The sequence below is a fragment of the Vigna umbellata genome, chromosome 2, assembly GCF_029865625.1.
Source record: "Vigna umbellata cultivar VRB3 chromosome 2, Vumbellata_1.0, whole genome shotgun sequence".
In the NCBI taxonomy this organism is placed as follows: Eukaryota; Viridiplantae; Streptophyta; class Magnoliopsida; order Fabales; family Fabaceae; genus Vigna; species Vigna umbellata.
Genome location: NC_142166.1, coordinates 33,928,526 through 34,000,614, shown reverse-complemented (window position 1 = coordinate 34,000,614; position 72,089 = coordinate 33,928,526). Strand labels below are relative to the sequence as shown.

The window sequence follows — 72,089 nt, the reverse complement described above, 5'->3', positions numbered from 1 at the left end:
AGATTGCAACAAATAGTGAATAAAACAGATAAATAAACCTTCCTTCGACGAACGAACCAGAAGAAGAACACTCTACCAACTCGAAGAGAACCACTCCGACTATCGACAAACGAAACGTGAGCTTCTCCTATTCACGAGACCAGGTAGAGAACCTTGCTAACTAGAAGAGAGCTTGCTCCGACTATCGACACACGAAACGCGAGCCCCTCCTGTTCACGAGACCAAGCAAGGGAACTTGAACTATAGCTTCTGAGAACTTCCTCTGACAAACAGTATTCTGCAAGAGCTTCCTATTCAACTTATCTTATTTTGAACTTCACAGAAACCCAATATATAGCCAGTTGTTCTGAATATCTAAGGTTAAGTCCCAACTGCCACGAATAATCGATTATTGTAAGTGATAATCGATTATTGAAATCCGTTACAGGTTTTTCAAAAAATGTGATAATCGATTATATGAGGTGATAATCGATTATTCCTGGATGACTTTGTGATAATCGATTATTGCCATTCCATAATCGATTATTTCAGTTAAAAATGCAAGTTTTACAAAGTTTACAAGACTTTCCTACTATATTTAATTTCTACAAATTGCTTTTAAATAATTCTAATATCTTCTTCAACTAAAACTTCTTGCAGCATCATCAAAACAATTTTCTTCAAGATTTACCAATACTCCTTATTGGTAACAATCTCCCCCTTTTTGATCATGATCAAAAAATTCAATTTTAAAAGCAATTTTGGCTTACCTGCAAAACATACAAGCTAACAGACAACAACAGAGTTAGCAATAACTGTATTAATTTATACTTCTCCCCTTATATTATTCTTCTCCCCCTTTTTGATCATAAGAAAAAAGATTTGATGTAAAAAGCTCCCCCTAAATACGATCTTCTCCTCAATTAAACAAAGTATGCATATAATCAAGAAATCATTTTATTTATGAAAAGAAGGCTTACATTATAAGAAGAAACATAAAAGACAGAATGAAATAGCAAGCAAACAACAAAACATGCTAACATAGAACCTATATCTAAAACTCAGGACTAGGAGATCTTTTTGGAGGTTGAAGGTTGAGATGATTCTCGATATTAGATAGGCGAACATCAAGATCAAGAAATTGATCAACCATGTACTCATCAATAGATTGTTGCCACTCATAAATCTCCTCAAAGTGTGTTCTTTGTGCTAGACTCATATCCTCTAATTGCTTAGATAATCTGGCAAAATGTTCTTCCATAGAGAGTGAGGAGGATGAGGGCATGGTAGATGGACCAGCATCAGAAGGAGCAGCAACACTAACTGGTTCTGCTATATGAGTATCGATGTCATCATCTTCATCTTCATTAGGATGGTCATCATCTTTGTGAATGAGAACTCGTCCTCTAGTAATGAATCCCATCTGACGAAAGGTAGTATCTCCAATTTCCGAGCCAACAGCTTGAATGGCTTGGACAAGTTCTCCTTCAACATTTACACCTTTGTACTCCAAAATCCTAGAAATAAGAAGAGCATAGGAAAATTGATATGAATGGGATTTCTTAGCTTTTACCATTGTGTCAGCAATGAGAGTAGGCCAATCGATGTGTATGTGATTTAGGATCCCATACAGAAGAAGTAGATCCTGCTCAGAGCATTGAGCATGATTGATTGCTCTAGGACATAGTATCCAGACAATCAAGTAGTGAATCATCCTTTCTTCAACCTTGAAACCTCCAACAAGAAATTGCCTTCAATTAGTCTGCTGTTCAGGATGATGCAAGAAGGATTGGAAAGTCATCAACCTATTGAAATCTTGAAGTCCTAGATGAACTTTTACAGCATCATCCCAGATGGTAAGTTGAGCAACTTTGGTCCACACATCATCATCTAAAATTATGCGGACACCCTTTACTTTAGTGGATATAATCCCATCTCGATATCTCAAGTTGAAGTAGAAAACTCTTATGAGATCGGGATAAATGCAACCTTTTTGCTCCACCAGATTCGTGAGTCCTTGAACAGCAAAAAGATCTGGAAATTGAAATCCATAGAAACGGAAAAAATCAAGGCGAATATACTTTACCGCCATGATTCTTCTTTCTTGCCAAGAATTAACATAGTCCGCATGTTTTCCTTGAGAGGAAGAGGATGCTCCAGCAGCTCTGCAGCGATGTCTTCTTGAATCCGCCATGGAGAAAGTTTGAGGTAGTGAGATTTTGAGAAAGTGAATAAAAATGGAGAGGTTTTGAGCTCAAGATTTGATTTCAGCAGTTTCTGGGTGTAAAGAAGTGTCTAATAATCGATTATAGAAGGCTATTTATATGAAGAATGGAAAAACTAGCCGTTTATGGCCGTTTATAGCCGTTATGGGATGCTCCAACGACTTTATTTTTGAAATTGTCAGCGTGATAATCGATTATGGCTCAAGAATCACTGCCCAGAAATTGCATGATAATCGATTATGCCTGATGATAATCGATTATTCATTCAAAATTTCCCAAATTTGAGTTTTAAGTTTGAATAATCGATTATTGCCTTATGATAATCGATTATGAAGCGTTAATTTTACGAAAATGTGAAAATTTTCATAAGCGTTGATCCTAAGACATGTCTAATACTCCTAACTCTCTTCTAAGCTCAAAAAATCTATCCTTAGGTAGCACCTTGGTGAAAATATCAGCTAATTGATGTAAGGTATCAACATATTCAATTTGACAAACCCCCTTTTGAATATGGTCTCTCAAGAAATGATGTCTAATCTCAATGTGCTTAGTCCTATTGTGGGATTCTTAGTTAAATTTATAGCACTAGTATTATCACATTTTAAAGGAATATTATCAAGGAAGATATCAAAGTCTTCTAGTTGCTGTTTCATCCACAAAATTTGGGCACAAAAATTTCCAGTAACAATATATTCAGCTTCAGTGGTAGACAAGGCTACACACGCTTGTTTCTTTGAATTCCAGGATACCAAAGAACAGCCCAGAAAATGACAAGTACCACTAGTACTTTTCCTATCAATTTTACAACCACCATAGTCTGCATCAGAATAACCTATTAAACTAAGTGAAGCATCAGATGGATACCAAAGTCTAAAAGAAGTGGTTCCCTTAAGGTATTTTAAGATTCTCTTGACAGCAGTCAAATGAGATTCTTTAGGATTTGCTTGGTACCTAGCACACACACATACACTTTGCATAATATCTGGTCTACTAGCAGTTAAGTACAATAAAGATCCTATCATGCTTCTAAACATAGTTTCATTTACTCCTTTTCCAGATTCATCCTTATCTAAATAGCATGAAGTACCCATAGGTGTACTAGCTTCTTTACACGTATCCATACCAAATTTCTTAAGAATTTCTCTACAATATTTTGTTTGGGAAATAAAAGTACCTCCATTCATCTGTTTTATCTGTAGTCCTAAAAAGAAATTCAGCTCACCCATCATAGATCTCAAACTCACATTGCATTATTTTTGCAAATTCTTCACACAAGGAGTCATCAGTTGATCCAAAGATAATATCATCTACATAAACTTGTACAATCAAGATGTGTTTTCCTACTTTCTTTATAAATAAGGTTGAATCAACCTTACCTCTAGAAAAATCGTTATCAAGTAAGAAGGTACTAAGTCTTTCATACCAAGACCTAGGTGCCTGTTTAAGACCATACAAGGCCTTTTTCAACTTATAAACATGATCAGGAAATTTGAAATCCTCAAAACCAGGAAGTTGACTAACATATACCTCTTCTTTTATGAAACCATTTAAAAACGCACTTTTCACATCCATTTGATACAATTTAAATTTCATCAAAGATGCATATGCAAGCTACAATCTAATTGCTTCTAACCTGGCCACTGGTGCATATGTTTCATCATAGTCTATACCTTCCTCTTGACAGTAGCCCTTTGCAACTAGCCTTGCTTTGTTCTTTGTGATGTTTCCATCCTCATCAAGCTTGTTCCTGAATACCCATTTGGTTCCTATGACTTGATAATTATCTTGCTTTGGAATAAGTTCCCAGACTTCATTCCTTTCAAATTGGTTTAGCTCTTCTTGCATAGCAACACACCAGTTATCATCTTGAAGAGCTTCCTTTATATTCTTGGGTTCTATCTGAGACACAAAAGCTACAGTTAGACAAAAATTATTAAGATTATGTCTAGTAGTTACTCCTTTGGAAATGTCTCCCCAATGATGTTGTCCAAGGAGAGTCCTCTTGGTTGTTGATAGCTTTTAGAATCAACAGCTTGAGGTGTTTCTTGAAGTACTGGAGGATAGTTCTCATTTAGATACATCTCTTCAAGAGCTTCCTTCAAATAATCCTCATCACCTGCAATAGGTTTTTTTTACTCAAGAGGGTTTTCCTCAAGGTTCACAATCTCATCAAAGACAACATGCATTGATTCTTCAATTATCAAAGTTCTTCTATTAAATACTTTATATGCTTTACTGGTAAAAGAATATCCTAGGAAAATTGCTTCATCAGATTTTGCATCAAATTTACCTAGATTATCTTTTCCATTATTCAAGACAAAGCATTTGCACCCAAATATTTTTAAGTGAGATACATTTGGTTTTCTACCATTCAACAGTTCATATGGAGTTAATTTCAGAATTGGCCTAATAAGCATCCTGTTTAACACATAACAAGCAGTACTAACTACTTCAGCCCAAAAATATTTTGGCACATTAGATTCATTCATAACGGTTCTAGCTAATTCTTCTAATGATCTATTTTTCCTTTCAACAACACCATTTTGTTGGGGAGTTCTAGGTGCAGAAAAGTTATGTGTTATGCCATATTCTTCACAAAATTTTTCAAAAGATTCATTTTCAAATTCTCCATCATGATCATTTCTCAATGTTTTGATTTTCAAGTCTTTTACATTTTGAATACATTTTGCAAAAGATTTAAAGGCTTTGAAAGCTTCACTTTTTAAATTTAAAAAGAAGGTCCAAGTGAATCTTGTGTAATCATCAACAACTACAAGAGCATAGTAATTTCCACCAAAACTTTTAATTCTAGATGGACCAAATAAGTCCATATGCAAAAGTTCTAAAGGTTTTAATGTTGAAATCATGCTTTTGGATGAAAATGAAGATTTGGTTTGTTTACCTTTTTTACATGCAGTGCATAATTTGTCTTTTTCAAATTTCAGTTTAGGCAAACCAATCACAAGATCTTTTGAAATCAATTTATTCAAATGTTGCATATGAATATGTGCAGCTCTTTTATGCCATAGCCAAGGATTTTCTTCTTTAGCAACTAAGCATGTTATACTATGATTAGATGCACTTTCAATATCAATCAAATAAATATTGTTATGACTAACACCTTGCAAAGCAATATCATTAGAATCTTTAAAGTAAATAGTGCATTTATCACTTTTAAAAGTTACCTTGAGACCTTTGTCGCATAATTGACCTATGCTTAAGAGGTTATGCTTGAGGCCTTCAACATATAGCACATCTCTTATAGTCAATGTATTTCCTCCTCCAATGTCTCTGGTACCCATGATTCTACCTTTGTTGTTATCCCCATAAGTCACAAATCCTTGCTTTTTCTTCTCAAAAGAGATGAATCTTTTCTTGTCACCGGTCATGTGTCTTGAACATCCACTATCAAGATACCACAATGACTTCTTTGACTTAGTAGGTTCCTACAAAAGAAATTAGCAAGAGTTTTAGGTCCCCAATCTAATTATGGGTCCTTGGGGTTAGTTCATGCGAGTATAAATCATTTCACAACTTTAACCCATGCATATTTACCATTTGGAACACCAAAATGTTTAATGTTGCATTTGTTTGATGTGTGTCCATGCTTCATACAGTAAAAACAACAAGCATTACTTACTTTGTTTTTAACAAAAGTCCCTTTTTCAACCCAAAATCTAAGAGTTCTTCTTACTTTGGACTTATTTATTTGATGCATATTTCTATTTTCAACATTGCTTCTATTAAGGTTTGTCTTAGCATATGAAATAGTCTTGGTTTCCTTTGCAAGTAAGTTTTCAAGTATGTCAATATCAAACAATTACTCTTACAAGACAAGCATTCAACAGGTTCAACAGTAGCATTTGCATCAGATAATTTTGTTTCTAAAGAACTAACTTTATTTCTTAAGACAACTTCATCATCAAGCAACTTTTCATAATTCAATTTTAATTCATTGTGCTCTTTCTTAAGTTTTTTATGTGCAGCATCAAGTTTTTCAGATTCAATCAACACTTCACAGAAGGCCTTTTGCAAGTCTAATTCACTAGATTCAAAGCTTGAATCACTTACTTGGCTTCCAATATCTTCTGAGTCAGCCATTAGACAAATATTGGCTTCTTCATCTGAATCACTTGAGCTTGTTGAGCTAGATGCATTGTCTTCCCAAGCTATGTAAGCTTTCTTCTTCTTTGGGAATTTCCTTTCTTTCTTTTCTTCACTTTTCTTGTTCTTTGGACATTCAGTTTTCATGTGCCCTCTTTCTCCACATCCATAGCATTTAACACTAGAAGGAGATTCTTGATTTTCTCTCCTTTCTTTACGAAATTTGTCCTTTCCTTTTGCCTTCATAAACTTGGCAAATTTCTTTATGACGAGGCTCATGTTCTCCTCATCATTAGAATCATCATCTTCAATCCTTTTAGAGTTCTTTCCTTTGGAGATCTCGGACTTGAAGGCTAGTGTCTTTCTTTTGCCTTGATCTTCTTCAACCGTCAATCTTCTCAACTCAAGCTCATGCTCACGGAGTTTCCCAAACAAAATTGGCATTGAAATTTGAGTGAGATTTTGAGACTGAGAGATGGCAGTCACCTTTGGTTGCCCCGACCTGTCCAATGATTTCAAAATTTTTGCATTCAATTCATCAGTATCAAAAGTCTTACCCAACCCTGTCAAGTGGTTCACTATGTGAGTGAAACGCTTTTGGACATCATAAATTGTTTCTCCAGGTTGCATTATGAACATCTCATACTCCTAAACGAGAGTGTTCTTCCTTGCACGTTTCACGTCCTCTATTCCTTCATGTGTGACTCTGAGAACTTCCCACATTTCCTGTGCTGTCTTACACACTGAAATTCTATAAAATTCATCAAGCACAAGAGCAGATGAAATAATATTACGAGCTTTAATATCAAACTGGGCTCGTCTACTTTCTTCATTAGTCCACTCAAAAAATGGTTTTTCTACTTCTACACCTTCAACTCTGTTTTTAGGAATATAAGGACCATTTTGTACAGCTTCCCAAATGCCTCTATCAACAGACCCCATAAAAATTTCCATTCTGACTTTCCAGAACGCATAGTTATCACTAGTAAAAAGTGGTGGTCTGTTAATAGAAGCACCCTCGGCATATACAAGGTGTTGGTTGTGACCGGCCATTTTCGCAAATTTTTAAAAACTATCAAAGCAAGCTCTGATACCAATTGTTGATTGGTACCAGACAGAGTGTAACGGAGCGTAATAAAGCTTAGAGTAGCAGAAAGCGTGTTCGGTCACCTTTTTAAAATAAATTGGTTTGTTTTTAGAAAATCAATTTTCTTTCAGAAAATTTATCGAACAGTTGATATGCGTAAAAGATAAAAAATGTAGGGAATAGAAAATCACACGAGTAATTTTTATACTGGTTCGATTCAACAGAATCTACATTCAGTCGTTAATCACTATAAAAAGTGATTAACAGTTCCACTAAAAAGATGTTTCACAGATTACAACAAATAGTGAATAAAACAGATAAATAAACCTTCCTTCGACGAACGAACCGGAAGAAGAACACTCTGCCAACTCGAAGAGAACCGCTCCGACTATCGACAAACGAAATGCGAGCTTCTCCTATTCACGAGACCAGGCAGAGCACCTTGCTAACTCGAAGAGAGCTTGCTCCGACTATCGACACACGAAACGCGAGCCCCTCCTGTTCACGAGACCAAGCAAGGGAACTTGAACTATAGCTTCTGAGAACTTCCTCTGACAAACAGTATTCTGCAAGAGCTTCTGTTCAACTTATCTTATTTTGAACTTCACAGAAACCCAATATATAGTCAGTTATTCTGAATATCTAAGGCTAAGTCCCAACTGCCACGAATAATCGATTATTGTAAGTGATAATCGATTAATCAAGTCCGTTACAGGTTTTTCAAAAAATGTGATAATCGATTATATGAGGTGATAATCGATTATTCCTAGATGACTTTGTGATAATCGATTATAGCCATTCCATAATCAATTATTTCAGTTAAAAATGCAAGTTTTACAAAGTTTACAAGACTTTCCTACTATATTTAATTTCTACAAATTGCTTTTAAATAATTCTAATATCTTCTTCAACTAAAACTTCTTGCAGCATCATCAAAACAATTTTCTTCAAGATTTACTAATACTCCTTATTGGTAACATTAAAGGATGTTGAAATTAGGAGAACTCGTGATGTTCAGGGGTTTTGGAGCGGATTGACTACAAAAGGGGTTTTCATAGCTTCACCATGCAGGGTGTGTTCAGGGGAAGTGGATGAAAGTGTGCAATAAGAATCTAGAATGGAGAATGTGGAAGACTCACCACAGTACATACTCAAACCAAGCGAAATAAGCATAAAAGGCAATATAATGCAGTAAGCGTACATGACCACACAAGTGAGCAAGGTGCTTACCTCTCGGAGCTCTATTGGCTGCTGTCAGCTATGTGTATCCGGTGACCCCTTCTCCTTCTTCCCCGCTGGCCTCTGTCTTTCTTTGTAGGTAAAAAAAATGGTGGATCCCGTCACGGAGACTGGATGATGATCGAAGATGAAGGTCCGAGAAGCTGTGTGAAATCCTCTTTTTTACTCTGTCCCTCAAAAATCTCTCCCATCCTTCTCCCTCTGTGCTTTTTGTGTTCATTCCTCTTCCATCTCCCTCTGTGCTTTTTTTGCCGAAATCCCTGTCAATTTCGTATGCCCAAATCGCCTCTGCCACCACCCCGCTCTTGTAGTCCTTACTTGCAGAAACAATTTTCTGCCGCTCACCCTTCAACACACGTACTTTTTCTTTTCTCTTTTCATATGTTTTTTTACTAAAGACAAAACGCCCTTATTTTTCTTTTTATTATAACTATATTAATTATATTAAAACAAAATAAAAGAGGTAAAACTAAAAACAAAAATTAAAAAATATAAAGTGAAAAATAAAATAAAATAATATATATACAAAAGAAGATAGAATAAAACAAATAAAATAATAATAAAAATGGCAATGAAAAAAAAATAAAAAAATAAAAACAAAAATAAAAATAAGTAAATAATAAAACATAGGAAAATAGACTAAGGTAAAACCAAAAATCAATCCGGACGAAATTTGGTACTGACACATAGCATGATGTTTGGATTTCTTTGTTATTGGGAAATACTTAGTAACCTTGATCTGGAGAAGTTCACCCAAAAGAAATATTGCCTAGGGATAGGGATAGGATGTTTGGTTGTCTTAAGCTTTTGTTGGTAATGCAGAATTGATTATTAGGGATGCAAGGGATTGTGGTCTAATAATTAAGGGTATGCTTTTTATGCCGAGGGATCCGGTTCTAAATAATTTAGAAAGTGACGTTAACAAATTAATGAAGAAGATGAATTCTTATATACATGAAAGTAAGGAAGGTGAAATCTAAACTCCAACAACATAATCATCTCATATTATCAACGCCATTCATTCTTGTGTCAAGCTTCAATTCATCAATTTGCATTCATATTTACTTTTGTTGCATTTGCATTTAAACACCAACAAAATAGCTTTTCAATCTTAATTAGTTAAGTAATTACAAGATTGTTTAGTGTCGTGAGTCTTATGGGATACAATACTTGGTCTTACCATTTATTATTACTTGATACGATTTGGTACACTTGCCAATGAGTTAACAGACTCTATCAGCATCGACTTCAGAAGGAGTCATAATACCGAGCGACCACGTTGTTAGCTTGCGGGTTTCCCTCATACAATAAAATGGAAACAGAGGGAGGTCGGCCTCGTCATGAAAATTCATCCAATACTTGGTCTTAAACCTCTTAAAGGAGTTTGAAAAGGGTTTAAATAGCCATTTTCTCTCAACTAACGTAAGGGACACTCATCCTCGCTTGGCAAGCGGACGAACGTTGTAATAATGCAAGAAAATGGGTGTCGTGGGAGTAATCCCTAGGGCGGAGCAAACGACCACAAAAGCCTGCATGCACGCCCAACCGTTCGGATGAAGTTGGGTAAGGGCTACGTTGAGCTCTCGAAGGACATCTGACTAGAAGGTGGTGAAGGGCACTTGTATGAACATCAGGGAAAAAAGATAAGTATACACAAAGAAGAAGTCTTCGGTACTTCCCCTTTCCATGGTAAACTCGTTCGTTCCCTTTAGTGATAGTTGCATCCTCTACGTTCTAAACAACGCACGACCGGTCGGCCCACCATTTCAGGTCCCTCTTTCGAAAAAGCATGATGCGTAAAGCCCAGCCTCATGGGCCGCCCACTCATAACCACGAATGATCAACAAGCCATCAATAGGGACTTCTCCCTCATCATCCACATCAACCCCCCCAATATGGAGACCGATGGTTGTCCCAGAAATAGCCCTCTCATTAAATAGTGGGTATTGAGCCTCTCAGCTACTTTCCTGCACGGTTGTCTTGAGATAAGAAGACGACATAGTGCTTGGCGATGAAGGTCGACCACCTCCACCCGCGAACCTCCCGCCACCTCTACTCGACGACTCCTCAAACGAAAAGAGCTGCACAATGCTCATTATTATTACCTTGAAAAAGAATGTGAAGAAAAACTGGGTGATAGGTAGAGCAAGAAGTAAGAAAGCAGTGAAAATGACAAGGCACCCACCCTCCTATTTATAGGAAAAAATTGAAAAATTGCCAACTCATCGCTACCGTTAAAATCAGCTATGATCAACACTCTATTACCAATGAGGAGCATTGGTGTTTTGGAGATATTATAGTTTTGATGATGCTACAAGATGAAGAACGTGAAGACTTTTGTTGTACTTATTTTAAAACCATTTTGTAGAATTAATTGTATAGGAATTACTTTGTTGATGTAAGAACACTTAGAAGTTTTCCTGTTTAGAGAGTCTTTGCGCAGATAATTGATTATTGGGTGTGATAATCGATTATCATGAGCCAGTTTGGAAAAGACTTGCTCGCGCAAATAATCGATTATTGCTCAGGATAATCAATTATTCCAGTCTGAGTTAGTATTGCCCAAGTCGCGCAAATAATCGATTATTCCCTAGGATAATCAATTATCACTTTTTTGAAAACCTCATAACGGACACAAATAATCGATTATCACTTATGATAATCAATTATCATTGGTAGTTGGGAGAATTCTTTTCAGTTTCTGACCCTGCACGAACCCTGGCTTATAAATAGAGGTCTTCACAGCTCTTAGAACGAAACTTTTCATTTTGAGAGTATTAGAGTTGTGTGCCTAAGGGAAGCTCTCTATGAGTGAAAAGGGAATCTATGGCATTTTGAGAATACAATTTGTCTGAGGAAGTTCTCTAATTGATAGTGTGCTCTTGCCAAGTCTTGTGAAAAGGAGAAGGTCGCACTTTGTGTGTCAAAGGTCGGGGCGGTTCTCTTCAAGTTGGCTAAGTTGTCTCTTCTGGTTCGTTTGTCGAAGGAAGGTTCTTCCGTTCGTTTGTCGAACGAAAGGTGTTCTCGTTTCTTAATCTTTACTTCATATCTTGTAATCTGTTCAAATATTATTTTAGTGAAAAAGGTTAATCACTATTCATAGTGATTAACGACTGGACGTAGAATCTTTTGATTCGAATCAGGATAAAATTTCTGTTTTTATTTTCTTGAACTCTACACTCTTTAAACTTTTAGCACATCAACTGTTTGATAAAACGTTTTGAGAAAATTAAAGGAACCATTTTTTTAAATTGACCGAACAAGCTCTTTGCTTTTAACAATTCGTATCGTACTCTGTGTGTTAACATTTCTGATGCGCAAAATCGGTATCGATTGTTCCAACAATTAGTATCAGAGCTTGCTTTGATAGTTTTTCAAATTTTTCAAAAATGGGCGGTCATAACCAAATGTATGCTGAGGGTGCTTCTATTGATAGACCTCCTTTCTTTACGGGGGAAAATTATGCTTTTTGGAAAATAAGAATGCAAATATTTTTAGAGTCAATTGACAAGGGTATTTGGGAAGCTGTTTTGAATGGACCAATTGTTCCTATTACTTTTGTAAATGATATCCAGGTAGAAAAATCATTTTTACAATGGACTATGGATGAAAACAGAATGACACAATATGATGTTAGGGCTAGGAATATAATTTTATCTGCACTAACCCTTGATGATTTCGTCAAAGTTTCTGTTTATGAAAGTGCTCAGGAAATGTGGGAATTCTTAAGAGTTAGTCATGATAAAGTCACATATGTGGTTAAGTTGACGTTTTTTGATTCAAGCTCTACATCAAAGTCCTCAAGCTCAAGCGATTCAGATGAGAAAGAAAATATATGCTTAATGGCCAACAATAAATCATTTGGAAGCCAACACTCGAAGAAAAAGAAGTACAATCAAGGCTCCTCAACAAGCTTCAAATGTTATAGATGTGGTGTAAGAGGCCATATCAAAGTTGATTGTTCAAAAAACAAGAGAAATGAAGAAAGAAAGGAAAAGAAAAGTCACAAAAAGAAGAAGGTCTACATTGCTTGGAATGATAATGACTCAAGTAGCTCAAGTGATTCTGATGAAGAAGCAAACTTGTGTTTGACAGTAAATACTGATGATACTGCAAGCCAAGTAAGTTGTTCTAATTCTGAAACTAGTGAATTTGATTTGCAAAAAGCTTTTCTTGAATTACTTGATAAATCTAAAAAATTGAATGCTACTCATAAAAATTTGAAAAAGGAATTTAAAGAATTACGAATTAAATATGAGAAGACATTAGATGAGGAAGTAATTTTGAGAAATAAAATCTGCAATTTAGAAATGAAAGAGTCTGCAAATATTGAACATCTTGTTGAATGTCTTTCATGTAAGAGTCATATGCTTGATATTGATATTCTTGAAAATCTTCTTGAAGTGGCAACTACAAATAATAATGTTCAAATGCCTATACTTGTTAAAAAGGTTTATAAAAATAAAAGAGTTCTTAAAAAGTAAGAACCAAATTAAAAGAACCCGTAGGGTATGGGTTGAAAAAGGATCTGTCTGTTATAGAAATTCAAATGTTGTCACATGTTTTTACTGTATGAAAAAGGGACACACTTCTAACAAATGTAGAATAAAAGATTTTGATGTTCCTAATGGAAAATATGCTTGGATTCCTGTTATAAAGTAATTTGCCTCTAACCTCAAAGGACCCAAATGAGATTATGGGGACCAAAACTCTATTGTTTTGTTTTGCATGTTGAATTCTCAAAAGGAAAAGAAAACTCTCTGGTATCCTGGTAATTTTTAACAGTTTTGAAAATAATTTATGAATGCTAGATGTGTCTTAGGTTGAAAATTTGGCCTAAATTTGCGTTTTTCGGAAATTAACGTAAATAATCGATTACCAAGGGTAATAATCGATTATCTCAGTCTCAAAATATGAATTTTGACAATTTGGTTCGCAAATAATCGATTATTTGGTGTAATAATCGATTATCTTAAGTTAAAACGTTAAAAAAACTTTTTTTAAATTTTTTTTGGAATATTGTTTTGATTTTAAAGGGAAATATTACTTTTAGGGGAGTAATTTTTAATGAATTAAAAGGACCTAAATTATTTTTTATTTAATTAATTTAGGGAGAGCATCAAGATTAGATGATCTTTTGAATATGATAAAAAAAAAGGGAGAAATTTTTTATTGACATCTTCAACCTCCTGATTATCCTCAAACCCCTCCTTTCCAAGTCTTAATTGCATTTCTTGATTAAAGTTGAATTTCCATTTTGTAATTCATGATGTATTTTGCTCTTTCATGTTATGAAAATTTAAATTTTATTTTATTTTGAAAGAAATGCATCTATTCTTTTGTTGAGGGGGATGACCATTTGAGGGGGAATTTTTATTAACGATATTTTTGCTTATGATAAAAAGGGAATAAATTTTTATTGACATCTTATGTCATAATCTTGTGATAAATGTTACCTATTTGAGGGGGAGATACATGAGTTTGTTCGATATCTTGTTATTTATCTCTGTTATAGATAAATTACTTTTTTCCCCTTATAATATTTGAATTGCTTCTGGTACTCAACAATTTTATAATATTTGAATTGCATTCTTTTTGTTGAGGGGGAGCAACACTTGAGGGGGAGATTCTATTTACTTTTTGCTTATGATAAAAAACGGAGAGAAAACTTCTAAACTAGTGCAGTTATTACTAACATGTTGTGTGTTTGTAAGTCTGAAATTTGTGCAGATATTTAGAAATGCTTTTAAACAAGAGATTTTTTATCATCATAAAAAAGGGGGAGATTGTTACCAATGAGGAGCATTGGTGTTTTGAAGATATTATGGTTTTGATGATGCTACAAGATGAAGAGCGTGAATACTTTTGTTGTACTTATTTTAAAAGCATTTTGTAGAATTAATTGTATAGGGTTTACTTTATTGATGTAAGAACACTTAGAAGTTTTCTTGTTTAGAGAGTCTTTGCGTAGATAATCGATTATTGGGTGTGATAATCGATTATCATGAGTCTGTTTGGAAAAGACTTGCTCGCGCAAATAATCGATTATTGCTCAGGATAATCAATTATTCCAGTCTGAGTCACTATTGCCCATGTATTGCCCTAGGATAATCGATTATCACTTTTTTGAAAACCCCATAACGGACACAAATAATCGATTATCACTTATGATAATCGATTATCACTGTTAGTTGGGAGATGTCTTTTCAGTTTCTGACCCTACACGAACCCGGGCTTATAGATAGAGGTCTTTACAGCTCTTAGAACGAAACTTTTCATTTTGAGAGTATTAGAGCTATGTGCCTAAGAGAAGCTCTCTGTGAGTGAAAAGAGAATCTATGCCATTTTGAGAATACAGTTTGTCTGAGGAAGTTCTCAAAGTGATAGTGTGCTCTTGCCAAGTCTTGTGAAAAGGAGAAGCTCGCTTTGTATGTCAAAGGTCGGAGCGGTTCTCTTCAAGTTAGCTGAGTTGTCTCTTTCAGTTCGTTGGTCGAAGGAAGGTTCTTCTGTTCGTTTGTCGAACGAAAGGTGTTCTCGTTTCTTAATCTTTACTTCATATCTTGTAATCTATTCAAACATTATTTTACTGAAAAAGGTTAATCACTATTCATAGTGATTAGCGACTGGACGTAGAATCTTTTGATTCGAACCAGGATAAAATTTCTGTGTTGATTTTCTTGAACTCTACACTCTTTAAACTTTTAGCACATCAACTATTTGATAAAACGTTTAAGAGAAAATTAAAGGAACCATTTTTTTAAATTGACCGAACAAGCTCTTTGCTTTTAAAAATCTGTATCGTACTCTATGTTTTATTATTTCCGCTGTGCAATATCAATATCGATTGTTTCAACACAGTCTGGATCACGCGACCTTACCACTCCCGAGAAGCGGAGGACACGATAACGTGACACGTATTTTGTCGCCAAATCACCTGTTCAAAATGCATCAGATGGTCCATCACCCAAATCACAACAGACGACACCCAATTTAAACCATTTGTGATAAATCCCAACGCCAACTACAGTTGCCTAGGGCCTTAGGTCCTGTGTACCATATGGCCGAACGGTCTCGACAAATAAGGAGGAACGGGCGACCCAGTGCGATAAATACCCAATTCCAAGCAAAGAAAATATGATGGTCATCCGGTCATGCAGAAGTGTAGGTCGGACGAGCGATCTTAGCACCAAATACTTCTTAAGGGATATCAAGAGTTAAGATTAACGATAAGTATTGATTAGTGTGATGGGTTGAGATTGGGCCGTGATTAAGGTTCCATTAATCTTAGGCCCATCTCAAAAGGTATAAATAAAGGTCAAAGGTAAGAGGTAGATCGATCACATTTATTGTGAATTTAAGAATTTGCTTTGACCCCATTCGGACTGTTTATTAACTTAAGCTTTGAAGTACCTTTGAAAGGTATCCCCGACCAGTTTGGAGCACAGACGAAGGAGAATTTGGACTAAGGATGAATACAACTACCCGAGCAGTTTAGAAGTGAAAGTGTGAAGACATGTTTTGTGGAGTTGCTTGATCTTACACCCAAAACAGAAAGTAAAGTACCCACAAAAATTAGAGTTTAAGGAAGTAGCATGTGTGTCAAAATTAAAATAAAAAATCCCACACATCGCTTATTTATATATTTATATATATTTATCGTCTTTAAAGAAAAAAATTACTAAATTATAATAATTTATTTAGGAAAGAGTTATGAGTTTGATTCTTTCATATGTTATAACAAAAGAAACTAGAGAAAAACTCATAATTAAGATATAAATGATAATGTCACAATCTAATGGATTGATAAGTCAATGAAGATTTGTCATAAAAAAATTTCATTTTTAATAAGAATCAGAATATGAGGACATCACAATCTAACAAATTGATGAGTGAATAAACATTCGTAGCAAAGAAGTCCATCTTTGATAAGAATCGGAATATAAGACGTTATAATCTAACATATTAATGAGTCAACAAATATTTGTTACAAAAAAAAGTCTATTTTTTATAAGAACTATAGTTCTATATTAAGAACCAACTAACGTCTCTGTATATGTATTTGACACTCTAATATATAAACACAAATGTTTAAACCATCTTAGAAACTTTAAAAAAAGTCCAAAAAATCAAACTCAAAAATAACTTAAAAATTTAAAAACAAACTCAAATTCTTCGTCTAGCGAATTAGCTCACCTAATTATTTGTAGGCTAACAACACTTACAAACTGTTTAAAAATTAAAAAAAAATTACAACTATTTTTAATTGCTTAAAACTATTTTATAATTTTATTTCAAACTATAACCTTCATGATGTTTAAATTACAAACACTTTTTTATCAAATTCTTCTTCACAATAAAAAAAATAGTCCTTTATCAATAACACTTAAAACATAAATATTCCAAACACTACATTTCTAGTTGCAATAGATTGGAAAAACAATGAAAATACATTATCCTAAATTATATTTTGGAAATGGGGGTGTGAAGTGTGAACTTCATTGTGTGGTATAATAAGGAAGCTCAATGTCTTATCAATTCAGAGAGAGTGAGATCCTTTTACGACCGTATCATAACATGTTACATGGGGCATGGGGAAAAAACACTACGGTAACGACTGATGTGTCAATTCAAAAGAATAATAGCTCCATACCCAAACGACGTCGCTCCCCGGCGAAATCTTCTTAAAACGTCGCAGCCCAAAACGACTCGTCGTTCAACTCATGTCCCAGCGGGTGTGAACACTCCAATCCCTTCCTTCTCCATCCACCACACTGAAACACCAAATCACAACGACGTCGTTCCAGCAACCACCGTGTCCAAACCCTAGTTTTCTCTCTTCCTCCCATGTCCTCCGAAGACATCACCCTCGTCCCCGACCAGAGGATCGAGAACGGTCTCAGCTCCCCTCTTGTCTTCCAAGACGACCCTCTCCGCTTCAATTGCCCCACGCCGCAGCGTCGGGTCGGAGACCCGGGTCCTAAAACCCGTGAACTCGGCGCCTTCATCGACGAGAAGATGTTCATCGACCGCGACCGCTTCTTCGCCGCCCAGAACCCCGACTTCCGCCGCTACGCCGACTGCTCCTCCCGCCAAGACCCCCGCAATTGGACCGTCAACGGCACCGCCGCCACTCCCAGCGAGGACGACGAATCCGACGAGGACGACGAAGATGACGAGGATGAGGACGACGACGAAGGCGATACGGAAGTTGAAGGACTCGTCGGTGGTGGAAGCAAAAGGGAAATTATCGCTAACAACAACGGTGGCGGTGGTAATTTGCCTTCTGTTGCAAACGGGAAAGCTCACGCTTTTGGTATGAAACTATGAATGAAGAAATTTGTTCTTTTAATTAATTATCTTCAGAATGTGACTGTTTTTCGGATTTTTATGTACATTTTGTTGTTTCTGGATGTAGTTTCTGGGAGAGAGCTGTTGGGGAAGGATGGTGGAGAGATTGGGCAGTTGGTGCTTAGCAATGTGAATGGTGGTGGTGATGAAGATCATCGGCAAGAGGGGTTAGGTAAGTCTCAGAATTCTGTTACCGTTGCTGACACTGACTGTGAGGAGTACTATTCGCACTATCTTCAAGGTGCCGATGGGGCTTCTGGTCACAAAGTTATGGTCGATGATGGTGGTTGTGGGTTTAGTGGGAGAAAGGATGCAATGTATTCTACCGAGTCAGGGGAATCACTCAGGAATATTCTTTCAGATCCTGTTACGTAAGTCAACTCATTTTAAAGCCCGAGGATTGAAAAAAAATTGTTGTTTTTAGTTGGTGATGGGTTCTTTCCTTTATGTTGTGATTGTTTGAACAATGTTTGAGATTACGTAGACTTATGCAGGATAACGTTACCTTTCCTTACTTTATATTCATTTTTATTGCTTGTATTCTCCGACTAGCCCATGGCATTTTGCTAAACCTAATTGGCGCTGAAATGCCTTGTTTTGTTCTTTAACTAACCCATTTTAATGAGCTTGTTTCCATACATATACTACTCTCTTTGTAAACTGACTCTTGCTTTCCTTTAGAAGAATGGCGCCCAAAGAAAATTAAGCGGTTGAAGGATTTTATAGGATATAGTTAAAATATTAGAATATTATATATAATATTTAGTTTAAATTTTAATTCTCTAAAATGAGATGATGCCATTTTTAGAGCTGTCACTTGGCATAATTTTGGCTATATAAATGTGTCTTTCTTATCTATCAATGAGAAATACCAAAGTTTTTATGTTTATCTTCTTTATAGCTTTACCAGTAGATAGTCGGTAGTTTCCTGTCAAAGAAGCTGTTCTCTACCTGTTTGGTTGTCAGCCAGAAAACTTGTGTAACAAGGAAGAAGAAGCGTCAGTTGGGGTTATTAAGATTATCTATTAACACTAATTGATCCCTCATGTGAAAGAAATTGTTCAATTTGTTGAAACAGACCTTGTTTGTTTAGATCTTTTAATTAAAGTCTAAAATCTAATGGTGCAGAGTGTAGAGTAGCACACTCAAATTTGGTGTTTTTACATGTGTTTCTTTTTTCCAAACATACAATAAAATAACTTTGATCTGCTGATATATTGCTTGTCTTGTTTATGCACGCCTACAACTAACTAATACTTTTTATATTTGACTTATGGCACGGAATTAAAGTGGAGCTCTTATGGATGACGCAATGATATTACCGTGTGGACATTCATTTAGCGGAAGTGGAATACAGCATGTTATTAGAATGGTGGGTTCTAATCCATCAAATGCCATAACTTTCAGACTGACCTTTTTGTGACTAAGTCATCTGAAAAATTTTATTAACTTTGGAGCTGGTAATTTCAACTTCTTTTTCTTGTCTATATGCCTTTACACAGTAGGTTGGCAGGAGCCTCAAACCATCTATCGAATTTTTTGCAAAATTCTGCATTTTCAACTTATCCAGTGTTGGTCTTTTCTTTTGCATGATCCTGATCATACTTTACTGTTCCAAGAACATTTAAGTTTCTCTGTACTCACAACAGTATAAAATTTGTTAAAATTATAATACGTTTTTCTTTTATTTGTTAAACTGATACCCAGTGGAATCTTGGAATCTTCTGCTCTTCTAATGACTTAGTGTCAAAAGTATTGAAATGAAAATGTCTGCTTTCCTCGCAAGATGATACTGATGGGAATTCATGTGAAACGTTATACTTTTGTTTTTGTTGGGGCCCCTCTGGTTGTGAAGAGAAAAATATCTGAGGATCATTGTTGATCTTTGGTTCAGACCCTACATTTTCAATGTAATTTTAAATTTAGAAAAAGAATTGGAGATATTTTATTTAAAGGTGAAAACATTGGGGAACAGTCCACATGTCCTTAGTCATGGGGAAACTATATGTTGTACTCCTTAGCCTTGTATGGTTCCGAAAGTGATTTTAAAAGAAACACAAGGTTAAATGTCAACTGTGAGTCTAGGACATAAGAATGCAGTGATCCTTTGATTAACTTGGATGGGCAGTCCAAATGGAAAATTATGGAATGCGTTTTGAGAAGAATTATTGATGAAGTAGACAAAAATTTCAAGGTGAAGAATATAGTTGATTTAAAAAAGAAGTCAACGTATGGAGATGGACATTAAAGTCTACTTATGTTTCTTGAGAATTAATACCGAAGACAATATTGGGAGTTCCCTATTTAATATAGATTGACTAGAAATGAAAATTAATGTGGTAATTTGGCTTGTCTGTATATCTTTGGGTTGCTGATCAACCCATAGCTGGTTATAATACACATGGCTGCCACATGTTAAAAGTACCTTTGACCTGTTTTAGTAAGTGACTATTAGCTAGGTATTTCAACCTAGGCTTCTTATTAAAAAGTTTTTTTGTTTTTTGTTTTGTTTTTTTTTATGTGTAAGAAATTACTTCCTTGATCAGGATTTACCATGTTGTAAACTAGCTGATATAGTTATTGTGTGATGCACTCAGAAAGCTTGCTGCACCTGTTCTCAACCCACAACCGAGGAATCAATATCTCCAAACCTATGTAAGCAAAATTCAATCACTTCCACTCAAATTATGCCCCATTTTTCTTCTTAAATGTGCTCTATATATCCATTATACTCCAAATTATAACATATAATTTTGACAAAGTCTGTCTCCTAGATTTATGCACTTAAGAAATTAAGTAAAACTATGCAACCAATTCCTTTGAATATCAACTGGTTTTGACAATGAAATTGCTTTAACACCACGTAAAAGATATCTGAAGTACTGTACTTAGTAAGTCCATTTTGTGCAATTCTGATTTTCTTTCTTGGGGTGTTGGCTGCCTTGATCAGCACTTCGAGCTGCTGTGCAGGCATATCGTCGGGAAGAGGAGTCTCAATTCTACCGGTCACCTAAAAGAAGAAGAGAGAGATTTGATCAGGTGTTTATTCTCATTGCTGTACCATGTTATACTTTGTTATCGTGATAAACGGATATGAAAAGAAAATCATTAAACTCTTAGGCATGTTAGCGGTCTTTTAAGTTAAATGTGTTTTGCCATGAGACTGCCCTCTTCTTTTAATATGAAATATATTTTACGTAGGACAGGGTGGATTTGGAGACTCATCTGTTATGGAGCCATCAAGGAGTAGAGGTGTTCAGTTTCCGTATGCTGTTATGGACCGGGTTGTCATAAAGGTAATGTGTGAAAAGGTTTGATTTTATTTAACATTTACCTTTTTCTCTAAAGAAAATAATTAGAGAGAAATTGGATCAGGGAAACAAAAGGACACCACAACGCTTTGTTGGGCGTGAAGCGATTGTAACAACGCAATGCCTGAATGGATGGTTAGTGATTATATATATTTTTTCTCCAAGCAGTTAATCATAAAATCTCTGTTTGCTATGTTAACTTGGATTTTCTTGATATATAAGATGCTAATCTATTCGTTGTTTCATAAAGCTAACAAAATAGAATACAGTGGAAGTGAGTTCTGTTATTAGTTCAAAAATTTCTTCCCCTAATCATGCTTGTGCTTTTATACCTGATCATGTGTTACTTTGGAATAAATACGTGAAACTTGCTCCTGTTGTTAACAGAAAGACTTATGTACAGGTATGTAGTGAAGACATTGGACAATGCAGAGAGTGTAAAGTTGCAGTATCGATCACTCGCTAAAGTTTTGGATGATCCTTCAAAGCCTTCCTCCAGCAAGATGTCACCTAATTGGCTTTAGAACTGCTGCAGACACTCATCAAATACTTCTACACCAAACTGATGCCTCCCCATTTTGAGGGTTTAAGCGTTGACATACCAACAAAAATTCTTCGTTGTAATTCCATTGTTGTATCCCTTGCGAGAAACTGTGCTAGATGAGTTTGTAAGTATTGAAACCATACCATGCTTTGTGCTTGTCGAGTTTTTAATATCTAGGCATCATTTTGTTATAGATACAACTGAATATATAAATTATTGTGACCCTAAACAATAGTAATACATCATTTTCGGCTATAGACTTCGATGATTGATTTTAACCTTTCTTGTAATACTTTTTTTTTTATTTGTTGCTTAAATTTTATTAAAAATTATAAATCAGTAATTATTAGCAAGATTTACTTAATGAGATTTATAATTTTTAATAAAGATTGTGTAAGAGATATTTTTAGTATTTTAGACTAAGTCGGGTATAAAATTAATGTCATTTTATATTATTATAATTTATACCGAATAAGTATTTATAAGTATATCGTAATAGCAATATAACTATGATGAATATTATTCCTTTATTACAATCTTATTGGTTGCTTTGTTGAAGATGACCCCAACTTCAGGCAATAAAAGAATATTTCTGTACTACACGTACATGTATAATACGTACATAGAATCATTTCAACTTGTAACTACACACATCCAAGAATAAATTATTAAAATAAATTTTAAGAAAAATTAACAAAAAAAAATATCATGATTAAAAAATAAAAAGTAATTTAATTATATCAAATATCGAGATACAAAAAATCATAAAAATTGCCCATGAACGACTCTAAAAGTAATGAATTAGATTAAGTTAATTTCAATTCAAATTACGTATTTACACATATTATGATATTATAATGTACGGTTTTTTCTTAACTTTCATTTTATGAAATCTTAGTTTATGTCACTTACACAATCAACAAACAATCAATAAAGTAAGGTGATCTTTGTTATAACGAAGATTTCAATATTTAATACATAAAACAAATAACGACTTACATACCATTTTAGATTTGTGATTATTCATACAAGCTTATCATTTTTAATAATTACTATCATACAATATAATTCATTTAAACAAAATTACAAATCAATTAAACATACAAATTAATGTTTATTCTACATTTATTTGTAGTAGACACAAAAATATAATTAATTAAAGTGACAAGAACTTTTATCCTTAAACAACAATTCCTCAAAATCATGAGGATTTGAAATAAAGTATTCAAAGATAATAAAATTTAACTATTAGCTTGATCAAGTTGAAAAAATAATTTTTCTTAATCCATTAAGATTGATGCAAAATCACAAAAAATAAAAAAATAAAAAAAATCTGTAGAATAAATAGAATCTTACTTTATTTAAAAATCCAATCTAATAAAAATGATTTCACAATTAGTTTAATAAATAAAGCATGTATTACAAACTTTGATTCAAAAATAGTTTTCAGCATAATTTTAATTTCTTAATTGATTCAAAGTATATCATAGAAAGAAAACATCAAATACACATTTCATTGCCAAGCATGATTTCATTAGTGCAGAAAGGGCTTTAGACGTCTGTTATTTTGGCTTTTTAACGTCCCCTATACCCAACGTCTTTGTGGGTGACATTAGTCAGACGTCCGTTGTGTCAGGCCGGACGTCCATATAGACGTCCGTTGTGTCAGGCCCGACATTTATATAAACGAATGTTGAAGCCACCCCGGACGTCTATATCCCTGAACGAGTTGTTTAGGGATTGGGGGTTTGGACGTCTGTTTGTGCACTGCCAGACGTCTATAGACGTCCGTCAGTGCACTAACCGACGTCTACGGGGCGTTTTTTTTTAAAAATCAATTTATTTTTGCATTAAAACCACACCTGAAAAGCAGAAAATCGTCCCATAACAATATATAGTATAGTATATTTGCGTTTCATATAAAGAAAGTTCTACTTAATGTACAAAATAATCCAATACCAAAACTATCAATATATAAACTTATAAAACTAAAATTAAGCAATGTTCAACAACAAATAAAACTGTTCCTAACTCCATCTTTACAAAAGATAAGCTGTCCACTCCTGCCTTATTTGCCTAATCATGTCCTCTGGTATAGGAGATGTACTCTTGAAGCGCTGCAAAATTGAAGAAAGATTTATTATGGTTTCATATATGTTTAAAGATGAATTTGATTTGTAATGTATTCAAGGTATGCATCATTACCTCATTCCAATCATCTGTAATGACACCTCGAATGATGGTCTTAATCCAACACATGACATAGAAGCCACATTCCCATGAATCCTGCTGTTGGTTACACTAAAATGACAAACTAAATAGTCAAGAATTTAGATAATTCAATAACATAGAAAATGAATTAGAACTATAAATGAGTTACAACCTTTGGATATAAAATTTGAACTAGTTGACCTCGAGATTTACCAATAACTCTATACAGATTGAAAACACAAAGTAAAATTATCATAACTATATTTATCATAAAAGTTTAAGGGGAACATCAAATTCAAAGTCATTTTTGGAGAAACACTTACCCTTAAAGCATGGTTCTCAAGTCATTTTTCATCTTCCTATGCAACGAACAAAACCATATAATTTTACATTGTTTGGGAATGATGACCATCAGCTGCCAGTGCGACCTATCACGAAGGACAAATAGTTATTTAACTAAGTAATTAAGGAAACTTTAATAATGATCTTCTACATATAACAACACCTACCCATCAATGTATGACACAAGGTATACGTCTCTTTTTGACTCATCCATCCATGTTTACAAATAATGTTGTCTGTTTTCAAGTGTGTTACCAGAAGGTTGAATGATCTGAGGTTCAACAAATCCGTACATGGAAGACCGACCTTGGTCTACAACGACTGTGTCCATGTACCTAAAACAACAAAGTTAAGTTGTTAGAAACTATAGGAATCAAAGAAAAAGAGATACGGAAGACAAAATTAACTATCTTACATGCACCACAGTTGAATGATGGAAATATTCAACATCCTGTCTCCCCCAATCATCTCCAATGCATCAGGCAATGTGATATATACTGGCACATGGGGGGCAGACCAAATACTCTCAAATCCCAGTATAGTTCTAATGGTGCTCTCTTCAACCTAGGTAATCTTGTCATTAGCTTTGATATAGAGGATCATCCTTTGCTTCAGCCATGTCATCATCTTCATGTATGACTTTATCATAAATCGACTGCTTGTGAGGACGTGTGAACTGAAGATAAGAATTTCATCAAAGAGTTATCAACAAATATTTTTAAACTTAACATAGAAATACTAATAACAAAGACATTATAACTATGGAGTAGCGATGTGTGACATGATCAATGCTCGAGGCCAGGCTATAAATGAGCCTATGGCCTCCCCCACAAAATTATTTTCTAGAGTGAGTACAGGCACCTGAGCCTGGGGATCCCGAACCTCGTCAATCGTCACATGCACGTGGTGGGGTAATATGGGAACGCCATGAATAGTGAGCCCTCCCTCAAGCACTCGTCCGACAGCCACAATGCGTGGGGGATCCCCATCAACCAACAACTCATATTGACGGCTGTACTAAGTAGGTTCTACAGTAGAGCATGATCCTCTAGTGCTGACACGAGGTGGCGTGGGAGTTTCATCGGGCCCCGTGTTGCCCTGCGTCATGGAATGCAACTTCTCTTCAAGCGCTTTTTGTATTTCTTTTTTTTCTTGTAGCTGCTCCATGAATCGTTGCTCCATTGATCTCATGCTTTGGTTGAGTCTTTCCTCCCACTGAAGATCCATCTGCCACAGTGCCTCCTGACTCATTGATTGAGTGGTTTTCTGTGTGGGGCCAAAGTAGTCACGCAGACCAATTGCCCCAGGAACTCTGTGTACACGTCCTGGGTGCTCGGGTCTTCCGATGGCCGTTGTTAGAATGTCATCCTTACCTTGGCCAACAAATGTTCCCTGAGTCTGCTGCTCAACCAACTCATCCTGCACATACAAAATCGAAGATACTTAGAAGACATGCTGTGATAAATACACAATCAAACAATGTTTAGAATTTGAACGTACAATTCTTTGTGAGATCAAGGCTGTTGAGGAAGATGTCATGTTCCCATCAGATTTAGTCCGAGCAGCCTTCCACAGCTCGTACCTAGCAGGTGCAGGTGCTAGGTTCGGCGACTCAAGTCGGAAGGCATCCGCTCTAGACTTTCTAAGTTTTTTTTTCCAGTTTTGCATAACCACCTCGTGATAACAAGTGTGGTGCATCGTTTAGCCGTTGTCTTTCTTGGGCGGCTAACCTTTTATCCTGTGAAACCATGTATATAAATAAGTGCAAAATCATAAGAACTCAATGAAAGGTTTTAAGTTGTTAAGAAACAAACCTTCCATTCCTCAGAGTCTCTAGATGCACGAAACTGTATCCAGTCCTCCTCTGTGAAGGTATACTACTGACATGGATTTTGATCTTGTCTGTCTCCAAAGACATATAGTCGTGTCAGCCTTGTCTTGAAATCCCTCCATCTTATCGCTATACGCGATAACACTTTGTTTCTAATTTGTATCGTGTTTGGAATATCATAATGTTGCTGTTTAAAACAAAACACATGTTATTGATTTGAAAAGATGAAAGAAATAAGTATATCAACAATGTTGTAAGTAAACATACCTGAATATCTTGCCATAAAAGGTTCTTGTCGACCTCTGGGACGTCATCCCAAGTTGCATGAAGGATAAAGACACGACTTTTTGCTAACTTACCCAGATAACTCCTAAACCTATCAGCATTTGGCCCTGATGACTGACTTGATATGGGGTCAATGTCAACATGTCTCCTCTGCGCATCAACGCATCCGGCTATCACATCTGCCAATCGTGTGACGCCTCGACCACGTCTGGTCTGTCCCGATCCTGAGTCTGAGGCCGACATACCTGAAAAATTATACAAGGTTAGTAATAAATCAATTTTGATGAACATAAATATAAAGTCAATACAAAAATATCACAACCTATTAAGATATTGTTTTCTCCCAAATCCCTTCATTGTGATCACTACAAATTTCCTGGATGACATCGGCAACGTCATCAACTGGGTCTTCAATGGGTCTAGATGCAACAGATGTTGTCTCAAGTATATCAAGAGAATCCTCATCATCATGTCCATGCATGTTTTTTCCTTCTAAAACCACTGACCATTTTTTTATTCGCTGGATCATTCACGTAAAATATTTGTGTTGCTTGACTAGCCATGATAAATAGTTCATCAGTGTAATTCATCTTGTTCAAGTCTACCAATGTGACGGCAAAGTCATCTGTCATGACACCAAAATTTATATCAACCCATTTACACTTGAAAACTGGGACTCTAAAAGTGACATAATCAACTTCCCATATTTCTTGTATTATTCCAAAATAACTCATGGATCCTGTGATTGAATTTTTGTTTTTAGAACTAGCAAAGTGGACAGCCTCAGCTTGTAGTGTGACGCCACTATTTTGAACTCTACTTTTGTCATCTTCTACATTTGTCTCAAAAGAAATATTTTTTATATAGTACCCACCATATGTAATGACATCTGCGTTCGGTCCACGAGATAACCTCAATAAACTTTCAGAAACATGTGGAGTCGCATAAATCTTTTTCTTAAACCATTGTAAGAAGGTTTCACATGTTCACTAAGATGCCATTTTTCACTCATTCTTGGGTTCGCTGCCTTTATTTCATTAACGTGGTAAAAAATGTAAGGAATCACATCAACAGTGTTGTTTAAGATGTACAAATGAGCTTGGTCAACTTCTTTTCTGCTAACACTTTGAATTCTCACACCTTGAACACCCTTACCTTCACATTTTCCTTCATGTCTGCTCTTGGGAAGACCCACTGGTTCACAAAATGGCATATAACTTGAACAAAATTCAATGGCTTCCTTTACAATGTATCGCTCTATGATTGAAGCTTATGGTCTATACTGATTCTTGACATATCCCTTTAAGATCTTCATGTATCTTTCAACTGGGTACATCCACCTTAAGAAGACCGGCCCACATATTTGTATTTTTCTGATTAGATGAACAATCAAATGTACCATGATATCAAAAAAAGAAGGTGGAAAATACATCTCCAATTGGCATAGTAGTCTTATTCCTTCATTTTCCAATTCATCTAAACCTCGAGGGTCAACAACTTTCTTGCAAATGGCATTAAAGAACAAACTCAGGCGTGTCAGAATACGCCTAACAGAAGGAGGTAATATGCCTCGAATAACAACAGGTAACAATTGTTGCATCAATACATGACAATCGTGGGACTTTAAACCAACTAACTTTAACTCTTGCATAGAAACAAGGTTACTAATATTTGAAGAATAACCTTGTGGAACCTTCACACTTCTTAAACAGTTACAAAAACTTTGTTTTTCTTTTTTAGAAAGTGTGTGACAGGCTGGGGGCAGATAGGTGCGTCTTCCTATTAAATATGCAGATAGGTGTGTCTTCCTATATCCGAAATACACGAAATGAGAGTAGTCAACGATGACCACAATCAAATATGCATTCAGAGAACAACACAAATACTGAACCGAACTTTTATCAATCTTATCCATAGACTCCAACTTACATGTTATTGTAAATTATGAAAATTAATTTTCTCAAACTGTCCAATCGGACAATTCAAAAATTAACATAAATGATTAAAAGATTAATCGTTTGTGTTAAATTTCAAACGGGAACTAAGGGTCACTCAATGATTTGATACTTATTATCTAACATGAAAATTATAATAACACAACTAATACATTCATATTCAAAAGCCAATAACACATGCAAACCTTAAAGTCAAAAACATGCATACACAAAACCCAATAACATGCGTACAAAAAAATTATCAACGAAGAAGCTAACCTGAAGAGCAGATTCCAAAAGAAATGGAGGGAAATGGAGGAGTGCACGACCTAAAACGTAGGCCAAAAACAGTCAAAAACACCGCCCAAGAACACGCAAGAAACTGCACCAAAAGGTACCGAAAACGATTTTTAGTCGGTCCAAATGAAAGATATTTCATCACAGAACAATTTAATCGGATTAAAAGTAAATTTAAACGGTCCAAAACAGAGAAAAACCAACCTGGAAATGCAATTCGCAGAGTGAAATCGTGGGGAAGACGATGAACAGTGACCGTAACTCCTCGCGGGTTCGCGTTTTAGTACAAATGCCATTAGACGTCCGTTGGGGGGGGGGGGGGGGACGGACGTCTATGATATTATAGACGTTGGGGCAGTCACTAATATGACGTGTTTTGGATTTAAAAATTGATATTCGCGGGTTTTAAACGTCCATTGTAGAGACCCCGACGTTTATAATATTATAGACGTCCGCCCCCCCTCCCCCACAACGCACGTTTAAGAGGATGAACACCATTAACTCTTCAACTACCCTGTCAGCAACTTATACGTCCGTTCTGAGGGGGGTCGGACGTCTATAATATTATAGACGTCGGGGCCCCTCCAACGGACGTTTAAAAGGCTGAACACCATTAACTCTTCAACTACCCTGTCAACAACTTAGACGTCCGTTTTGGGGGACCCGGACGTCTATAATATTATAGACGTCGGGGCCCCTCCAACGGACGTTTAAGAGGCTGAAGCAATTAACTCTTCAACTACCCTGTCAGCAACTTAGACTGTCGTTCTTGGGGGGGGGGGGGGGGGGGCGGATGTCTATAATATTATAGACGTCGGGGGGGCCCCTCCAACTGACGTTTAAGAGGCTGATAAAGTTAACTCTTCAAATCGCCACTTAAACGTCCGTTACAGGGGCCCCGACGTCTATAATATTATAAACGTCCGGCCCCCTGAACGGACGTCTAGGTTGCTGATAGGGTACTTAAAGAGTTAATTGCTTCAGCGTTTTAAACGTCCGTTACAGGGGCCCCGACGTCTATAATATTATAAACGTCCGACCCCCCCCCCCCCCCCCCCCAAAATGGACGTCTACAGTCCCAATTATTTACGGATATGCCACCGGTCAATTATTTACGTTGGTATTTTTGTGAACGGACGTCTATTGGGTGACGTTAAAGGCCAATTATGCACTAGTGTTTCCCTCTATCCTTAACTCTCTGCTAAATAACTTAATGTATAAGAGTAGCAATCTAGCATAATTAAATTAAGGAATTTTAAACATCAAGATTATGAATGTCTATCTTTGTTTATTACATAACATTTCTCAATGAAGCTTTATGAATAATCATTTACTTCTCATCTTATTGCAAATTTTTACGTATTGAAATCCATCTAATGGACTAGCCTTCAAAATTAATAATAAGGTGACTTTATAAATCATGATTTATTCAATTAAGTTTTATTTTATTAAAATTTGTTATATAATGGAATTCATCTACAGATTAGGCTTTAAAGTTAACAATTTGAAATATGTAATAAGATTTATTCATTTTTCAATTCGAATTATTTTAACCTTTTCATACTTAAAAATTTTTCCTTGTAGAACCATGCATACTATTTTTTCCTCTTGGCCAAATTATTGTTTATCAAATTGATGTTTATTTCCCCTTTATATAACTCTATTCCTTTATCAATATTTTGCCTCTCGCGTTGATCATCAAAATAATGACAATCCATGGTCATTTTATGGATATTGGTTAGCTTTGCTGTGATGCTTTGAGCATTCACCCAACTATAAATGGATGATATAATTTTAAAATTATATTAGTATTGAAAATGTTTGTGACTCTTTTTAACAAATTCATATAAGCAAATTTATAACAAATTAATTTTTTAATACATAAATTATATATAATAAAAATCATGACCAATTAATATTTTTAAACATATAAATGACATTTAGGATTTTCAGTGAATAATTTTTATTGTGATACTAAATTATTTTAACAATTTATAATTTTTTCTTAAAAAGATTAAAATTTAATTAAAAAAATGTAAAACGAGAATTTGATAGAGAAGTGGTTAACAAAATCAAATATGCCTATAGGGTGTGTTTATTTTGGAGGAAGGATTTGAGGGAGAGTGAGTGGATAATTTGAGAAGATTTGAGGGTGAATTATTTGTTGTTTATTTGAGTGGATTTGAAGGTAAGTGAGAGTGGATTTGGAAGTAAAGTTTGTGAGAATTAGTGTAGGATTTGATTGATGTAACAGATAAAAAAAATTTGTTTAATAGATAGAAATTGAAGATTACAAAATGTCCCTAGTTATTAAAATAATATAAAATGATAATTGTTAATGTTATATTTAATTGTAAAAATGTTTATAAAGAATACAAAATTAGCATTAATTATTAAAATTAATTTTAAAAATGTCAAAAATTGTAATTTAGTAAAATGAATTTATTTTTAAATTTAATATAATATTTTTAAAATTTAAAAATATAGTATTTAAGTAAAGTAAAATAATTATTTTTAAATATAATATTTTTTGAAATAAAATAATTGCGTGCATAAAAGATTTTTAACTAATAAGCAACACCTTAATTTCTTGGCGTGATCTATAATATAGGCCAATAGCTAGAGTCTCTTTGACGTTCATTTTCCACTAGAAACTATAGTTCTGAATGATGTACCCACCTTTATTTTGTTTGTTTTGGATTGAGTTATTATCCATGTTAATGAAGTTGTATCTCAACTTATATACTACATAAACACCATTTCACATAGGTAAAGTTTAATTTTGGAAGCTCACAAAAAGATAAAGTAAATATCAAATCAACTCAAGATATGGTATGGTATGATTCTCTGGAAGCTTGGTGCAGGACACACTGGAAACATGACCAAATTGAAACAAGGGAACCGAATACATCAAATAAAGGAATCAAATACAGGGTGCATTTTTACAAGGGAACTGAATATATAAAATGGGGAATCAAATACAAGCTTATTTATATGTGTGAGTGGAGCTGTAACTGAATACAGTTCGTGGTAACCGAATACCATAATAAAAAGGTGAATACATGCATGTTTTTTTATTGCGATATTTTAGAATAACTTGAGGGTAAAACCGACTTTTTTTAAAAAAATCCTCTCAAATCCAAGCAACATCACGGGTGATAAAAAAATTATGTATCTCTCAAATCTGTTTAAATCATTCTTCGCATATCTCTTCAAACGAACACGTTTTATCCCCTTAATTAACGCTTGCATTTACTTTTGAATAGGATAATCCCTTCATGTGAACAGAGCCTTGTTAAGTGTTCTTGTAAGATTGTAAGACATATTATTCTTAGTTCCTTAATTTTCCATGTTGTTTGGATCGTTCATTTCAAGTTTGTTTGTTCTTTCTGTTCGTCCTCTCCAAATCTGTTTGTTGTTCTAATTTCGTTTTGGTTTGTTATTTGCAAAAATCATGTTTTTGTCTTATTGGTTACTTTGAAAAAGTATTATCATGCTTAAATAATTATTCGGCCTCGAAAGTACAATAAATTTAGATATTTCAAAAAAAATTAAATATTTCACCACCAACATGTTTTATTTATAGTTTTTAACTTTTAAAAAATCTAATAATATTTAGGGATAATGTATGTAGGTGTGTAGGGATGGATAGCAGGTAGTGGATAATTTAGTACCTGTTCATTATCGAGTCACATTTGGTATCATATTATTTATATCCACAAGTATTCACTACCTGTTAAGGAAATGAAATTACATTTTTATCCTTATTAAATTTAAATGTTTTTTTCACCCTCGGTATCTGTTGTGCTAGTATTGTGGATAGCATTTTTCATTCTCTGCTATTAGGGAATTAGGAACCATAGGATAGACTTCGTCTTCAAGGTCGTGTTCATTGGTGACTCTCTGGTGAGGAAATCACATATTCTAGCAAGTTTTTAGAGGAACGAGTTCAGCTTGGACTCCAAGTCTACCATCAGTGTTGAATTTTAGACAGACACTTTGCTCCTTGATCATAAGACTGTCAAGGCTATGATCTGGGACACTACTAGCCAAGAACGATACTTTAACTTGTCTTCTAACTACCTCTTTTTTTTTCCCTACTTTCTTCATTCTTAAAGTGCTAGAGATTTACTACTATTGTGATTGTGATGTATGTTTCTTCTTTTTTTTAACTTCCTCAAATGGTGTTTAAGGGTGGGTGTGATTTTTTTCATGGGTATTGATTAAATCCTAGTACCAATCTGCAACCCCCAAATCTGGGACTGGTGCTCACATTCATTGTCTGAATTAGTCTCACCAAATACATTGCTTCTCCTTCTCCACCTGTCCAAATTTTGTTCGTTGAGCTGGATGCTCACGTTCATTCATTTTTACTCCAATCACGAGAACATTGCTCACCAAACGTTCATTCATTTTTACTCAAATCCTAAGTACACAATTATACATTGCTCACGAGAACATCACTTCTCCTTCTCCACCTGTCCAAATTTTGTTACCAGCTTTAGGTTCTTTGTTGGAGTAAAAACGAATATTCATAATTGTGTTTCTTGTTTCCATTGTGGTAATATAAATTGGAACTACAAAAAATATGTAATTTTACTAGTTTTGTTTTTACATTACCCGTGGTTTTAATCCCTAGTAAATACATTTCCTATAGTTGAGAAAACCGTTGGGCAAACCACCATCGAAAAATATTATCAGCGATTTTGTATGTAACAACCACTACTTATGGGCGTTTTATAGAAACCGTCACTACATATGAGATTTCCAAAACCCACGATCATTTGTAGGGGTTTTGCAAAAACTGTTGGTAATTATTAGGGTTATGGAAAACCGCTGGTACTTACAAGGGTTATAGAAAACTGTCCATAATTTTTTAGTTTACGTAGCTGGGGTTTGCAAAATCGCCAGTAATGCAAATACTTTAATTTTTTTTTTTAAATTCAAATGATTTGATTAAGATAAAAAATGTTTAATAATGAACCAGAATAATCTAAATGTTTAATAATAAATTAGAATAATCTAAAACCAAAATTAATTATTATTATATAAAATAAACTATAAATTTTAAACATATAATTAATTCGTCAACTTAAATAACATGTTAAATCTTAAAAACTAAACATAAACATGTTCTAAATAACAATGATAAATCTTGTTCTTTATTTGTCTTCATCATTTGATATGATTCGTTGATGAGATACTCACAATATAAAATAGGCTTAAATGCTTACTTCGTCCCCATGTTAAGAGGTGAATTTCTGTTTAGTATCCCGTTTTAAAATTGAATCTATTGAGTCCCAAAGTTGTAAAAATTGTATAAATAAATTCCCCTCCGTTAAATTAGCATAAACAGAGTAAAGTCTATGCTGACCTGGCTACACTTTTTTTCTCTTTCCTCTACTGTTGCTGCCATCTTTTTCTCTCCCTAATCAAGGTTTTTTTGATTCTCCTTCATATCTTTATCACCTAAAGAGCCTTCTTGAAACATTCAACCCTAGCCATTAATTCAACCAATTCATCATAATTTTTCAATTACAATACCCATGCCCATATTGCAATCCCTTCTAAATCAAAATTCCAGACCCTCCATAAACTACACATTACTTTTGACTCAACCACTTCCATCATCAGCACCCAAAGTCCCTCAATCCCTGGATCAAAGTTAAAAGGGAGAAAGGGTTTCTCCTAGGCTGTCATGAGGGTGCGACTTGCTTGCCCTACTGTGGAGATGATTCGCATTTTTGATGGTTGTCTCATTTTGGATTTGGATTGTTTGGTTTCTCTTCTTTCAGGTGCGAGGCGCGCGACTTTGATGATGCATTTGGTTCGCGTAGAAGATTGGGGGTGGTGTGTCTGGCTTGAATAGCGGTGCAATTTAGATTGGTGAAGGTTTCACAATGGAGGTTGTTGCGCGAGAATGATGGAGAAGGGGGTGGGTCGGTGGTGTCTTGGTTACGCAAAGCTATGGAGGCTTTTGGTGAAGAAGATGAGTGTGACGACTTCGTAGTGGCATCGCGATTGGGGTTTTTCTGATTGCAAGTCTGTGTTGATGGTGGTGAGGCGAATTAGGGTTTGATGGCGATGAAGATGATCAACGGTGGTGGTAGGCTGCGGTGGTGGTTGTGGTGGTCCACTTCCACAACACACCTCTCTCTATTCCCATCCTCTCCCTATTCCTCCTTCTCCACTTCTACATCCTCATCACCACCGCTCAGGACCACTTCTCCCTCGTCACTACCAAACTGCAAAAAGAGAAAAAGAAAAAAAATGTCTGTTTATGAAAATCATTAATATAGAAAGAGAAAAAGTTGAACGTTGCAGAAAGAACAGATGAGAGAGAAGAAAAAAAGTCAGATTTTATAGCCACGTCAGCACGGACTTAACTTCGTTTATGCTAATTTAACGGAGGAGACTTTATTTATACAATTTTTATAACTTTGGACTCAATAGATTCAATTTTAAAACCAGGTACTAAACAGAAATTCACCTCTTAACATGAGGACCAAGTAAGCATTTAAGCCTATAAAATAGTATTTAGTCAATAATATATTAAAAAGAAATAATCATAGACAAATTTAAATTATTGTTAATTTAAATAACGATTTATTTAAAATTTTAATTATTCATTTGAAATATATTAAGGTTGTTTTATTTTGTTTCAAAAGTATATGTAAATGTATATTAATATGCATAATATGGTTTTATTATTCAAATGGAAGTAAATTATATAATTTCTTATTTATAATTGAAACTTTATAATACATATGAAGATAAATACTCAGAGCAACAAAAGCATTATAACTATTAAGAAGTGGACTTTAAGCCTAACTTAATCCCACAAAACTGGCTTGTAAGGTAAGGTTTGCACTCACTTATATACTATAAATTGGCCTTATCTCTAGTCGATGTGGGACTTCCAACGCACCTTCTTACACTAAGGTATATACATCACGCCAAGCATGGGATTAAGATGATGTATGGGTGTTCTGTCTTTCTGCTCATCCCCATACACCCTTATATATTACAATATAGATTATTTGAATCATTTGATTGATGAGAGTGGCAATGACATCAAATGTGAAAATGCTTTGGCTTTGTGACCTCGTTCCTTTGTCTCACGCACTGCTACTGCTTATCGAACTCAAAGAAAGACCATCCTCCCACTCCTTCTACAGGCTACAGGCAACGACACATTATCTATGTGAATCTCTACATACAACAGAAGATCTCGTTTTGAAAGCATATGAGCCCTTCCTAAGGTCATTCAAGGAAACGGACTGCTTTTGATGGGTATCAAGATTGTTGAACAACAAGGTAAAGTGCTGTGAACCTCCTGTCTTTGACATTACTACCTTTATTCTTTATTCTCGAATTAAATCTGCTTCTGTCCGTTAATGAATTGACAAAAGGGCTAGTGCATAGAGTGTGATGAATCTCCATCGAGGGAGTGAAATCAGTCTGTCTTGTCGACTGTCAGTGATTCGGTATTCTATGGACCAATGGAAGTGCTAAACCCTTTCTTTGACACTAGTTAGCGAACTGAGAACCCAGAGCTAGAGACGGAGATGCTCGATAGACGAACAGAACAAGTCCTCATTTCCTTTATGTCCTAGGAGCCTAGATTCCGTAGATGAGTTCCCTAGGTTAGGATGCCCTAGATCGGTGACCATTAGCGATAGAAGCTCTTTCCCGGCTAAGCGCCCTCTTCTTCTTCTACTGGGTATAACACGTGGAAGGCATGCCGCAGGCTCATTTCAAACAAAAAAGAATGAGTTAGTGGGCATAGACCGATCCATCCTATTCTTCATCTACGGGAAAGCATCCCAAGATAGATCAATTGGCTTCGTAGCTTGGTGCCGAGGGAAAGTAGGACTCCATTCTAATTCTAGTGGTTAGAGCACCTCCCCTCCATTCCATTCTCATGATATTAACATAAATACCCTTTGTTAGCCATCTCTGTGAGTTCAATCCGGGGAAAGACCTCTATTTGGTAGTTCATCTAAGGCTTTTTCATTCTCTATCTAGCTATCTCGCATCAGTCCAATCAACAAGCATTCCTTTTCCTCTTCGCTAGCTGTAAGCAGATCCAGAAAGGTTCCTTGGTGTTCTATTCATGGAAGGCTGCTCATTCTTGTTCTCTCTATCCTCGCTACCAACACGCAGTGAACTCATCAATGCTTCCTTCTTCTAATTACCCCCGGGAGAGATAGATTGGTTCTCTATTCCCAGCAATCAATCAAGGTAGCTATCTCATCCATCTGTAATTACTTTAACAACCCAAGGGGGCATGGATCAGACGATGATCCGCACATAGAGATGAGTGAGTCCTCATCATCGTGATTGACTTGAAGAGATAGCAAGTCAGGTATCTTGAGATCGCTACGTTCCATGAGTGCCCGCTCCCCGAGAGCCACTCTCTCCACTGCGCTTACTGTAAGTTGATGAAGATGGATGCCATGTTTCATTCCAATGAGCTTTCTTATTGATTCTATCGAGATTCTCTTTTGACATATGTCTGGGGCATTCCATTAGCACTACCAAGCATTCCTTCTTCAACTACGGTGAGTTAAGATAGGAGTCCTTTTGCTCCCGTTAGACAAGCAAGGGCGAAATAGAAAAATCAAAAAGCTCCGTCTGGAAAATCAGAGTAGGCTAGGGCGAGAACCAATATAATATAACGAACAAAGGAATGGGTCTTCACCACAGGCTGGAAAGCAAATCCATCAGGTACCCTAGAGCAATGAGTCTTCGATGCCGAGTTCTTGATGGGCCGAGAAAGAACGATGTCCGGCATGGATGCCTTCTCTTCCCCGAGCTACAAGGACAAGGAAGCATTCTTTCCATGTGTCCTATGGGAAAATGAAGATGGATCATTTGATTCCACTTCTCCGTTCTAGGACATCCTTTTAGCAGAATGAGTGGGAGGCTAGATCGATGCTTTCCCAGTAGATCGATATAGAGAATCAGAGGACTCACTCTATCCAATAAACCGGTAGAAGTCCCACTAATAGAGTGGTGATCTTCCCCTTCCCTTAGGGGTTAACAATACAAAGATTCCACAGAAGCAGAATAACAAGTCTATAGGTCATGAAGGCATCTGGGATGCTGGCTTTGACGAGTAAAGGCAGTTCCTCTTTCAACAAGGGTTGCGGACAATGCCTGTTCTTCTTCTTTGATGATTCAATTTGTAGATGTCCCAGTGGACAGATCAAACAACGAAGCTCTTTCTCGATGTAAAGAGCATAGATGACATCTTTCTTTCTGGTTTGCTTTGCAGTTAGGCCTCTTTGTTTGGTTACGGGTCTCTCCCCTCAGAATGGTATCTGATTCAGGATAGCCTTTTGCCTGGCCGGTTTCCCAACCTCTTCCCACGCCCGGAGGCTTTGAGCTTCTTTCTCTTTACTTTAGTAGCTCGTGCTGATCTGGCTCAGCGAGGCCTTGATCCATATATCATTGAAAAAGGGTAGCTCACCCAACCGGAAAGCACCTCGTAAAGGCTGCTAGGGCTAGGGAGAAAACATACGAAGAATCGAAGGAAGAACTCCCAATGGAAGGGTATAAATCTTAGCTATACAGCAAAGCAACTACTCTTCCATAATGATGGGAAGAGAGTGAAGAACAAACTCAAGTCAAACACACTCTTATGTTTCAATTAGGACTGTCCCGGGCAAGGATGTGAGCCGGTTGCCCTTTTCTGTAGACACTGATATGGAACCGAAGACTGACTCTGTGGTCACTGAATCTGAACTATAACCAACCGGCAAGGACGAACCAGAGAGATGAGCCTGATTACATTCAATAGAAGCCTAATGGAAAGAAGTCCCTTGACCTTATAGATAATGCTTTCTCTTTGTTTCATAATGGTATAGAGATCCATCCCGTGTTGAGAAACTGACTCCGTCAGAGCTATAGTGAGAATCATAGTTGATACCATTATCACATAGTGTTTATTTTTTTCTACATTATGAAGTTTGAGTGGGTCAAAGGATGATAGGGGAAAGAGAATGCCCCAAAGATGAGCATGGGCAGGTGCCCAGCCACTGGGAAATGAAAATGAATCCAATTCAGATGCCAGTTTCGGGCTCAATCCTTCCATAAGCCTTTTCGTCGGAAATCGGATTCGAGACTGATTCCAGAGTCATAGACATCTAGGCATCAAGCCAGTCTGTCCTTTCCGCTAATTGCTTCACGAACTGCCTTAGGAAGAGTCAAAGCCAGGCAACGATTCCATCTGGTCTAGTGACTTAGATTCCCAGGCTATCAGCCTACTCATTTGGCATGGGAACTAGCCTTAGGGTACCAATATCGCTCCTGTCTCTTCCGTCTAGGGGAAAACAAGGAGGACTCATGATTGGCATTACTGATTGGAGAATGAAGAATGCTTGGCATGGGCCTACTACTTCTATTGACTTGGATTCCTTTTCTATTGCTTCTCTCGCTTCCTATGGAGTAAAAAAGGCTGTCAATCAGGCTACTTTTGACTGCCATATGAATGCACGCACACCCAAGGGAAAGAGCTTCCAATCTTGTTGCTACTCTTCCATAAATGGTGCATGTGAAAGAGCTTCTCTGAGTGATCTAGCTTCTGTGAGTTCCCTTCTTCTTTCTTTTTTTGTATAAGGTCTTGACTCGAAGAGGGAGTCGATTCACGTACTTCACCATTTCCCGGGTCGTTATCGCCTTTCCCCGGTTCAGGGTATGGGTTCTTTCTCTATTACGAAAGTCCCGGTGTGAACTCCCCTACTGATCTGACTCCAGCAGATTCTCTAGAAGCAAATTCTCTCTCACGATCTACTTTACCGATGATAACGGTTGATTTTACGTATTTTTGTGTATATATTTTAGTGAATAAATAAACTCCTTCAATACTTTTACCTTGTTTTATCCTCAAGTTTAGTGTGTTTTCTAGTTTTCTTGTGTTTTAGTTAGTTTATGCTTGTTTTTATCTCTAATCTCTTTATTTGAGTGTGTGAAATAAATGAATAGGAAATAATTCTAATGGACGAAAACAAACAATAACTCAAGGGAACATGTTTTGGGAAAATAAAAGATCAATTTGAAGCAAATACCCATGTTGGACACCTTTGGAATTGCACAAGAACATGAATATTAAAATGTTGTCAAAACTAAAGCGAAACCTGAGCTATCTGTCTCTAGAATGTTGTAGCTGAGATACAACTGGAGTGCAGTTGAGCGCCAGCTCTCTAGAATGCTGCAGCTGGGCTACAGCCGAGCCCTAGTGATAACGGTTGAAAATACCGTGACCTGTTATTCAATTTTTTTATTAAATCAACCCTTTTTGACTTAGAAGCTTGCTTGAACTCATATTGTTAGTATAGTTTTGTTAATAAGTGAGTAGAGGGTATACTTGATGATTTTATCACTAAATTCCCTTGATTTTGTAGGAAACTAGGATGAATTGGAAGAGGAGTTAAATATCATGAAGTTGGAACTCAGAAAAGACAGAAAGAGCACCAGAAGAGAAGGCCCCTAAAGGTCGCAGGACGCTTGGGCGCCCTCCTCTGGGGTCCTCAGTGCAGGAGTCTCGCATTCACGCCTGAGCGCCCTTTCAGGGACGCTGAGCGCTAGTCTTCAAGTAACGTTTCACGCTTGGGCGCCCTTCATAGGACGTTGAGCGCTACTCCTCCCGCAAGCTCGCTTGAGTGCCCTAAGTTGGGGCATTGAGCGGTGTCAACGTTGGCCCATGATCCAATTCAACTGTATATAAGGACTTGGACGTTCTAGAGGGAGTATCTTATGACAGAATTGACACAAATTCAGATTTTTCTAACTCTCTAGAGGCAGAAGTGGATGCGGAAGCTCTCCTCTTCGGTTTTTAGGGTTTATCTTTTATTCTCATTCCATTGTTCATCTAGTTTCCCCATGACAAGGGGGAACTAAATTCAATTTGTTGTTGGGGGATGGTGTAACCTTGTGAACTCTCATGTATTTGAATCGATTCCAATTTATTTATGCTTCTTTCATTAATTGTTAGGGTTATTCTTCTTTTCTCTATGCTTGATATGTTTAACTCATTCATGACATGATTATTAGTTTTCGTGATATGGACACATACGGGGAAACCTAGATATGGAGAATTGCTCCCAAAAATAGTATTGCCTAGACATAGTGATATGAGTTTTGGTTATCTTAAGCTTCTAATCGTAATGCAGAACTAGTTACTAGTGATACAAGACATTGTGATCTAGTAATTAAGGATATACTTTCTTCCCTGAGACATCGGGTTTTAAGTAATTTAGAAAGTGATATTAACATTAATGAAGAAGATGAATTCATATATGCATGAGAGTAAACTAGGTGAAATCTAAACCCCAACAACATATTCATCTCATATTTTCAATATCATTCATTCATCTTTGTGTTTTCTTCAATTGATCAAAAGTGCATTCATATTTACTTTCTTGTTTTTGCATTCAAAATCCTAAAATTATTCTTCAAAGTCTTAATTAGTTAAGTAATTACATGGCTGTTTAGTGTCGTGAGTCTCTTGGAAAACGATACTTGGTCTTACCAATTATTATTACATGATACGATTCGGTACACTTGCCAACATCTTAACAGCCAACCCTCTAGAATGCCACGGCTGGGCTGCAACTGAGGTGCAGTTGAGCAGTTACGACGCTGACTTATCAAAATGGGTTATTTAAGCATGGTTCTCGTGATTTTTTGGGCATTCTTCTCCTCCTACACTTCATTCTTCACCTAGAGAGATTGGGAGAGGCCCTTGGAGGCTGTTTACGGTGTTGGGAAGTTCTCTCACTCCTTCTAAGGTCTTCAAGCTTTATCAATGGTGATTTTACCCCTTTTGGGTTGAGGAAGAAGATGGGTCACGAATTGGAGATGGAATTGCGAAGGGGAGGCGCAAATGGAGCATGAAGTAGGATCCAAGAACCTTGGGAAAGGCTATGCATCTTCTCTTTGGTTCCAATTTCTTCCCTATCTCTTCAATTTTGCAGAACCCTAAACTCTCCTACATGGAGGATTTTTCCTATATGTTGAGATTAGATGTAATAAACTAAATCTTGAGTATTTTGTGATGTTAATATAGATGCTTTTCCATTTCAATGTTAGTATTTGATTTCCATGCTTAATGCTTGCTTTGGATTGATCACCCATGAATGAATTGTGGTTCTTGATGTATTGGAAAATATGACTTGAACTTAGAACAGAAATTGAACACCTAATTGATGGAATTGAGTTGTTTGTAAATGCATGAGAATGAAGTGGATGAACTCTAATCTTAACAATTTGTAAATACACTATGTTAAATTCCTTGCACACCAACTGTTTGATAAAATACCAAAAAAAGTTTGTTTTGTTGTTTTGTGCACTTTGATGTCTAATTGAGTTATAAAAGGAAGAATTGTCATGTGTTGCACAAGTTCCTTGGGAGAGAACGATATTTATCACTTTCTACGTTGTGACTGGTGCATTTGTCGTTGGTTTTGCATCCAACAACCGACAAGAGCTCTGAATGAATGAGCAATGAGTTTGATTCTAACTATTCAAAGCAGAGGAAATGGAATCTTATATAGCCTATAGCTATAGGGCTAGGCTCCGCTCCTCGCTCGAGCTACCAGCTTTCTTAGATTTCATTCCTGTTGACTAATCCGAGTCCTTGAGAGCTTAGACGTCAGCGGGGAAGAACTCCTAATTTCATCGGCTCCTCCTCTCTTGCCCTCTTGCTTGATGGTATCCAGTTGAAATGGTTGCTGGATTGCCCCTAGTTCAAGCTCTAAGTCAAGCATTCACGCACCAAAGACCTCTGACTAAGCTCCTGAGCTCTATCTTTCTCTGTTATATTGATGGAGATAGAATCAGGAAACGCAGCCCGAAAGAGTTCATTGGCTGAGGCGTAAAACCGGCCTCTTCCTTTTCAATCAGAGGTTCCCATCCCACGGCCTCAAAGAAGGAGGCCAGTTAGCCGCAAAGTCGTCAGAAAAGAAAGAATAAGAATCGAGCTATTGAGATATGCCTCCCACCCGAAAGAGAAGAAGACGGAAAAACATAAGGGGATCTTTTTTTTTTTATTTGGCTTCCATTGTCTTGCTGAACTGCTTTTCCTGTTGAAGCTTTTACGGGGGCTTTTGCTCATGCCGATTCTGAATGCTTTCTCAGGATAATATGAAATATCTCTTTTGTGTCCATTCACCGAGACGAGCACAAGACAGTGGAGATTCGATCTTGTCTTCTTTCGCTTGGTTTCCCCAGGTGGTGCGGTTGGGGAGTAGAGAAGGCTCGTCGAGACCTCGATGCCGGGTCGTTCCAAAGTGACTTGCTATTGCTGCTGCAGTGCATCTTGTTCATCATCCAGGAATTTCTTTATAATCTTTGCCTTCCTTACCAGGAATTGGATTCGAACCAAGTATAAGATATTATAAATGTCGGAGAATACCGGGTATTAGAGTTTTTAGCATTAACACGATTCAATCTTCTTTTTTCCTAGCCGATTCTTCCCTTCCTTCTCTTCTCACTCCCCGGGTTTAGCTCCCGACTGGAGGGAGAGGGGCAAGGCATTAGGGATAGCTGCTTTCGTCTCCAGTAATGGATGGATAAGGTGGTAGTGCAAAATTGAATAGTAGCCGTAATGGAAGAACTTTTTGCTTGGTTGTCCGACCCTCTTCACCGATCTCCTAGCCCTACGAATCAAACATCTCCGGGCATCTGGTTTCAAAGATAGATTGGTTAGTCGCCTTCTGTTCATTCTTACCCCTGACTACCGGACCCCATTGGTTAAGTTGGGGCAGGAATAGCTATCGGACTACGATCACAGGCCGGGCCGACCTTCCTTTATTCTAGTCCAGTTGGAGAGGGAAAAGCCCCATCCGTTCCAGAAGTCGCAGAGAAATGGAAGGCTTAAATACCAAAAACTACGGAGGCATGATCTAAAAATGGGTAAGCCCAGTGGTTCAAGTTGAGCCTAGCCAACAACCAACATCAGCTTCTAGGGATAGTAGGAGCTCCAGTTGCTCCAACCATTCTAGTGAACCGGTCGAGACCAGCAGCTATGAATACCCTGTGCCGGTTGTGCGAAGGCAGCCTCAATCAAAATCAATAAAAACGTCCTCCTAAGGAAAGAAAGCTGATTCACCTCTACCCAGTTAATCCCGAAGGAAGCTTCCCTGAGAGAGCTGCTATAAGATAAGCTCTTTTTCCATTTAGTTTAGAGAGAGTAGCTTGCTTTCCACGGTCTGCTATTCCTTTCCTCTAATGACTCAATTGAAAACCTACCGAAATGGCTCTTTAAAGAAGGGCTTTATTCACAGGAAAATTTGGAGAGGGTCGACCAGTCCATTTATCATCCCACCACTCACCCAAGCAAGCTCAGGAGTTGACAGTTGATTCCGCGGAATCACCAACGTCTGTTTACTTGTACGAGCGAAGTCTTCACCCCGATCTCGATCCATATCCAGTCAGTTCATTTGGAAGTACCCGTATCAATCACAGTCCTGGTCCCAGGAACACTCACTCCATGGCCCGTGTGTGGCGCAGTGACAGACGGGATTGGTACCAGCCATCATAGAGGATGACCCCGGCTTTCTTTACATATGAGCATTCGTGTGATCCCCTGATGCGCTATAAATAAGGTTTCATGCAGCCCCTCGGGGTGAGAATCTCACATGGTGCCGTTCTAACTCGCTCTCTCCAAGGACTCTGAAGAAACATCAACTTTTATGCGAAAACTCCTTATGGTAGTGATCCTCTGTGTTATTTTTATGATTGTTCAAGTGGTTGGTGGCATCAAAGCTAATAGTCTTCATATACTGACTGATGCAACACATTTGCTTTCTGTTGTCACAGCCTTTGCCATCACCTTGCCAGTCATATGGATTTTTCAAAATAGAAATTCTTGGAGCCTTGGTTTCTATCCAATGAATATGGTTGCTTGCTGGTATTCTGGTATATGAAGCCATTGATAGAATCATTATTGGTCCTAAAAGCGTGGATAATTTCTTAATTTGTTAGTTTCCGCATTTGGTCTTGTGGTTAATATCATCGTGGCTTTGTGATTGGGTCATGCTTATGGCCATGGACATGATAGTCATGGTCATGGACATGGACACAGGACATGGACATGATGGTCACAGACATGGACATGCATATGAACATGGCCACAATCATGGTTTACAGCTTCTACCTATCATTATGCAAAACATGCAAAAGATGAACACCATCACACACATGATCACACAGACCATCACGATAATCATCATTCAAAAGATGAGCACCATCATGATCACCAACAGCTTACTCAATCTCTTCTTGATGAATCAGAAACTAAGAAGAAGCAATGGATCATAAATGTACAGGGGGGTTATTTCCATGTCCTTGGAGACTATATCCAGAGTATTGGAGTAATGATTAGGGGAGCGGTAATATGGTATAAACCCGAGTGACATATAGTTTATTTAATTTGTACTCTAATATTTTCAATAATAGTTTGGTGACAACCATCAAAATGCTGTGAACCATTTTGGAAGTTTTGATGGAGAGCACGCCTCGTGAGATAAATGCTACTAATCTAAAGAAGGGGTTGCTGGATATGGAAAACGTGGTGGATGTTCATGAACGACACATATGGGTCATTACAGTCGGAAATGTTTTACTAGTTTATCATGTTAAAATCAAACGTGAAGCAAATGCAGACGTGGTGCTGGACAAGGTTATAGACTATATCAAACGAGTCTATAACATTAGTCATGTAACCATACAGATAGAGCGCTAGATTTCAACTTTTGTTGAATATTTCATGATAGTGAAAGATTAGATGGGAAGGATTTAGTAGTTGGACTTGGGGAATTATGCTTCTAAAACTCAAATTTCTCTATGGCAATAATACTTTCTTTTAAAAAATAAAAATTCTAGAAATCTCATATCGACAAGAGATAAGGCTAATTTATAGTGTATAAGTGGGTGCAAATCTCACCTTACAAGTCGGTTTTGTGGGTTGAGTTAGGCTTAAAGTTCATTTGTTAACATGGTATCAAAGCTAGGTTAGAGCTTATCCTAGCGAAATTCTTAGTGCCTTGGTTTCTAACCAATTAATATGGTTGCTTGCTGGTATTCTGGTATATGAAGCCATTGATAGAATCATTAATGGTCCAAAAAGCGTGGATAATTTCTTAATGTTTTTAGTTTCCGCATTTGGTCTTGTGGTTAATATAATCATGGCTTTGTTATTGGGTCATGATTATGGCCATGGACATGATGGTCATGGTCATGGACATTGACACGGACATGGACATGATGGTCACAAACATGGACATGCATAGGGACATGGCCACAATCATGGTTTCCAATTTCTACCCATCATTATGCAAAACATGAAAAAGATGAGCACTCTCGCACACATGATTACATAGACCATCACGATAATCATCATTCAAATGATGAGCACCATCATGATCACCAACAGCTTACTCAATCTCTTATTAATGAATCAATGGATCATAAATGTATAGGGGGCTTATTTCCATGTCCTTGGAGACTATATCCAGAGTATTGGAGTAATGATTGGGGGAGCGGTAATATGGTATAAACTCGAGTGACATATAGCTTATTTAATTTGTACTATAATATTTTCTCTATGGCAATAGTACTTTCTTTTAAAAAATAAAAATTCTAGAAATCTCATATCGACTAGAGATAAGGCTAATTTATAGTGTATAAGTGGGTGCAAACCTCACCTTACAAGTCGGTTTTGTGGGTTGAGTTAGGCTTAAAGTTCATTTGTTAACATGGTATCAAAGTTAGGTTAGAGCTTATCCTAGCGAAATTCTTAGTGCCTTGGTTTCTATCCAATTAATATGGTTGCTTGCTGGTATTTTGGTATATGAAGCCATTGATAGAATCATTGTTGGTCCTAAAAGCGTGGATTTAGTTTCCGTATTTGGTCTTGTGGTTAATATCATCATGGCTTTGTTATTGGGTCATGATCATGGCCATGGGCATGATGGTCCTCGTCATGGACACGAACACAAACATGGACATGATGGTCACAAACATGGACATGGCCACAATCCTTGATTTAGAAATTCTACCAATCATGATGCAAAACATCCAAAAGATAAGCACCATCACACACATGATCACACAAACCATCACAATAATCATCATTCAAAAGATTAGCACCATCATGATCACCAAGAGCTTACTCAATCTCTTCTTGATGAATCAAAAACTAAGAAGAAATGGAACATAAATGTACATGGGGCTTATCTTCATGTCCTTGGAGACTCTATCCAGAGTATTGGAGTGAAGATTGGTATAAACCCGTGTGGTAAATAATTGATTTAATTTGCACTCTAATATGGTATAAACCCGTGTGGTAAATAATTGATTTAATTTGCACTCTAATATTTTCAATAATAGTTTTGGTGACAACCATCAATATGTTGTGAAATATTTTGGAAATCCTGATGGAGAGCACTCCTTGTGAGATAGATGCTCTTAAACTAGAAAGGGGGTTGTTGGATATGAAAGACGTGGTGGTTGTTCATGAACTGCAGATATGGGCCATTACAGTTGGAAAGGTTTTACTAGCTTGTCATGTTATACGTGGTGCTAGGCAAGGTTATAGACTATATCAAACAAGTCTATAACTTTAGTCATGTAACCATACAAATAGAGGGCTAGACTTCATCTTCTATTGAATACTTCGTGATAGTGAAAGATTAGAGGGGAAGGATTTAGTAGTTGGACTTGGGGAATTATGCTTTTGAAACTCAAATTTCTCTATGGAAGTAATACTTTCTTTTAAAAGAAAAATGTTGGAAGTCCATATCAACTAGAGATAAGACCAATTTATAGTATATAAGTGGGTGCAAACCTCACCTTAGAAGTCAGTTTTATGGGGTTGAGTTAGGCTTAAAGTCCACTTCTTAATAATAACAATCACACAAATAATGCATGTAAAAGTTACGCTTTTCTGTAGAAAACTTGTTGTGTTTGCCAGATGAATCTAGAAAGACATTTCCTTAGCAACATTGAGACCTAAGTTTTTTAATGCAGGCATCTGCAACCTAAGTAGATAGTTATTGTTGGAAATTCTCTTTTTATTAATGAACAACATCAAACATGTTTCGGCAAAATAAACCAATAGTACAATAACATAATGAGACATTGCTTACCTCTACAATCTCTGTATTGAAATTATAAAAGCAGACATTCAAAAGTAAAAAGGAAAAACATTGGATAAGTGAAGACAATATAAAATCTTCTAAGAGAATTACTTACTCAACAAGTTCAGAAGATACACAAACTAACAACGCCAAAGGTAAAAAGTTATTTTCTTGAATAAACATCTGCAAGGAAAGGAACTATACATAAAGTAAGTTGTACTTGATCTATCTTTTTTTGAACCAAAACCGAAACAACATCTTTAAAGAAGTGTTTTATGTACAAAGTTATTGCATCCAAAACATTCAAGCTTAAAAAGACTGTATTGTGAATAAGGCAAGGCATTAGGCTAGGAGGATTCCCTACAAAAGACATGGCCAAGCTAGAAAAAAAATGGGTACATCGTGAATTGGCTACAAGAGGACATACAATCAGATCAACTTTCATGATTCAAGGGATTATTTTAGAGGGTCTTAACATGCCACACTAAAAAGGCCATACGAATTCTATTGTTTTGGCATTAAAATATAGAGAATTAAGCCATTTGGTTACTCCTCCATGGCTATCAGTATGTCATTAGAATAAAAAAGGAGTGAAAGAAGGTTTTAGTACACATGAGAAATGACCCATATGACACCAAACTACACGACTCCTTTGTTAAAAAAAGAATAAGGAATACACTTTGATTGCCCTTCGTTAGTGTATACTGTGAGATATATAGCATCCCCAAAAGAAGATAAACAAACTTAAATCAATAAAGTACATACAAGGATACACTATTCGATCAATATCATCTAGTTTTCATTTTACAAAGTCATTCATGCGGCAAGGCAAAAACACATAGTTAGGGAACACATATTATTGATCAAGTATCACAAAACATCATACAATCCAAGCCTTTATCCATCATAGTCAAAGAACACATATCTGTCATAATTATCTTAAGGTTTCACATAAATACAGAACATTGAAAAAACTTCCGCAAAAGGGATAAAGAACATAAAAAACATATTAAAAATGCACAAATTAGAGTAGATTATGGCAACCCAAAAAATTAATAGAAAATGGGAAACAAAAATAGCAAAAGAAAGGGAAGATGAAACCCCTATGTTCCTTCGAATGATGACTACTCTGACTGGTACCAAATGGGAGTGACACAAAGCCTCACTAGATCCTTCATAGGGAACCAGATTTGGGAAGAATGAAGAAGGAGGACAAAAACCCCTCTCATCAGATGGACAAATCAAAGGAAGAAAGGGAGGGAGCTCACAATGGGGCCAGTGAGGTCAAAAGAACCTAGTGCCATTGATGACATGGTTTCAAATTAGCAAGATCTGGGAGGCGGCGTCTTCAACCATTTTACGAAGGTGCAACCGTGGATGAAGGAGATGTGGTGGCCGACCATGAACAGGTGAGATGGTGTTGGGCATGATGAAGAAAAGAGTTATCGCACATGGAGGTGAAGCAAGGCCCTGACTCTCTGTTTCACGAGCGAAAAAGAAGGAGATGGGAGTGGATTTTGCCGCACCAGTGACGTTGTCGGACACCATGCTCGCCGACAATCATTCTATTAGAGGAGATGTGATGGTTGACCTTTTTTTATTGGTTACAGAGTCGTGAAGGAGAAGAATATGAAGCGGCTCTCTTTTGGAGAAGACGAGGAGAAACCACTATTAGGTCAAATAAAAAATATAAGCGGCAAAAATAAGGGGGAAACAACAAGTTTTTTCACATTTACAGTGTGTTCCTATTTGAACCACAAAAAGTGTTTTTAATAAAAAAAATATTTTTAATTTATCTGCAGTTTTAATAAAACCGTCGGAAATTTATAAAGGTTTTAATAAAAACCGTCGAAAAGTTCTAGAGGTTTTTAAAACCATAGGGAATAAACCCTTACTATAATACACTATTTTTGTATAAGTAAGGATAATCACATAATTATACTCAAGTGTCAAAAAGATTTTCAACATCCATTGAATTCACATATTCATAAAGCGTTTATGATGAATAAGTGGATTCTTGGGGAAGTATTGTTAAGGATACATCCACAAGTAAGTTGAGAGAAATCAAAAGAACACGAGTTTATGCAAATCAAACATTTAATATAATGGAGGATGTTCGGTTCAAAGATCCTTATGATCTCAATAAAGCAAGTGCTATAGAAAATAAACTTGTGTTGCTTGGTGAGGCACCTAATACACAACAAGAACAACCCTCTACTTTATTCAACCTCACAACCTTATTAAAATATGTTATTTAGGAATAAGAACAACCTTTGAATCATGTGTACAATAATTCACATTCAAAAGAATCGACATCCATTGTTGACTCCAATAACCAAGGTAAAATGTGCTTTGTCCTTCCTTTCTTACTCTTTTGATCAAATTAGTTATGCTTCTATTCATATTATCCTTTTATTCAAATGGAGTACTTTTAGATCATCAACCAATATTAACTCCAACTTCTGCAGAGACGCAAAGTGGAAACATGTTTGGAAACTCATAATCAGTTTAGAAATACTATGGTCTTGGAAAATCAGATACTCCAATGGTTGACCAACATTAGGAAAATGAAAGAAGAATTAGGAGAGAAACTCAGTTTAGTTTTTTTTCTTCTGATGTTTCAATGATAAAAGATATTTCTTGCTAGTGTTTTTATAAGCTCTTCTCAACAATTAACACGTAGATCGAAAACGTAATTGATGACATTGATAGAAAGTAATTAAAACTTCAAATTGCATATTTATATTCATTCAAGTTATTGACTATGACAAATGAATTGATTTTCCTTTTTTAGGTTCTTCAAAATTAAAAATAGATAATATAAAACTTAATACACTACTCGAAGAGATAATTGATGATGATGTTAATAATTTTCTTTTTAATGTTTTAATCTAATTTTTCTAATAGTATCACTATGTCATTTATTGGTGGCTTCATTAGTGTATTATTTGTTTCCAGAATTAAGTAATTGAAGTGAAGATATGAAAAAGAAACATAGTATTTAGAGTGTCATTAGAAGAATTCCTTTTTAAATCATTTATATTTGAATATAAGTTTTGATACTATTAAATTGAATTTATATTTTAACTTTTATTTAATTGTCTATTAACTTTTATCCGGATGTATATTTTAAATATATTTTTTAAAAAATTTAGTCTAACTTTATTTAAAAACTCATAATAATTTGTTCTAAAATAAACATATACAAATAAATATTATGTATGACCCTACATTATATCATCTTTAATCACAAATGCCAAAACCTTTATTAGTGTTATAACTCGTGAATCAATCTCATGGTTAAGACTGGGCATAACATACTGAACTATACAATACTACAGTTAACTATATTTTTAATAAACTATACTATTTAAGAGTTTAGTTTTTAAAAACTAAACTTATATTAGTTAACTAATAACTAAACTGAAATTTGTAAGCATACTATGCATAATTGTTTTCCAATGTTGTTTGTTATGCGTTAAGTATTGAAAGGTTATGAACTTAAATAATTGTTTACAATATTCACAATATTAATAAAAATCAAGACAGTACAGTTTCAATCTGGATTTAAATTATAGGTAAATACACCTAACAAATATAGTTGGTGATTAAATTCAAATGTTAAAAGTTCATTGTGCTTCATAATAATTTTTTTTTATAATCTTAATTATTCACCAATTAAGACAGTGAATAAATTGGACAAATAAAGTCGATATTCTTTTTTAAATACTATTTATTTTATTATTTTAAATATAAAACATATCTTTAAATATACCATTTTATTATTTTAAATATAAAATAATATCTTTAAATATACCATTTTATTATTTTAAATATAAAATAAATAGTATTTTAAATAATTTTTTCTTCAATTCCACAATTTAAAGTTTGTAATCATATATATTTTGTTTACAGCTTTTTGAAACTGACTATGCTTTTATGTTTAGTTTAGATATATATTTTAGTTACCGTTTTAAACAGAGTAAGCTTATGTTTGAATGGATAGTATAGTTTAGTTATTAGTTAAATGATATAAGTTCATAAAACAATACAGTTTGGATATTATATTAATTAGTTCAGCTTTTTTTAGTTTATTATAATACAAGTTTAATACAATTTAATTAATTTTGTCCAGCCCTACTCATGGTATCCCAACGGTTTATAGAGCCAGCCCGAATACAACCGGACATACCTGGTTGGTATGTACATTAAGTATCATCATCTGAACAAGGTTCCAAGACTTCACTTTACATTAATTTGACGAGAGAAAAAATATATGAAATATAAAAAATATTTGAATATACATAGCTTTTACCAATGATGCATAATCAGCAAGTGTGTATCTTTTTAAAAAGAAGAGGAATAGAAATGTGATAAATAATATACATATGCACAGTGAGGTGGCGTGTGAACCCGAATAACATTTTCTGGAGTTGACACCATTATTAATTTAACAATCACTATCATCATTCACCACGTTTGCCATCACAGTTCATAAATAATTCATCAGGGATTAATGATATAATGAAGTTAAAGTACATAAATAAGACATTATTTGGTTTATAAGAAATCCTTCATTAATGGTGATGAAACGAAGAACATATAATAATAAAAATGGTGTAAAACCCTAATAATAAGTGCTATTTGGCAGTTTGATGATGAAATTTCCTAAAAGGTAGTATTCACTCTGTACAGAATCACAGTCGAAGTTATTGGCCATAAGAATTGCATCAACTGTGACAAAAAAATTATTCAAGAACACACGAATGTACACTTTCACTCAATTTCATCACTTCCACTGACTCTGCAAAAGCCAACAATTCTTCAGCTGCGACTGCACCGTTTCCCTCAACTCATTCACTTTCACCAAGCAAAAATGGGTTGAACAAATCCCCATTCCATTACCAGGTCCCGACCCGACCCGACACGTCTTTAACAGATAGCAAACCGGCCCGCACCCGACGCCCTTCCCCTGAACCACCACCCCCCACGCCCTTGTTGTCCTCTCTCCGCTGCCCTCCTCCTCATCGGCCTCCAACTCCTCCACAAATATCACCCCCTCCGGCATCGGCGACTCCCCCTTCTCCCATCTTTGCTTCACCTCCGGCCAGTCCTCCACCAGCACCCTCTTCTCCGTCGTGGTGGCCGCCTCCGATCCTAATTTGGGGTAAACCTGCACCAGCAATGGCGCTTCTCTCAAATTCTTCACAATATCCACCACCGACTCCTTCATCCACCTGTCCAGCCTCTCCTGTCCCTCAACGGCGTCGTTGGCTCCTGCCTTCCGCTTCCCGGGAAGCTCCACGTTCGTCACACTCGCCCGTTCTGTCGCCATCAGCGCCGAGATCCTACCCGCCCTCGCCGTCGACCGCCCGATCGCAACGGAGCACGGTGGCTGGATGGCCAGACCGCTCCGGCTCTGGATTCCGAAGTTAGCTGCGACGTGGAAGTTTCCGCCGCAAGCAATGCCCTTAGACGACGCCATCAGCGAAGATGGCCGGAGAAGGAAGCAAGCGTGGAAGAAAACGGGAAAAAGCGAAAAAGGTTCCTGGTTTAGGGTTACGTCTGTGTGAAGATTGATGATCCAATTCGTAGGATTGGGAGAAGAAGATGATTTAATAAGAAGCAAAACGCACCATGAGATAATGGAAGTTGAGTGACGCGTCCAAAATCAATGGCGGATAAATAGGTGCCACTGATTCAAACATGATTTCAACTCTGACTCGGATTTCTCTTTCTTATAACCCTTTCACCAACCACTGTTCTTTCCCAACATTGTCTCTGTTCCTCTGCGGCCGAATCCATTCTACTATACCGTTCCACAAATCATTCTTTGCTTTTTGTCATGATTTTCTTACACAATATTCAATCTACGCTGATTAAGCCAGGGTGCAGGGAATAGCGTGGTCCGCGATGTACTTCAACAGGTCTTTAACTGGCACGAGGTTGGGTTGCATGGGAACGTGCCTTGATAGCTTCCTCCACGAGCCTCACACGCGACGCCTGTGGACTGGAAACTCGGTCCTGTTTTTGAATTCTGGCTACCACACGTTGTGATTACTTTAGAGTGATTTGGGCCGAAATCAACGGTGGAGATGTAAGTGAGGAAAAGGAGTAACAAAGAGCGAGTGTGGATGATTGTGCGTGTGACGTGAAGAAACCGTGAGAAGAATCGCACGAGGTGGCACGCGAAAAGTGAATGGATTGCGAAGGCGGGCACACATGGGGCATTCGGTTTGCGTAAAGCTTGGCTTGTAGAGTGTAACGTGGATGCCACGTCGGATCTTTGTTTCCACGTCAGCGTCTCGCGCTTTTTAAAACGAGAAAAACGGACGCCATTAATTATTGCGTGTTTTTCTAATTCCTTGTGAGGTTTGACTACTCAATGATTACGCGATAGGATCTAACTTCCGGGATTTTTCTTCATCTAAAACTTCCATAATAATTAACAGCTAATCAGATAAGATAACATGATAAACCATTTAGTTTAAATTCATTTTATACTGAAAATCTCTTTATTATGTGTCATCTCTTAACGTAATTTCAAATTTAGTCTCATTATTTTTAAATATGGAACCGTATTTATTAAAAAAAAGGCTAATGTTTAAAAGTTTGTTTTTAAAAGTTTGTTTTTAAATTAATTTCCATGTATTGTTATGTGAATATTTGTGTATCATCAATAAATTCAAAAGTCATCTCTTAAACGTGAGTTTTAAAATAAGTCATAGAAAAAGTCAAGAATTTTACGAAAGGTGAGGTTTATAATTGTATAATACAATTAAAATATGTTGAAGGACTGTTTGTGAATTTTAACTTAACTGCTCTGATTTTGAAATTTATTAAATAACTGATTTCATCTTTTTATGATTTGATAAAAAAATTCTTCCGATTGTGCAAATTGTTGGTAGTTTTATGATTAGCTAATTAAAACTATGAATATATGACGACTAAATTAAAAAAATACAATAATTTATGTTTTTTATCTTCAAATTAAAGTGTGAAATGAATTAAAATAAATAAGTAAATTTAATAAAATGTTAACCTATAATTTATTAAATGTAATTTTGACAATGTTAACTTTGTGTTTAAATAGAGTGACAATATATATAAGTGAATATGAAAGTTGTTTTTGGTTAAGAGTTGGGTTCTAAACTAAAGAAAAAAAATGAACAAAAAAAATGAATAATTTGATTTAAAGTTGATAGTACTTTAAATTAAAAAATTTAAGTCCTTAAGTTTTTTAAAACTATTTTCTTTTTTTTTAGTTTTCAAAGTTTTACATCATATATTCCTAAGTTTTAAATATAACTATATAACTATCCAAAATTAAAATAGCCATAACATATTATATTTTCTAGATTATAAGAATATGTTAATAAACTGAAAACTTCTTGAGAGTTATAGGTTCAATTTTTTTTTAAAATAACTTTGTTGTATTTTTAAAACTCCTAAAGTAAGATGGCTTCTTCTTGCATTCTATTATTTTCTTTTTTTCATCAACAAAATTTTTATAAATGACAAGGGCAAATATTCTATATGATACATTTTTTTCTTTAGAGTAATCACTTTCTTTTCAATATTTTTTTCAAACCTAAAGTTGATGAATTCGGTTAACTTATTTGGAATCCAAAAATATACACCAGATTTTCCAGTCTAGTAACTACACTTCTAGAAAATCCTTACCCGTATTGACAGATCTAGTATACAACTCTTTTGGATTAAGTCATCCGGTTGTCATTCTCGAATTTGAGGCTTCAAACCAGAGTGCCCATTTCGGTATATATGAACCTTACCTAGATTGCGTACTCAGATTCTTCTTATTGGATCTAAAAACGATTAATACTTCTTAAATTAAAACAACCACCCACTCCCAGCCTAAATCACCACACCGAAGAACCCACCACCAACAATACTAGCACTTCCTACTTCAAATCAAAATAATACCTTGATTCAATCGATGAAATTGCATATCAAAGATTAATGAAGTAGTCCATGAGCAAAGAAACTACAATAGCAATAATTTGATGTTTAGTTTTGCAATGTGAAAGCAAGGAAGGGTCCAGGACAGTAAAAAATAACGTTCACTATGACTCCATACACAAGAATTTGATGTTTAGTTTTGCAAAGTGAAAGCAAAGAAAGGTCCACGAAAGTTAAAAATAACTTTCACTATGACTCCATAATCATTGTGGAATTGGTTGTTGTTAAAAGTTACGCTAAAACAACGACGATTGCATATAGTCGTCGTTAAATGTGGTGAAAAATACAACGACGGTTTCATTCAACTGTCGTTAAAAGTTTTAAATAACGATGTCAACACCATTGTCAAATTTAATCAAAAAGAAAAAATAATAATGAAATGGTTTATAACAACAGTTTGGTCATAATCATCGTCATAAACCTACTAAAAAATTTAAAAAAAATAAAAAATCTTTTACAATGACGATTTTGGTAGCAACCCTCATTAAAATTACTACTTTTTTTAATAATAATATTTGCAATTTTGTCTACAAAAAAACCTGTTATAAAAAGTTTACATACAACAACTTAGACAGTTCAAAAAATATACATTAATACTATAACACCCTATACTCTTATCATTGATAATAAAGTACTTTGCCCATGCATGTTAAACATATTCTAAAGCTCTTTGATCAAACGACTAGACATCGTTAAAATTCAGCAAAAGTAAATGGAAGTTAGATTTAGGACATATTAATTGAATTTGAAAATAAAGTTAATATAAAATGGATTATAACATCTTACTTCATCCCAATTACTTCGATAGCAGGCTTGCACAATAGTTTTCATCCACTACATGACATAATAGCCACACTCATAGCTCCCAAATTGTTTGTTTATTACACTACACGCATAATAAAACCATTTAGATAAACTAAATGATAATACAAAAAGTAAGTCAATGATGTATTATAAATACCTTGATAGAAATCCATGTGACCTTTTGAGTTGTGATAGTTGATCTACCACTCCATATATTATGTCCATTAAAGGCACTAAGATATCATTCAATTATATATTGAAGGTATGTAGTAGTAGGTAGTAGGACTTTCTTAAAATAGACTTACGTGTCTACTATACTTTTTAAGTGAGGGGGAGATTGTTTATGCAATAAGAAAAACCATACAAGAGAATGATCTGATACTGATACTGCAAAACTAGAAGCTGTTAATGACGATTGCATTGAAAATTAGTTAAAACATGTATCATGACAAAACTATAAGTTATTAAATAAAGATAAACTTACTTATCTATATATGGAGCAATGTAAACTTGTTGTTATAGCTGCATTACATATGGAATTAGTAATCTAAATTTTTGTTTTTGCTTACCCATTGGGGTCATGAGTTGAGGGCCTATAAACCCATATGTGTCATCCTTTCGCTCTTCCAAACATAAACCATACAAGTACCTAAATTTTATATTAAAAACACATCAAATATCTAATGAAGTAATGAATAAAAATGACTTTAAAAGTTAACTTACATCATCCATAACATTAGAATAAATATGTTTAACTCTTTATTGCCTGTTAAAATCTCCATCAAATTAGATTTATATACGAGCAATGAAAGTTTGTTATTTTTGCGAGGCATCCCAAGAAATCGCTATTGGCTCTATCCCCATGATTGCAACAACCTTTGTCAACATGGCTAGTGGATCCTCCAAATGTTTTTGTGCATGCAACTCTGTTTCATGTTGCTACACACAAAACAAAACATAACATTAGTTAGGATACTATATAGTACATAATTAACAATATTAGTGGAGATACAAACTGATTCAATGTGTGGTGTAACGAATTCAATCTATGGTGTCATCTTCATGAGATGTTTCGACCAGGCGATGAAGGTTTGCAATACTTGCAATTCAATTCCAACCTTTGATGTCGGTATAGGTTTTAAGACAAGATCGTCTAAAAATAATATACTATCTAGCATTACTAGTTTTGAAGTTTAACAAACAACATTTAACGAAATATCGTTTAGAGAATTATAACATCATAACATTCTTATTAAACGCTTATTACAAAAACCATGACATGTCAAGTATAAAAGATTAAACAACATTTGACAAAAATGTGTCTAGTGAAAGAAGCAATAAATACTCAGACTTGCACTAAACACTTATATTACCAAACATGCCTCAACACTCTATTAATGTATAGATCATTAAATGCATATATGTGTTTTACCTTATCTACTCTACTTTTTCTCTCTTTATCTGTGTAGATATTGAGAATACCAAGATATACTCAAAAGCACTACACGAGGATAAGAAAGACGTTGTGAAATAGGAAGACGTTCCTGGAATGTTTCTTAAAGCTTTATGTCCTACCATAGTCGTACAAGCTCTAACTGCGAAAGCAATGATGCTCTTCCCAAAGCATAGGAAATTACATATGTTCATACGAGTAGTCACCTAGTCTCAAGAAAGTCAAATATACCTGAGTAACGGTCTTCTTTTGAAGAAACCCATAAAAGGATAACTGACTGATGACAAATTTATGAACACCGAAATACGGCGCCACAAACTTGTTGAACAATCGGCAAGTGTGACCGAATCGTATCAAGTAATAAACTCGGTAAGACCAAGTATCGTTCTCCCAAAGGACTCACGACCTAGTTTAGTTATGGGTTTAATACCTCTTTTGGTCCCTCGAAAGGGGGCAAAAGTTCAATGTGGTCCTACCTTTTTTTAGAAGTTCAATGTGGTCCCAACTTTTGTAAAAAGTGTGCAATCAAGTCCTTTTTGGAAACGGCGTTGAGTTTTTAACGGAGCAGCTGACAGGGTGGACTGAAGTTAGCTATGTGGCTGTGTGTGGGTAACACGTGGCTGTGAGAGGGTCATACGTGGCTGTGAGAGGGTAAATGTGAGAATATTACTGAGGTTAAGAAATCAGATGTTAGGGTTTGAGTTGCAGAGAAATTGGTAATTTGAGATACGAATGGCTTCTTCTGAAGGGTGTTCGTCGTGTTCGAGAAGTTGGGGCAAAGGATCTTCTGGGTGGTCCCATGGTTGTGGTGTGAGAGGAGGTGGGATAATCCCTAGTTGTTACTGTGGTGATGTTGCTGTAACCAAAGTGGCGAGAACTACGAAGAATGCTGGGAGAAATTTCTGGGGTTGTCCACGTTACAAGGTTTGAAGTATACCCTTTTGAGTTAAAGTTTTTTTGAATTGATGCATTTGTTGATAGATTCCCTAACTTGGTGAATAACAGGGTGGATCTTCAATTGGCAGCTCGTGTAACTTTTTCAAGTGGTGTGTTGAAGAGAAAGTTGATGAAAAAGATTGCACAATGGTGAGGAGGATAAGTCAGCTGGAAAATTCAGTGAAGGACTTGCAGAAAATGATGAAGATCTTAGTTGTAGCTTTGTGTGTGTGTATTGTGGTGTGCCTTGTTCAGGTTCTGTTTAGGTTGATTTAGTTAGATTGTAACATCCTATGTTTTGAAAGGTGTAAGATCAATTAAGCAATTCAATGTATTACGTATTGACTATTTTAATGAGTTAATTTCAGTGATTAATGTTCAAATCAGTCCCCCTGATGTTTTAACAATGTTGAAATCAGTCCCCTGATGTTTTAAAAATGTTGAAATGAGTCCCCCATTTGCTTTAAAACTGTTCACAAAGGTCACCCCAATAATGCATATGATGCTGAATAATGGCACATAAAACAAATACATAAAATAAAAACATAAAACCAGTTTCATTCATTACGACACATAAAAGAAATACATAAAATCAGTTCAGTAAGTAAGTTAAGTATCTATTACACCACCATGTAACAAACAGTACATATTACACCACCATGTAATTTAACTATCTAATAACCCAATTTCATCTAAGTATGTTTTCTTCTGACTTTGCATTTTGTTGGTCGGGATGATTGGGGACTTGATGGTTGTGATGGTTGTGTTGTTTCTGCTGCCTGGGGCTTTAAAGGGCAGTTATTCTTGTTGTGCCCCATCTGACGACAAATACCACATTTTTTCCTATGGCCACCAACACGCATTTGAGTGTGATCTTTAGTTAGCTCCCATGCTTCCAACCTCCTTTTTTTCTTTGGCCTCCCAGGCATCTTCCTGATCAGTGGTGGTAGTACATCATTGAAATTTGTGGTTTCCCATAGTAGGTGGCCATTGAGTGGAAAAATTATGGACGCATACACCTCTTCATATGTGGATCTTGTGAACACATTGGGGACAAAAGTCTGTGGATCAACGTTGGAGAAGTTCATTGCTGCAATTGCATGACAGCATGGAATGGCACTAATCATCCACTTTCTGCAGCTACACTCCTTTGTTTCCAGGTCCAGTGTGAACTTGTTCCCAACTGATGAAGTATGCCTAACCTCAAAAATCTTTCGTGCAGACCAGCTGAAACAAATGAAGCACATCAACAATGTAGATAAATAACTTGTATATAAAATAAATTGAGTTATATTACCTTGGCACCCAAAATCTTAACAGATTACATTCCTTCTCAAGTCTCTTCTTTATCTTTGGGCATATTGTGAAGTCCATAGATGCCACCTTGGTTCTATTGGTGGCCCACCTTTTCATGAGATAAACTCTGATATCCTCCATCATGGTTATAATAGGTTTTCCTCTTGAATGAATAAGAACACTGTTGAAAGCTTCACTGATGTTGTTATCTAGTGTATCAGTCATTGCTTGACTTGTGAAGCGAGATCTTGACCAAAACCTGTTGCACACTCAAATGGGTTACAATGCATCAGGGATAGTAAATTGTATGTAATGGCTAATGGGTTACCTCGGGGGAATGCCTATGAGGTATTTATATGCTTCAATATTGACTTCTTTAATTTTCAGCATCTCTCTCTCCCAAGCCTGTGGATATGTACTTGTGGCAGCACTCCACATCAGACTTTTTAAAATTTGACCACCAAACCTTTTCCTAAAGTTTGCATACAGGTGCCTCATACAGAATCTTTGTTCTGCCCCAGGAAGAAGCTCTTGGATAGCTGGGACCAACCCCTGCACAAATAATTTTAGTCATAAAACAACATCCTTTAATAAAGCATTAACTAAAATTGAATATAAGGTGTATATTTACCTTCTGCTGGTCTGACATCCACGTGCACCCCCTTACATACTTGACTACCCCCGAGGTCTTCAATTAATAATTGCAAAAACCATGTCCAGCTGTCTTTGTTCTCCACTTCTACTACTGCATAGGCAAGGGGTAGCATTTGATCGTTTGGGTCCCTACCAACAGCAGTGAGAAGCTCTCCCTTGTAATAACCTTTCAAAAACCATCCGTCTAAACATATAATGGGCCTACAACTTTTGAAGCTGTCTTTACAAGCTTTCAGACAAACATACATTCTTTAGAAGATTGGGTCACCATTATGAGAGTCAACTTTAATCTGCACTGTTGAACCTGGGTTACACCTCAACAACTCATGTCCATAGTCGTATATCCTTTTATACTGTTCTTTGAAATCTCCTTCAAGCTGTCTTGTGGCAATTAACTTTGCCCTTCGTGCCTTGGATATTGACACATTTGTATTCCATTTTCTTAATGCTTTAGTACGAATATCATTGACCTTTAAATTAGGATTGTCAACTAAAGACCTATCTATTTCTTCACTCAACCACTGAGCATTCATTAGTTTGATGTTAAGTTGCCTACTACAACTGTGAGTATCAATTATCTTCCTTAATTGCCAAATTTTGCGTGATGGCAAGTACCCACAGTAAGCTACCCATGGGCACTTCCCTTGGCCACCCATGCAGCGCACCCTCACCCTACGCTTATCATTCTTCACAAATTTTAGATCCCTCCCAGCATGAACAACATACCTTCTAATAGCATCCTTAAACTCTTCCTTCCCACTGAAAATGGTGCCCACTTGCCACTTGTAATCTGCCATGGACTTCTGTTTTGCATATTTTGAGAAACCACCCATACATACTCTATCCTCGTAGTCATCCTCCTCACTTGAACTGTTTTCAGGAGTTACAAGCATATCAGACTCCCAATCATCATCTGACAAACCCCTGCATTGTTGTTGGGTTTCTTGATCATTGTCTGCATCCACATATTCATCACCACTCAGATCATCCATTCCTGGTTCATCATCACTGTCCACGTCCACTTCCAATTCTTCTTCAGTATGAAGCTCCCCTCCATCCTCAATGTCCGCTTCCAATTCTTGTTCAATATGAACCTCCCCTCCATCCTCAATGTCCACTTCCACTTCTTGTTCACTGGGAACCTCCCCTCCCTCCTCAATGTCCACTTCCAATTCTTATTCACTTTCAACCTCCCTTCCATCCTCAATGTGCACTTCCACTAATCCATCATTTTCAAGCTCAACTCTGTCCTCATTCTCAACCTCCACTGCAACCTCAACATCTTCTGCATCCTCCTTGTCATCCTCCCAGACATTTTCATTCTCAGCATCCTCCTTGTCACCCTCAACATGTGCTTCTCCTCCAACGTCACTACCCTCACCACTGTCTACTGGACCTTCACATAGGTACAAAATCTCATTGTCATCATTTTCTACAATAGCTGGTTCGTCCACCCCATGCACAACATACAGGTTCACTTTCCCCAAATAATTAGCCACCTTCATCATGTTCATAGCTCCTTTATCATCATCAAGCTTATGTAAAACATGTTGGATATTGTAATATAATTCTTTTACTTCCATGTAACCCAGATCTTTAAGTGAACCTAATACTCCAAAATAACACCATTTATCGGGATCTACGTCCCAATAAACTATCTCCCCGCCCATATACTTAAAGGGGACTTCTTTGATCAAGGTCCCACCGTGATGGACCACAACCTGAAACATGTCTTCACCCATCCCTACCCCAACCCTGCAAATGCAAACGGGGACCACTAATTTAAGTTAAACTAATATCTATGGGACCACTATGAACCATCAAAACAAGACAACTTTTCACCCCTACTTAAACCCCCTATAAAGCAACAACAGTGATAACATATACAACAACTACATGTCATAAAATTATCAAACATAAACCCTAACCTGTTTTGCGGTTTCCAATTTGAGACTCACGGCCTAGTTTAGTTATGTGATTTGTTGATTATTTAAGACTTAAGAACGAAATAAGTGAAGTTTAATATGCAAAACAGAAAATAAACATGTATGCATGAATGTGATCAATGGCTAAAACAAAATACAAACACTTCAATGGAATATATGGATGAGTATGTTGTTGGGGTTATCAATTTCATCTTATCCACTCTCATATACTTTAGGAATTCAACATTCTTTTCATCATTGTTAATGCCACTCTCTAAATTACCTTGCAAGAAGGCCTATCCCTAATTACGAGTTCATACGATTCCTAGCATTCCTAATAATTAGTTCTTTTAGTGCAGGAGCTTAACGGCAACCAATATACTATTGGGAGAAATTCCCCGGATCTAGACTTCCCCGTACGTTCTCGTATCGACAAAATCAATAATCATGCATTGAATGAGTTAAACAAAGCAAGCATTGAGCAAAGAGGAAAAACCCTAACTAATGATGAAAGAAAGCATAGGTCTTAAATATAAGATGTAAAAACAAATTCCATATATGAGAGTTTCACAAGACTACATTGATTCCCCAACAACAATACAAGGTTTAGTTCACCATATTCATGGTGAAACTAGATGAATAATAATGAAAGAATGAAAGATAAAACCCTAAAAAGGTGAAGAGGTAGCCTTAGCATCCAAGATCCTCCTTCAAAGGGGTGGAAGAGAGAGTGTTTGCTTCGTTTCTACCAAAGATACAAACCCTAGGACGTCCTAAAGCTTATATACTATTCTAAAATTACAGAAAATTTAGGCCCAAGCCCATAAGTGTGCCGCTCAGCGGTAAAGTACCGCTCAGCGGTAAGTGCGTGAGTTGGTTTCTTCCCCTCAACGGCCATTTTGCCCCTCAGCGGATCCCCCATGAGCTTCTGAGTGCCGCTCAGCGGTAAACTGCCGTTGAGCGGCAGTTGCGGCTTCTCCTTTTGCACTTTTTGATGTCTTTGTTGATTTCATCTGTCTCCTTCTTCACTTGTTTCACCAAGTTCACCTTAAAACCTGCACAAAAACACTGAAATCAAGCATAAACCTGTCCAGCTCTCTTATTTCTGAAAATATGAATAAAAGCATGATTTCAAGCTAGTTTCTAAGTGTTAAAGGTTGCTTTTAGTATCAATTTCAAGCATGAAAATAACAGTTTTTCAACTGTTATCACAACCCCAAACTTAGAACTTTGCTTGTCCTCAAGCAAACAAGATGTAACTCAATCTTCTACCAATTCATATGATGGTTCACTCATTCAAAAATTTCTTTTCAAGATAAGCAAAGACTTCAATCAAACTTTTGACCAAGGTTTCAATCAAGATGTGCACATGCTTTAGTGTTCACAAAGTCAGTTAATATCAAACAAATGCTATTTTTCATGAATGATCAATCAATTAAGCATGGATGTTCATGTGCTCATGGAATACTTCCTCACCAGGTAAAGTGTTTCACTCACACACAAGTGTATAAGAGGTAATCACTCATTCACTCCACTATCACAATGTCACATGAATCAACTTTGCCTTTCATTTAACCACAATCAAAACATTTACAAGCATGCATCATCACAAGGACTTTTCAATGGCTTATAACGTGGCTGGGCTAATCAAGAAAATTGGTTTTTCTGGATCATAAAATCCTTGAGTTAAGACAATCATAACAACACAATTATTCTTATTTTTCCCAACTTGTCTTTACATTGAGCTTTGCTTTTTCTTTTCTTTTCTTTCTCTTTTTCTTTTCTTTTCACATTCTTATTCTTAACTTTTAGCTCAATGCTTTTCCTTTTTCTTTTTCATGCTTTCCCAACAACCCCAAACTTGAACATTTAACAATACCACAAAAGATTTTCTACTTAACTCAAGGTAAAGCTTTTCAACAAGGGTTTTCAATTTATGTTCAAGGCTAAGGGTTCAAAGGATAGAACACAAAGTGTTCTCTTTTAGTGGGCTAACTTCATGAATTTGGCCAATAAAAAGGGTTCCAACAAACGGCCTTGATCATATGATGCAAAACAAGCAATTGATTCAATCATAGAAAACCTGGGCAAAATCATTCATGCTTTCAAAGTAATAGCATTCAATCAATAAAAACTCTGGAGCTTAAAACCTCACAAATAGGCTCATTCACATTTGACATACACATCCTGCTTAATCTCACAATCACAATCATAATATCCTGCATTTGTTCACAAAGCTTGTGGGTCACCTGTATAAGCATTTAATGTGAACATCTATCTCAACATCAATCAATCAATAATCATCATCAAGCATTACTTATCACACAATCACAGTCAATAGCAAACCATCATAACAAACCAGGTTTCCAATAGAGTACATCAACCTTAATCTAAAACAAAAGTAAATAAGTTCAGAACACTTAAACCAACAAAAGCATAAGTTCATGATAGCATTCATCAGTAAATGCTATCTCAGCTCCTCCTCAATCTGAGTTGTCCTTTGTATCCTCCTTCTTCTTGGATCTTATAGTCTTGATTCTCTTTGCCTGATGAGGAGGCCATCCCTGCATCAAACATAATTCACAAAACCAAAAGATACATTGTTAATCATTAGTACCACAATGAAGAAATCATCCCCTTCAATGATGCTCTCTCCCAACCCCAAACTTAGATGCAAAACTAGTGAGCAAGTGAGTGAAAGAGAGATTTTCTCAAGAGGGAAGAGGGAAAAGATGTGGAGAACCTTGGAAAAGGTATGTGTGAGTGAGTGTGCAGAGAAGAGCCTGAAAATAGAAGCTTATGCGCAGCTTAGGGTATAAAAATACCCTAATGGGCTCGAGTCCCGCTAAGGGGAAACTAAACCCACTCTACGATAGTACCGCTCAGCGGCACTTTCGTGAAGTGTTCTTCTCCTTCTTTTCTTAACCTATGTGCCTCCTAAACATGCCCCTCACTGGTTCCTTGCAATTCAATCTTCAGAATACTTATGCAAAACCTATTATGCAACTAAAATGAACAAACAGAAACATTCAATCAACTGGGTTGCCTCCCAGGTAGCGCTTGTTTAACGTCACGAGCCTGACCCAAAATCCACCAACACCCATCAGTAGGTGTTACAATCTTACCAACACCCATCAGTAGGTGTTACAAACTTACCAACACCCATCAGTAGGTGCAAAATTTTCTCACCAACACCTATCAGTAGGTGTTACAAACTTAGTATCCTTCAGTAGATACTTAACCACCTAGCATCCTTCAGTAGATGCTATATCTAACAAAGTATTTACACAAATAATGTCCACAAATTAAAAGTTACAAAACAAAATCAAAAGTTTTTAAATCACTGGGTTGCCTCCCAGCAAGTTCTCTTTTAACGTCATTAGCTTGACCCAGTAAAGTTCAAATTCCTTCTTCATAGTTGATGTTCTTGTCCCACCAACTCATCAGTTGTTTCCAGTGTACTGCTTTGATTTTTCTAGAATGTGGAGACTCTATCTCTATCATCTCCTTCTCTTTATAGCCTTTCACCACCCACAACTTATTTTTGATTCTCACAGGTGTACCAAGTTGGGGTCTTCCTTTATACTAGTCATCAGGAACTTGTCCTCCTCTTCCAATCTATTCTCCTTTATGCACCTGAAACAACAAACAATGGTTACCTGTAACCTTGGGCTTTTCATCTTTATGGCTAGTCATGTGTGCATCTTGAAATGCAGCTTTATAACTAGCTTATTCCTCCTGTGTTTGCGTCTCATCTTTAAAGACATCTACAACAACTCTCTCCTCTCGGTCCTGGAGCACCACTATACCTTCGTTTACATCAATGATAACTTTGGCCGTTTTCATAAACGATCTTCCAAGAATGATAGGTATCTTTTTTGTCTCCATCTTCATCACCACAAAGTCTGCCAAGAACTAGAGTTTTCCAACACAAACTATGATGTCCTCTGCAATCCCACATGGTTCCTTTGAAGATCCATCGGCCATTACTAAATTAACCTTTACAGGTTTCATATTAACATCGCCGATTTGCTCCAGTAAAGAGTAAGGTATCAAGTTAACACTTGAACCTAAATCAAGAAGAGCTTTTTTAATCCTTTTCTTCCCTATGGTACAAGGGATAGAAAAGCCTCCTGGATCTGTTGCTTTTGGAGGGAATGGCTCCTTTTTAACAATTTTACACTTCTTTGCCTCATCATCTCTACGTCTTTTCTTTGTAGAGATGTCTTCATCAGATTTAGTGTAAACCGTAATTTGTTGTAGAATATGCTCCCAAGGTGCATCATTATCCACCATCTTGAATAATTTTGTGAAATCCAGTTGTTTCCATTGATGTATTGGAAAAATAGAAGTATTTTTGCTCTCTATTTCTCTTTTCTCTTCTGTTTCTCCTTTGTCTAACTCAACTATCTCATTTTTAGCACTCTCTACCACCTTGCATTCTTCTCTGGGGTTAACCTCAGTATTAGCCCCAAAATTTCTATTTGGCCTTTCTTCCACCTGCTTGGTGATCTGTCCCATCTGAATCTCCAAATTCTTGATAGCAGCTTCAGTGCTCTTTTGGGTAGACTCAGTTTTCTGTATGAAATTATTAAGAGTGTCTTCCATCCTCATGGACCTTTCATTAAGCATAGAAATCTGCTGCCATAAGGTGGGTTGCTGCTGCTGCTTATTAAATTGACCAGCTTGCCTAGTTTGCCCTTGACCAATGCTTGGGTGTGGTTTCCACCCTTGATTGTAGTTCCCTTGACGGTATTGATTGGTCATGTAATTCACATCCTCCACGGCTTCTGCTGGAAAGGCACATTGACCATTGATATGGTCGCCTCCACATAATTCACACAACTGAGATTGTACCTGTGCAGCAGTTTTCAACTCTTTAGGCAATTGTGCAAGTGTTTTAGTAAGAGTCTCCAACTATTGAGTTAGAATTTTATTTTGTGCTAGCAAGGCATCATGTGTCTGTAATTGTAGAACTCCTTTCTGTTGCATAGGAGCTCCTCTTTCACTGTTGAGCTCATTATCACTAGTAGCCATATTTTCAATAATTTCTGTTGCTTCCTCTGGAGTTTTCCATTTAATGTTTCCTCCTACTGAGGCATCAAGCATCATCTTGGTTTGTGAACCAAGACCTCCAAGGAAGGTAAGGACTACTTCCACTTCATCGAATCCATGCGTGGGTGGTTTTCATAGCAAGCTTTTGTATCTATCCCATGCATGACCCAGTGATTCTTCCATGCCCTGCCTGAATGAAGAAATCTCTTGCTTGCCTTTGTTCACCTTTGATTGTGGGAAGTATTTATTTAGAAACTTGGTTACCACTACTTCCCACTCTGTGAAACTTCCCTCTGGAAAAGAATTTAACCAAAGCTTAGCATTGCCTCCTAATGAGAAAGGAAACAAGCTAAGTTTGATCGCTTCATCTGGCACCCCATTGATTTTCACTGTGTTGCAGATCTCATTAAATGTAGTGAGGTGCTCATATGGGCTTTCATGAGATAACCCATTGAATTGATTGCTCTTCACCAGTTGGATCAATGCTGGTTTGACCTCCATGTTAGCTGCATTGACTCTAGGTCTAGCTATACTGTTAAAGTGCTGAGGTCCAGCTGTACTGGTGTAATCAGCAAGAGTTCTTCTGATATTATTGTTCTCCATATTTTCTGTGCTATGGTCAGAACCTTGTGGTGATGGTTGCAACAGAGTTTCCGAAGGAGGGAAAAGTTCTCTAGATGTTCGGATTCTTCTCCTCTGTCTACTCTCGTCTAAACATTCAAGAAGAGGTTTTGCAGTTATCTTGCTCCTAGTTCGAATTGCCTCCTGCATACACAAGAACACAAAACCCTAGAATATTTGGTTAGCACAAAAAGATATAGGAGAAGATATAAGATTCAGAGAATAAAATAAAATAAAATAAAATAAAATAAAATAAAATAAAATAAAACAAAAACAGAAAAAATAAAAACAGAAAAATAAAAACAGAAATTCAAAATTAAAGTCAAAGATAATCAATAATCACACAAATTAACCAGTTAAACCACGAGTCCCCGACAACGGCGCCAAAAACTTGATGACAAATTTATGAACACCGAAATACGGCGCCACAAACTTGTTGAACAATCGGCAAGTGTGACCGAATCATATCAAGTAATAAACTTGGTAAGACCAAGTATCGTTCTCCCAAATGACTCACGGCCTAGTTTAGTTATGTGATTTGTTGATTATTTAAGACTTAAGAACGAAATAAGTGAAGTTTAATATGCAAAACAGAAAATAAACATGTATGCATGAATGTGATCAATGGCTAAAACAAAATACAAACACTTCAATGGAATATATGGATGAGTATGTTGTTGGGGTTATCAATTTCATCTTATCCACTCTCATATACTTTAGGAATTCAACATTCTTTTCATCATTGTTAATGCCACTCTCTAAATTACCTTGCAATAAGGCCTATCCCTAATTACGAGTTCATACGATTCCTAGCATTCCTAATAATTAGTTCTTTTAGTGTAGGAGCTTAACGGCAACCAATATACTATTGGGAGAAATTCCCCGGATCTAGACTTCCCCATACGTTCCCGTATCGCAAAATCAATAATCATGCATTGAATGAGTTAAACAAAGCAAGCATTGAGCAAAGAGGAAAAACCCTAACTAATGATGAAAAAAAGCATAGGTCTTAAATATAAGATGTAAAAACAAATTCCATATATGAGAGTTTCACAAGACTACATTGATTCCCCAACAACAATACAAGGTTTAGTTCACCATATTCATGGTGAAACTAGATGAATAATAATGAAAGAATGAAAGATAAAACCCTAGAAAGGTGAAGAGGTAGCCTAAGCATCCAAGATCCTCCTTCAAAGGGGTGGAAGAGAGAGTGTTTGCTTTGTTTCTGCCAAAGATACAAACACTAGGACGTCCTAAAGCTTATATACTATTCTAAAATTACAGAAAATTTAGGCCCAAGCCCATAAGTGTGCCGCTCAGCGGTAAGTGCGTGAGTTGGTTTCTTCCCCTCAGCGACCATTTTGCCCCTCAGCGGATCCCCCGTGAGCTTCTGAGTGCCGCTCAACGGTAAACTGCCGCTGAGCGGCAGTTGCGGCTTCTCCTTTTGCACTTTTTGATGTCTTTTCTGATTTCATCTCTCTCCTTCTTCACTTCTTTCACAAAATTCACCTTAAAACCTGCACAAAAACACTGAAATCAAGCATAAACCTGTCCAGCTCTCTTATTTCTGAAAATATGAATAAAAGCATGATTTCAAGCTAGTTTCTAAGTGTTAAAGGTTGCTTTTAGTATCAATTTCAAGCATGAAAATAACAGTTTTTCAATTGTTATCATTGACCCAAGAGAATATAAGAACTTTTGATATCATTGTATCGTTATGTCGTTATTCACTTAATAAGATTACATCCTCTGAGCCTGTTTATAGAACAAAAGAAAGAACTTCACAAGTTCTCACATTTCATTGTATTGTACTTATCTTGTCATTGAGAGTTATCAAAACTTGTACTTGTAAATGAACATTGATTGTGTTTGAATACTTTAAAGAGAATTAAAACACTTGTATTGTTTAGCTCAGGAGAGTTAAATATTCTAAACAGTTGTCAAGGATTGATATTAGGACTGGTTAGAATACTTGGATACCAAGAGTGGTTAAACTCGGCTTAGTTAAGATTAACTAGGGAAATAGGAATGGTTAGAATACTCGATGTATACCACGAATGGTTTGTACTCGCTTGTAATCTTAGATAAGATTAGTGGAACCTCTCAAGAGTTCTTGGAGGAGACTTGATGTAGCTCAAGATTGAGTGAACCAATATAAAATACTTGTGTTATTATTTTTTCTACTTAAAACATTTTTCCTAAACACTTTACTTAGAACACATTGAACAACTATTGTCGATCGTCTAATCACTGCAATAGTTATTCAACGTTGATTTGCAAAAAGTTTTGAAACACTATTCAAACCCCCTTCTCCCTCTTTCGAGTGCTTTCCTGTGATTTAATAGGAACTACAACATCAACAACCAATATAGTCTCCAACATAATCCTTACCAAATGAGATGGGAGACAATCACCATGTAACATGGTGGAACATTCAAAGTAATTCCCTTGAGCTACCAATTAGGGGTAGATACATCATCAACTATTGTGTACGATACACATTGGCAACGAAGGCCAATGTCAGTCCTCGATTTAACTACATTTGAACAACTCTTTTAGTGTCGGATCGACATCACGATAAAGGTTGAGTTGTGCCACAATGAGGAGGTTTTGCAAAAGTAGTAAGCTCTCTAGAAGCTTGCCAAATTCTTCCTTCATCACTTGTCGCTCTTGTCTCATCTCTTATCACCCTTATCTAATATGCTCTCGTTCTTCTCTCATCTCCTCCTATAAATGATATTCCAAATCATCTTTCATCTTCTGCAGGACTCTTTTGTAGAAGCATTAAAGGATAAATGAGATTAACATTGCGATAAGGCTCCAAAGTAACCTTGAATCCCCATATTGTATCAAACGTTACAAACATGTTCAGGTCATCTAAGATAATATTAAGTATATAATCTTAACCATGAGGAATAAAACACCTTAGGTGCTCTACTTAAGAAGAGAATCCTACTGTAAGAAATTGTTGAGACAAAATCAGAATATCCAACAACACATGTTTTGAAATTTATCAAACAATACTCAACAAAATATTGATGTAAAAAGAAGCGTCCAAAAAATTGGGTTTGCCCAATAAAAAAATGCTTAACCAACAAAATCATCTATCTCAATTACTACAACAAAATAAAAATTAGAGTAATTTTGATGACGAAAGTAACGTCTAATGCAAATGCACACTCTAAATGTTATCGAAATTATAAATAGAACATATCTGATGGAAGCAGCTCCATGACGCGTAGAAGGATGCTTCAAGACGCAGAGAATGGCAACGGATGGAAGATGACAGAGGATGTCCGAATGCACTCAAGGTGTTTGTGAAATTGTCTGGTGGTGTTTGGATGAGTGTTTTGGTAGATTTCTAACTCAGTAGGCTTTCCAAAGGGGAAAGAAGCTAGAGGAGGTGCTAGATAACAAAGCACAGAGGTGAACTTGAGAGTAATAGCTGGAAATTGGCAGCATTTCTTTACTTCAATTCAA

The 72,089-nt window shown here is 36.2% G+C and overlaps 3 protein-coding genes and 2 pseudogenes across 5 annotated transcripts; 4 read left to right on the top strand and 1 right to left on the bottom strand.

Annotated features, from left to right (window-relative positions):
* Positions 1 to 17,130: 17,130 nt before the first annotated feature.
* On the top strand, positions 17,131 to 22,115 carry LOC124848522 (RING/U-box superfamily protein). Of its 3 annotated transcripts, none has more exons than XR_007029698.2 (8): positions 17,134 to 17,947; positions 18,050 to 18,353; positions 19,273 to 19,354; positions 20,580 to 20,637; positions 20,933 to 21,021; positions 21,184 to 21,278; positions 21,358 to 21,428; positions 21,697 to 21,764. XR_007029698.2 is itself a non-coding variant. In XM_047326210.2 (8 exons), the coding sequence occupies exons 1-8, from the start codon at positions 17,479 to 17,481 to the stop codon at positions 21,815 to 21,817; spliced, it is 1,284 nt and encodes a 427-aa protein (XP_047182166.2). In that variant the 5' UTR covers positions 17,148 to 17,478; the 3' UTR covers positions 21,818 to 22,115. The 3 variants fall into 3 exon arrangements, 2 of the variants coding, with proteins under 2 accessions (XP_087962722.1, XP_047182166.2); XM_047326210.2 differs by having other exon boundaries at positions 17,148 to 17,947; positions 21,189 to 21,278; positions 21,697 to 22,115; XM_088106596.1 differs by lacking the exons at positions 21,358 to 21,428; positions 21,697 to 21,764 and having other exon boundaries at positions 17,131 to 17,947; positions 21,184 to 21,282.
* A 16,903-nt stretch (positions 22,116 to 39,018) lies between these two features.
* LOC124833627 (metal tolerance protein 1 pseudogene) lies at positions 39,019 to 45,487 on the top strand (annotated as a pseudogene).
* Positions 45,488 to 45,511: 24 nt separating this feature from the next.
* Positions 45,512 to 47,397, top strand: LOC124833645 (metal tolerance protein 1-like; annotated as a pseudogene).
* Positions 47,398 to 52,485: 5,088 nt separating this feature from the next.
* LOC124833636 (uncharacterized) lies at positions 52,486 to 53,597 on the bottom strand. Its single transcript, XM_047308162.2, has one exon. It carries the CDS (start codon positions 53,365 to 53,367, stop codon positions 52,672 to 52,674), a length of 696 nt encoding a protein of 231 aa, XP_047164118.1. The 5' UTR covers positions 53,368 to 53,597; the 3' UTR covers positions 52,486 to 52,671.
* Positions 53,598 to 58,851: 5,254 nt separating this feature from the next.
* On the top strand, positions 58,852 to 59,331 carry LOC148203848 (uncharacterized). Its single transcript, XM_088107554.1, has 2 exons — positions 58,852 to 59,043; positions 59,125 to 59,331. Exons 1-2 carry the CDS (start codon positions 58,852 to 58,854, stop codon positions 59,329 to 59,331), a joined length of 399 nt encoding a protein of 132 aa, XP_087963680.1.
* Positions 59,332 to 72,089: the final 12,758 nt, after the last annotated feature.

Bases quoted from the DNA above. Each gene is read 5' to 3' on its own strand.
- LOC124848522 (XM_047326210.2), top strand. From the start codon at position 17,479: ATGTCCTCCGAAGACATCACCCTCGTCCCCGACCAGAGGATCGAGAAC. The intron at 19,355-20,579 runs GTGGGTTCTAAT...TGATGCACTCAG, and splicing joins TACAGCATGTTATTAGAATG to AAAGCTTGCTGCACCTGTTC. The intron at 20,638-20,932 runs GTAAGCAAAATT...TGCCTTGATCAG, and splicing joins ATCAATATCTCCAAACCTAT to CACTTCGAGCTGCTGTGCAG.
- LOC124833636 (XM_047308162.2), bottom strand. From the start codon at position 53,367: ATGGCGTCGTCTAAGGGCATTGCTTGCGGCGGAAACTTCCACGTCGCA.
- LOC148203848 (XM_088107554.1), top strand. From the start codon at position 58,852: ATGGCTTCTTCTGAAGGGTGTTCGTCGTGTTCGAGAAGTTGGGGCAAA. The intron at 59,044-59,124 runs GTTTGAAGTATA...GGTGAATAACAG, and splicing joins GGGGTTGTCCACGTTACAAG to GGTGGATCTTCAATTGGCAG.